The sequence below is a fragment of the Syngnathus typhle genome, linkage group LG10 (assembly GCF_033458585.1).
Source record: "Syngnathus typhle isolate RoL2023-S1 ecotype Sweden linkage group LG10, RoL_Styp_1.0, whole genome shotgun sequence".
Classification (NCBI taxonomy): Eukaryota; Metazoa; Chordata; class Actinopteri; order Syngnathiformes; family Syngnathidae; genus Syngnathus; species Syngnathus typhle.
Window position 1 is genome coordinate 15,318,039 of NC_083747.1, and position 72,089 is coordinate 15,390,127.

Sequence of the window (72,089 nt, forward strand, 5' to 3'; positions counted from 1 at the left end):
AAAACTGAAGACATACACAGGAGAAAAGGTTGCACCACTGGGAAAACTCAAAGTGAAAGTGAAATACAGAAACCAAAAGTGCAATCTTGAGCTGTTCGTCCTTAAAGAGGGAGGTGTACCACTATTTGGTCGTAGATGGCTACGACAAATCAAGCTTAACTGGCATGAAATAAAGTCCATGCACATAGCCTCCAAACAGCTCACAGACATGAAGTTAACTGAGATACTGGATAAACATGCACATGTGTTCAGCGAAGGCATAGGAACAATGAAACACATCAAAGCACGTCTCGAGCTGGAAGAAGGTGCAAAAGCAAAGTTTCATAAAGCACGCCCTGTTCCATATGCGCTACGCCCAAAAGTTGAAGCTGAGCTGCAAAATCTCATGGATCAAGGAATAGTATCCAAAGTGGACTGGTCTGAGTGGGCTACACCAATCGTACCTGTTGCCAAGAAATCTTCAGACAAAGTGCGCATTTGTGGTGATTTCAAAGTAACTGTTAACCCTGTCATGCATGCAGACCAGTATCCACTCCCTCGCATCGATGACATTTTTGCATCTCTAGCAAATGGTGAGCACTTCACAAAGATTGACCTCGCACAAGCATATCTACAGATGGAAATGGATGAAAGTTCACGCAAGTACCTCACCATAAATACTCACAAAGGACTATACCAATACAACCGGCTTGTATTTGGTATTACAAGTGCCCCTGCGATATGGCAACGTGCAATGGACCAAGTGCTACAAGGAATCCCAGGTACTCAATGTTACTTGGATGATATTATTGTTACTGGTTGGGACAAAGAGTCACACTTGCAAAACTTGAATGCAGTTCTAACGAAACTGGAAGAATATGGTCTAAAAGCAAACAAAAAGAAATGTGAGTTTTTCAAGGAGTCCATTGAGTATTGTGGACACAAAATAGACAAGCACGGACTTCACAAAACGCAAGACAAAATTGAAGCTGTAGTAAATTCTCCACAACCAGAAAATGTCACCCAGTTACGCTCATTTCTTGGCCTTGTTAACTATTATCACAAGTTTTTGCCAAACCTTTCCTCTGTGCTGCACCCACTGAATGCACTACTGCACCAAAAGGCAAAGTGGGACTGGACTAAAGACTGTGAACAGGCATTTACAAAGGCAAAGGAACTCATTATTTCAGACAAGGTGCTCACACACTTTGATCCAAAGCTTCCCCTATGTCTAGCCTGTGACGCTTCACCTTATGGCATTGGTGCAGTTCTATCTCACAAAATGACTGATGGCTCTGAACGCCCCATTGCCTTTGCATCACGCTCTTTATCACCAGCAGAGCGTAATTATGCACAGATTGACAGAGAAGCTTTAAGCTTAGTGTGGGGTGTTAAGAAGTTTAACCAATACCTGTATGGAAAACACTTCATGCTGATTACAGATCACCAGCCTCTTGTTTCCATTTTCAGTCCAAAGAAAGGTGTTCCTGCTATGGCCGCCGCTCGTTTACAACGTTGGGCTCTCTTTCTTGGAGCACACACCTATACCATAGACTATAAAGGGACGAAACTACACGGAAATGCAGATGGTCTCTCTCGCCTTCCTCAACCACTGACAGAGAAGGCTACTGATCCTGCTTTAAATCTTCACATGCTGCAAATGGAACCACTTCCGGTGACTTGCGCTCAAATAAGCAAAGAAACATAGTACTTATATTTTTTTTATTTGATGATTATTGGTGCATCAAAGCTGGAAGAGAGGAATTGTTATGTATTGACTTGGAAGTGTTGTTTCTCGTTTGCATATTGCATTGTTTGGTATGCTCTACTTTTTGTTGCCCCTCTCCGTGCGGTGTGGTGTGATGGGTCAGCGGATGAATATCATTGTGATGAGGCTTGTTCAGGAAATAAAAACACGCTAACAAAAGTAACGTGAATCTGTGCTCTTTACAAAGGTTATGTAAGAGAATAAACATAACACCAACCTAACCAGAGTGACGGGAGCGGCACAATTCAGAAAAAGTGCTCAGCTCGCCGAGAAAATGCGATTTAAGCAATAAAATTAAAAATGCTTATAAAACATAAACCAAACGTTGGAGGTGGTCATTTCTTCATGCGCAGTGAATAACTCGGCACTCTAAAGCACCCGAGAGCGTTTTTTTCGATGCCAACCTAACCAGAGTGACGGGAGCGGCACAATTCAGAAAAAGTGCTCAGCTCGCCGAGAAAATGCGATTTAAGCAATAAAATTAAAAATGCTTATAAAACATAAACCAAACGTTGGAGGTGGTCATTTCTTAATGCGCAGTAATAAACTCGGCACTCTAAAGCACCCGAGAGCGTTTTTTTCGATGCCAACCTAACCAGAGTGACGGGAGCGGCACAATTCAGAAAAAGTGCTCAGCTCGCCGAGAAAATGCGATTTAAGCAATAAAATTAAAAATGCTTATAAAACATAAACCAAACGTTGGAAGTGGTCATTTCTTCATGCGCAGTGATAAACTCGGCACTCTAAAGCACCCGAGAGCGTTTTTTTCGATGCCAACCTAACCAGAGTTACAGGAGCGGCACAATTCAGAAAAAGCGCTCAGCTCGCCGAGAAAATGCGATTTAAGCAATAAAATTAAAAATGCTTATAAAACATAAACCAAACGTTGGAGGTGGTCATTTCTTCATGCGCAGTGATAAACTCGGCACTCTAAAGCACCCGAGAGCGTTTTTTTCGATGCCAACCTAACCAGAGTGACGGGAGCGGCACAATTCAGAAAAAGCGCTCAGCTCGCCGAGAAAATGCGATTTAAGCAATAAAATTAAAAATGCTTATAAAACATAAACCAAACGTTGGAGGTGGTCATTTCTTCATGCGCAGTGATAAACTCGGCACTCTAAAGCACCCGAGAGCGTTTTTTTCGATGCCAACCTAACCAGAGTGACGGGAGCGGCACAATTCAGAAAAAGTGCTCAGCTCGCCGAGAAAATGCGATTTAAGCAATAAAATTAAAAATGCTTATAAAACATAAACCAAACGTTGGAGGTGGTCATTTCTTAATGCGCAGTAATAAACTCGGCACTCTAAAGCACCCGTGAGCGTTTTTTTCGATGCCAACCTAACCAGAGTGACGGGAGCGGCACAATTCAGAAAAAGTGCTCAGCTCGCCGAGAAAATGCGATTTAAGCAATAAAATTAAAAATGCTTATAAAACATAAACCAAACGTTGGAGGTGGTCATTTCTTCATGCGCAGTGATAAAGTCGGCACTCTAAAGCACCCGAGAGCGTTTTTTTCGATGCCAACCTAACCAGAGTGACGGGAGCGGCACAATTCAGAAAAAGTGCTCAGCTCGCCGAGAAAATGCGATTTAAGCAATAAAATTAAAAATGCTTATTAAACATAAACCAAACGTTGGAGGTGGTCATTTCTTCATGCGCAGTGATAAACTCGGCACTCTAAAGCACCCGAGAGCGTTTTTTTCGATGCCAACCTAACCAGAGTGACGGGAGCGGCACAATTCAGAAAAAGTGCGCAGCTCGCCGAAAAAATGCGATTTAAGCAATAAAATTAAAAATGCTTATAAAACATAAACCAAACGTTGGAGGTGGTCATTTCTTAATGCGCAGTAATAAACTCGGCACTCTAAAGCACCCGAGAGCGTTTTTTTCGATGCCAACCTAACCAGAGTGACGGGAGCGGCACAATTCAGAAAAAGTGCTCAGCTCGCCGAGAAAATGCGATTTAGGCAATACAATTAAAAATGCTTATAAAACATAAACCAAACGTTGGAGGTGGTCATTTCTTAATGCGCAGTAATAAACTCGGCACTCTAAAGCACCCGAGAGCGTTTTTTTCGATGCCAACCTAACCAGAGTGACGGGAGCGGCACAATTCAGAAAAAGCGCTCAGCTCGCCGAGAAAATGCGATTTAAGCAATAAAATTAAAAATGCTTATAAAACATAAACCAAACGTTGGAGGTGGTCATTTCTTCATGCGCAGTGAATAACTTGGCACTCTAAAGCACCCGGGAGCGTTTTTTTCGATGCCAACCTAACCAGAGTGACGGGAGCGGCACAATTCAGAAAAAGTGCTCAGCTCGCCGAGAAAATGCGATTTAAGCAATACAATTAAAAATGCTTACAAAACATAAACCAAACGTTGGAGGTGGTCATTTCTTAATGCGCAGTGAATAACTCGGCACTCTAAAGCACCCGAGAGCGTTTTTTTCGATGCCAACCTAACCAGAGTGACGGGAGCGGCACAAAAGCACTCAGCTCGTCGAGAAAATGCGATTTAAGCAATAAAATTAAAAATGCTTATAAAACATAAACCAAACGTTGGAGGTGGTCATTTCTTCATGCGCAGTGATAAACTTGGCACTCTAAAGCACCCGAGAGCGTTTTTTTCGATGCCAACCTAACCAGAGTGACGGGAGCGGCACAATTCAGAAAAAGTGCTCAGCTCGGCGAGAAAATGCGATTTAAGCAATAAAATTAAAAATGCTTATAAAACATAAACCAAACGTTGGAGGTGGTCATTTCTTCATGCGCAGTGAATAACTCGGCACTCTAAAGCACCCGAGAGCGTTTTTTTCGATGCCAACCTAACCAGAGTGACGGGAGCGGCACAATTCAGAAAAAGTGCTCAGCTCGCCGAGAAAATGCGATTTAAGCAATAAAATTAAAAATGCTTATAAAACATAAACCAAACGTTGGAGGTAGTCATTTCTTAATGCGCAGTGATAAACTCGGCACTCTAAAGCACCCGAGAGCGTTTTTTTCGATGCCAACCTAACCAGAGTGACGGGAGCGGCACAATTCAGAAAAAGTGCTCAGCTCGCCGAGAAAATGCGATTTAAGCATTAAAATTAAAAATGCTTATAAAACATAAACCAAACGTTGGAGGTGGTCATTTCTTAATGCGCAGTAATAAACTCGGCACTCTAAAGCACCCGAGAGCGTTTTTTTCGATGCCAACCTAACCAGAGTGACGGGAGCGGCACAATTCAGAAAAAGTGCTCAGCTCGCCGAGAAAATGCGATTTAAGCAATAAAATTAAAAATGCTTATTAAACATAAACCAAACGTTGGAGGTGGTCATTTCTTCATGCGCAGTGATAAACTCGGCACTCTAAAGCACCCGAGAGCGTTTTTTTCGATGCCAACCTAACCAGAGTGACGGGAGCGGCACAATTCAGAAAAAGTGCTCAGCTCGGCGAGAAAATGCGATTTAAGCAATAAAATTAAAAATGCTTATTAAACATAAACCAAACGTTGGAGGTGGTCATTTCTTCATGCGCAGTGAATAACTCGGCACTCTAAAGCACCCGAGAGCGTTTTTTTCGATGCCAACCTAACCAGAGTGACGGGAGCGGCACAATTCAGAAAAAGTGCTCAGCTCGCCGAGAAAATGCGATTTAAGCAATAAAATTAAAAATGCTTATAAAACATAAACCAAACGTTGGAGGTGGTCATTTCTTAATGCGCAGTGATAAACTCGGCACTCTAAAGCACCCGAGAGCGTTTTTTTCGATGCCAACCTAACCAGAGTGACGGGAGCGGCACAATTCAGAAAAAGTGCTCAGCTCGCCGAGAAAATGCGATTTAAGCATTAAAATTAAAAATGCTTATAAAACATAAACCAAACGTTGGAGGTGGTCATTTCTTAATGCGCAGTAATAAACTCGGCACTCTAAAGCACCCGAGAGCGTTTTTTTCGATGCCAACCTAACCAGAGTGACGGGAGCGGCACAATTCAGAAAAAGTGCTCAGCTCGCCGAGAAAATGCGATTTAAGCAATAAAATTAAAAATGCTTATAAAACATAAACCAAACGTTGGAGGTGGTCATTTCTTCATGCGCAGTGATAAACTCGGCACTCTAAAGCACCCGAGAGCGTTTTTTTCAATGCCAACCTAACCAGAGTGACGGGAGCGGCACAATTCAGAAAAGGTGCTCAGCTCGCCGAGAAAATGCGATTTAAGCAATAAAATTAAAAATGCTTATTAAACATAAACCAAACGTTGGAGGTGGTCATTTCTTCATGCGCAGTGATAAACTCGGCACTCTAAAGCACCCGAGAGCGTTTTTTTCGATGCCAACCTAACCAGAGTGACGGGAGCGGCACAATTCAGAAAAAGTGCTCAGCTCGCCGAGAAAATGCGATTTAAGCAATAAAATTAAGAATGCTTATAAAACATAAACCAAACGTTGGAGGTGGTCATTTCTTCATGCGCAGTGAATAACTCGGCACTCTAAAGCACCCGAGAGCGTTTTTTTCGATGCCAACCTAACCAGAGTGACGGGAGCGGCACAATTCAGAAAAAGTGCTCAGCTCGCCGAGAAAATGCGATTTAAGCAATAAAATTAAAAATGCTTATAAAACATAAACCAAACGTTGGAGGTGGTCATTTCTTCATGCGCAGTGATAAACTCGGCACTCTAAAGCACCCGAGAGCGTTTTTTTCGATGCCAACCTAACCAGAGTGACGGGAGCGGCACAATTCAGAAAAAGTGCTCAGCTCGCCGAGAAAATGCGATTTAAGCAATAAAATTAAAAATGCTTATAAAACATAAACCAAACGTTGGAGGTGGTCATTTCTTCATGCACAGTGATAAACTCGGCACTCTAAAGCACCCGAGAGCGTTTTTTTCGATGCCAACCTAACCAGAGTGACGGGAGCGGCACAATTCAGAAAGAGCGCTCAGCTCGCCGAGAAAATGCGATTTAAGCAATAAAATTAAAAATGCTTATAAAACATAAACCAAACGTTGGAGGTGGTCATTTCTTCATGCGCAGTGATAAACTCGGCACTCTAAAGCACCCGAGAGCGTTTTTTTCGATGCCAACCTAACCAGAGTGACGGGAGCGGCACAATTCAGAAAAAGTGCTCAGCTCGCCGAGAAAATGCATGCGATTTAAGCAATAAAATTAAAAATGCTTATAAAACATAAACCAAACGTTGGAGGTGGTCATTTCTTCATGCGCAGTGAATAACTCGGCACTCTAAAGCACCCGAGAGCGTTTTTTTCGATGCCAACCTAACCAGAGTGACGGGAGCGGCACAATTCAGAAAAAGTGCTCAGCTCGCCGAGAAAATGCGATTTAAGCAATAAAATTAAAAATGCTTATAAAACATAAACCAAAAGTTGGAGGTGGTCATTTCTTAATGCGCAGTAATAAACTCGGCACTCTAAAGCACCCGAGAGCTTTTTTTTTCGATGCCAACCTAACCAGAGTGACGGGAGCGGCACAATTCAGAAAAAGTGCTCAGCTCGCCGAGAAAATGCGATTTAAGCAATAAAATTAAAAATGCTTATAAAACATAAACCAAACGTTGGAGGTGGTCATTTCTTCATGCGCAGTGATAAACTCGGCACTCTAAAGCACCCGAGAGCGTTTTTTTCGATGCCAACCTAACCAGAGTGACGGGAGCGGCACAATTCAGAAAAAGTGCTCAGCTCGCCGAGAAAATGCGATTTAAGCAATAAAATTAAAAATGCTTATTAAACATAAACCAAACGTTGGAGGTGGTCATTTCTTCATGCGCAGTGATAAACTCGGCAGTCTAAAGCACCCGAGAGCGTTTTTTTCGATGCCAACCTAACCAGAGTGACGGGAGCGGCACAATTCAGAAAAAGTGCTCAGCTCGCCGAGAAAATGCGATTTAAGCAATAAAATTAAAAATGCTTATAAAACATAAACCAAACGTTGGAGGTGGTCATTTCTTCATGCGCAGTGAATAACTCGGCACTCTAAAGCACCCGAGAGCGTTTTTTTCGATGCCAACCTAACCAGAGTGACGGGAGCGGCACAATTCAGAAAAAGTGCTCAGCTCGCCGAGAAAATGCGATTTAAGCAATAAAATTAAAAATGCTTATAAAACATAAACCAAAAGTTGGAGGTGGTCATTTCTTAATGCGCAGTAATAAACTCGGCACTCTAAAGCACCCGAGAGCTTTTTTTTTCGATGCCAACCTAACCAGAGTGACGGGAGCGGCACAGTTCAGAAAAAGTGCTCAGCTCGCCGAGAAAATGCGATTTAAGCAATAAAATTAAAAATGCTTATAAAACATAAACCAAACGTTGGAGGTGGTCATTTCTTCATGCGCAGTGATAAACTCGGCACTCTAAAGCACCCGAGAGCGTTTTTTTCGATGCCAACCTAACCAGAGTGACGGGAGCGGCACAATTCAGAAAAAGTGCTCAGCTCGCCGAGAAAATGCGATTTAAGCAATAAAATTAAAAATGCTTATTAAACATAAACCAAACGTTGGAGGTGGTCATTTCTTCATGCGCAGTGATAAACTCGGCAGTCTAAAGCACCCGAGAGCGTTTTTTTCGATGCCAACCTAACCAGAGTGACGGGAGCGGCACAATTCAGAAAAAGTGCTCAGCTCGCCGAGAAAATGCGATTTAAGCAATAAAATTAAAAATGCTTATAAAACATAAACCAAACGTTGGAGGTGGTCATTTCTTCATGCGCAGTGAATAACTCGGCACTCTAAAGCACCCGAGAGCGTTTTTTTCGATGCCAACCTAACCAGAGTGACGGGAGCGGCACAATTCAGAAAAAGTGCTCAGCTCGCCGAGGAAATGCGATTTAAGCAATAAAATTAAAAATGCTTATAAAACATAAACCAAACGTTGGAGGTGGTCATTTCTTCATGCGCAGTGATAAACTCGGCACTCTAAAGCACCCGAGAGCGTTTTTTTCGATGCCAACCTAACCAGAGTGACGGGAGCGGCACAATTCAGAAAAAGTGCTCAGCTCGCCGAGAAAATGCGATTTAAGCAATAAAATTAAAAATGCTTATTAAACATAAACCAAACGTTGGAGGTGGTCATTTCTTCATGCGCAGTGAATAACTCGGCACTCTAAAGCACCCGAGAGCGTTTTTTTCGATGCCAACCTAACCAGAGTGACGGGAGCGGCACAATTCAGAAAAAGTGCTCAGCTCGCCGAGAAAATGCGATTTAAGCAATTGTGGTGAATGGTCTTTGTTGTTTCGCTGGTCTCCAAAAAAACACTCAGTGGATGATGGCTGGTCCGGGTAAGGAAGCACTTCGGTGACACACGGCTGATTGGGAAAAGATTTATTCAACCGATGTCAAAGTGATGTCTCTCCAAAAGTTAGGGTGGCCCCAAGAGCAAAGATGTTTCAGCTCTTGGCAGCACAGATGTTCGCCCCAAAAAGGCCCTCGCGCTTCTTGCTCTTGCCCCTTGCGCCCCTGCGCCTTGCGCGCCCCTTGCTCTTCGCGCTCTCCTCTTTGCGTTCTTGACCCCCCTCTATCTGTTCTCCCCCATCATTTGTACCTCGTAAGACAACAGCTGCGGTCCGAGTCTCACTCTATTGGTTACTTCCGATGCCCTTAAAAGTGCATGGACAAAGGTATTCCTGGTCACGGACGAATGGCCCTTCCATATTCTAAGCACCTACACATTGCTGAAACTAGATCTTCTCTGTACCGCAAAAATAGCTTAGGGTCTTCTCACTGCTGCAAGGTTGCCATTTAAGGTGACATACAGTGACGCATAGAATCCAAAATTTACCTCATTCCCCCCTCCGGGACTTTATAAATGTCCCGAAAACGGTCCAAAAAGAGATGACATCGGTAAACATCCAAAAATCTTCACCCAACCAAATTTTCTGATCACGTCTACAATTTGGCCTATACCTGCACAGCCTATATCACGCTCGAGGCATGCTACTTAAGGTTATTTTAACTAGGAAAGCTCAAACTACTTTGGTATCCAATTGCTCCCTGACAGCAATCTGAGGCCTCTCAGGAACCACAAATAAAGAAAATTGAAGTCCACATTATTCAAATGACGATAACCACCCCCCTTAGGTAATATCTCAATACCGTCGATAATTAATGAAGCAATGAATTTGGTGTGGTCCGTTAGAAACCTCAAAAAGTTGCCGGCCCTCCCTCGAGAAAAAACCCTGCCAGTCTAATGACATGGAAAAAGACGGAGGCCCTCTCTGACATCCTCAGTGATTCCTTCCACCTGGCGTCAGCCAGGTACAAGGAGTCTTGGCACATATCACAATCCACAAAACAGTATGAGCTCACAAAACAGAAGGAAAAGAAATGACAAGTTCACCGACCAGTAAACAGTCAAACTGCATTGTCAATGTTAACATGTGAAAAGCTAAATGAATAAGATAACGTAATTGCAGCATGTAGTCATCAGATAAAGTACTGATTGATAAAATATTGACGCAATATCACATCATACTGAAACGTTGAAGCGCCCTCAGTGTTGCCCCCCTTGCATATGTAAATGCCTGTCGATGCAAAGTCCAGTCCACTGAATGCTCAGTAGTGAATTTGCCCCGGGATCACTGCTCAGGGCCTGCTGTCCATCCAAAATCTTTATGTCCACTCCACCGTCCTCAGAGTCTCTTTCCAGGCCCTGGTCAGCGTCCACGGGGTCTGCAATAATCGGGAGCCACTGCCAGTATTCAACGATGACAACCGCACAAAACCTTGAGTTGCAATGAAAAAAGCAGCAATGCCCAGCGTAGGCCGGAAGTCCTCCCGGCCCCCTTCGGTCACCCCCAGTAGACGACATCTCCATAACCAGTCGTCTGCAAACTAAATCTTCTCTTTTGGGGTTGATTGGGGCACGGGGACGACTGGTGGTCGTCGTCTCATCGAAGTGCTCAGTAGAACCTCCGAGGCGTTCTCGGCATCTACTCCTATGATCCAGAGGCCCACGTGATCCCTGAAACAAACAAACAAACAAACAAACAAACACTCCCCCTTGGAGTTATGAATAATCCCCCTTATTTCTCGTCGTGTTGTCGGTCTCGCAAGATCCGTCCTGTAGCAGAGTAACTTCTGCCTGTTCAAGTTAGTCTTTCCTGCTTCAGCTGTCCCTGTCTGAAGCCCTGTCAATCAGTCTTTGCAATTGATTTTCCTAGTTCAAATCTTAATTTTTACTCCAAATTTTCCTCTTTGAATCCAATTTTTCTCAGTATTCTCAAATGGGCATCAGTCCTGTCAGTTTTGTTCACCCAATTTGTTTATGTACCTTATCTTTGTCTCCCCTTCAAGTCATCTTACTGTTCAAATAAGTCGCCCTTTTGAATGAACCTGTAATCTTCCCAAAATGATTTACCTATTCAACTCTTTTCAACATTTGTTATGCAAATTAACCCTCTTAAAATGTGTTCTTAAATACCTTCCCTTTCATAGCAGCTTTAATGCATTCATATGTTAAGAAATTATCCCTATTGCTTGTTTCTGGTCCAGTTTCCTATTTTATTTAATTACCTTCCAAACATTTGTTGTCTATTGCGCTGCAGTCTAATCCCTATTAGCTGTATGATTTGTCATCATTCGTGCTTTTCCGTTGACACTTTAACCGTTACTGTCGCTAGATTGTTACCACGCTTTGCATCCATTCCAGATTGTTGTCTCCCAGTAACTCCTTTCCTTTCGAGCTGCTTCTTCTGCTCCTTCCATCACTACCTGTTGAATTCTGGCATGTCCTGTTAAAGCCTCAAAAATAATTGAATCCGAAAAAACCTTGAATGTCACAAATAGCTTTTATATCTACTTACTCATTTAAATGTAACTCCCCCCTCTGACACATTCACTCAATGTGTCACCAGGCATTCAAAAAGGAACCGGCAAAACGTCCTACCGCATCATCATACGTCCCGCAGCCAGTTTGTCGAACCTTTCACTCATCCAGAACCGTCATCCCCAAGTTCCTGAAAATTGACTGTTCACCTCACACTCGGCAACACAAACAAAAATCATCGCACTCCTGCCAGTGAGCATACAGCCCTGCTGACAGCGGACCCTTTTGCTCACAAAAAGTACACAGGCATAGAGTATCAAAATAAAACATAGACACACAACGAATCAAGGCGCCCGGGGATTCTGTCCTGAAAATCCTCAATCATCACAAAAATCAAAAGGGTTAGGGTTAACATTTTCACGTGCATTCAATATAAACTCTCCAAGACTGCAATCGCCAACCTGCAAAATTATTACAAGTTATAAAACAGCCAGCAATCTGCTCCTTGGCTGGTGGTTGATGCTGCAATAAGTCAAGTGACGCACAGAAACAAAGCAAAGCTTGCACTTGCCACAAGCAAGCTTAAGTTTCAAATGTTTGGTTGTCATCCACCTAGTCAGTCATCCCGTCGGGTGAGTCCAAGTCTGTCACGTCATATCGTCCATTGTCTTAGTGTTTGATATTAGTCCTGTCTTGTCCATTCGTGTTGCTGAAATGGGCCTTCTCCATGAACTATTTTGTTGTTCATGGTGCCTCTGATTAACCATCAGCTGTTGGTTAAGGTTACAACTCATCACTCATCAAACTTGGGTGTTCCAGTCTCATGTGAGAGGAATCTTACCCTCAACTGTGACCCTTTCACCCCAACTCCAGAATACTTTGGCCTTTCACCCTGTCCCAGACACACATACACATTCTTAACCACACAAGTGCCAATTCAGTCGCCTTCATCGCTCAGCTCTCATTCCACACCAAACAAATTTAGTATGTGTAAGTGAGTAGGCAATCAGTGAATATTGAAGGTAACACTTCATTTCTGGATGATCTTCTCGATTAAATATTTCATACAATCGTTCCTCACTTTTACCGTAAAACTGTCAATTAAATGCCTAACAAATTCAGTTATTTCTACTGCTGAGCCTGTTCAAGGGTGAGCATGGGGAAAGAAGCAGCCTCAGATGGTCCTTAAATAATTTTATCCTAATCAATCATTCTGATCGAACCGCTGGGTAAAGATACTCAAAAGGGTCCCTCCGACAGTCTACTCCCCTATGGTGTTTTCACTTTGCCTTGTCAATGCATTTGTTATTTGAGTCCTATCACGTTTGTCACCTCGTTAACTGTCATTTTGTGTGACTCTTATGCCGCATTATTCTTAACTGTCAAAAGTTTCCATGGCTGTTATTCCTTGAACTTATCGGACTTTCTGACACCAGAATTCCCCGTGAGGTGTAATTAACTTCTAATTTTATTAATTAATAATAATCAGGTCCATTGTACAATTTAGCCACCTCTTGACTGCATCCTATTGGGTCCTAATGTCCTATTTTCATCTCCAATTTGTCAATGACTCTATGTCTAATTGTTAAGCTGGGTGGACTAAATGTGATCCTACTCTTACTTCATACAATTTGGCCTGTTTTATCCAAATTTATCCTCTGATTATGATCCTTTCCCTTTTTCTGTAACACTACACCTTTTGTTCCTGATTTATTTATTTATCTTTTATCAAGACTCCTCAGTTGTGTCAAGTTCAGTGCCCAAGCAAGCTTCCATTCACTTCGACTCAAGCCCCACCAAGTATTGATTACGCCCCAGCAAGGAGTCCAGTTCGCTTGTTGCACATTTCATGTCTCATGGGTCTTTCGCCGCACCTCATTTTCAAGTTGTTGTCTTTAGTTGTAGCCTCAGAGGCAACTCATTCCTCACTCTCGGATGAGTCCATTTTCAACTGAGTCCATTCACATCTTGTAAGTTTCTTCACTCTCGCCTCAGAGGATGTCGTTTTCCTCCGGAGCGTTGTGCTCCCCCCAAGCACAAATATAGTCCTTCTTTGCTCTTGCAAAAGGTCGAAGGTGCTTCAGAGCCATGCACCGTTTTCTTGTTGTTCTCAGCTGTCGGTGGAGTCTCGGGATCGAGTTTCAGGGTCACTGCTGGATACTGGAAAAGACGGACTGGGAAACCAAACTTAAATATCGTCTTCCAATTAGCCATTAATTACCTAGTACCTTTTGTTAATCAAACTTCCAATTCTCCTATTAACAACAATTTAATATATTTGAGAAAAACGTTGCCTTTCCTTCATGAGCTCTCGGCTGTATTGTGATGGACCTTATGTGAAGAATTTTAAAGTGGCAGATTACCCCAAACTTAAAATTGCAAGTCTTAACTGTGATTTCTCTCAATTATACTGTGATTTCCAGAAGCTCATCCTAATTTCAGGCTACATTCTATTGTTTGTTTTCCTGCCTTTGATTTTATGCAATCCTCTCTATCATCTTTTCACCTTTCCTGGTTTGAGCCTTTAATTTCAGATAAAGTTTCCCAATTTTGCGTACAGAATGTACATTATTCATAATTAAGTCATGTTCCAAACATTGCATCCTCTCTGGTTTGGCCTCAGTATTATTGGTGTTATGCTCACTTACCGATATTACTGGACCATCTTGAATTTTTAATTCTCTGCCACTACATCAAAGGCAATTTCTCAGCTGATCACTTTTCCCATGCTCCAGTTAGGCTCCATTATTCGAATCTAGAACGTGGTTTTCATTTGAGTTTCTTACTTTTGGACTTCTGAATTGCTCCTATCGCTAATTTATTTCTACCGAGCATACTTTTACAAGAGTATTAAAAGAACCACCAGATTACTACCAAATCCAATCTCTCCTCGTTGGCATCTCCTCCTCTATTTTGAACTTGCTGCTTTTGACCTGTGCGTCTTGTTAAAGTGGGCAATGGTCAGCCTTGTCGGGCCAACGCAATTTACGAGCAGGCTCTCCATGCATACAATTCAGTCTTATGTCTAAATCCAGAAAATTCCTTTAATTCCAGCTGCTGCTGTGCAAGTGAGGACTTGATACCGCTCTTGCTCTCACAAATTAGTGTTGACCGGTTGAGTTTTCTTTAGACACTCAAATCACCTATATTTGTGTTGTAGTGGTTAGCCCTCGCATGCTCCTACTCCACCTGTTAGACGGCTGTTAAACATTAATTCTAAGTTCATGCTGTGTCTCTATGTCCTCCATGAGACAACGGATGTATCCGCCGTCTCAGGTTTTTTATGTAACGAGAAAATCAGAAGTATTGAGGAGAGCCCCAAAGAAACGAGTATCAATAATTTGTTTTCAATTTTGTCATCCTTTCAGCAATTTAAATTAATAAGTTGAGCTTTTCGTCAGATCCAATTTCCTATTCCTCTCAGAATGCTAAAAGGAGCGTCAGCTGGCCTTAGAGGGGTCCCCCATTATTTACGAGGGGGCCACACTCTTCTGCCACCGCTTGCTGTCGTCGCAGCATGTTTTTCTTTAGATACATCTATATTCATGTCGTATTGATTAACACACGCATGCTCCTATTTCTCCAGTTGGTCATGCATTCTTTTACTCCTTCAGCATTCCGTCTTCCATCATTTTGTCATAGTTCCTTTCGCTGCTGGCCACGCAGGCCCCTAAAATGGGCACAACTCCAGCCGTTCGCACCGCCCCGACGTCACCCGCGCGGGGAGGGGCCAGCCTGAAACACAGTGGGCAGGTACAGGTTGGCCACCCTGCCGCCCAGGGGGCCGGATCCCCCTCCCCGCGCGTGCAGCGCAGGCGGGCACGCGCCCAAAGCAACGAGAGCACACCATCCTTATCCGTTCCTTTTGCTGCTTCTACAAGCACGCGCTCACACCCATGCACGCTCATGAGCATAACCACACACACGCACGCACTCACGAGCACGCACGCACACACACCCATTTACGCACGCACACACGCACTTACTGGGCCCAACAAGTACACACATCAAGCGTCCATTCATTCGGAAGCTCAAACAGACAACATTAAGCTGACAGAGTTCACAAAGATTACACAGGGACACAAAAGACATACAACGGGATTCGAATCCATTCCACATTTTGCTTCTTTCCAACTGCTGCTTAGCAGTTTGGTCATTTTAGCTGTCATCAGCGCAGATGCACTGACAAATACGCACGTCTTACTTAACTTTTTGTTTCGTTTCGTTCCTAATAGCGCTGTATATTTCCCCTTTATTCTGCAGAATTTAACTTAAGTGTGCACACAAATTACTTTTTATATGACTACTAAACCCCCCAGAGGCCTCTTTTCCACGTTTTCCATTTTCACACAGCAGCCGCACAAAACCATCGTCCAATAGCGGTTTTGTCGCAAGCTCAAATTTATCAAACTTTGACAGACGTGCATGCTATTACAGTGCGCCTCGACAAATCGGGATCGGACCGTTGCCGCGATAACGCACCAGCTACCTCGGTATTCAAAAATGACAGCCCACCGAGTTTACTCTGCCATTTTCTTGCACCAGCGTTTAAATCGAGGAGCCTTGTAACCCCCACACACTTCTAATTCGATCAGTGTCCAAACGACGTGGCTTACGCGCGCTTTATTTTCCTCGGTACCCTTAAAATCTGACCGGATCTCGGCACCCATAACTGGGTCTGACCGGACCACTTCGGCACCCTTAAAAAAGGGTCTGACCGGGTCACTTCCACATTCATGCTCACAGTTACGGATGCCAAGGCTGCGCACTTTTCCTATTTGCCAAACGCGGTCAGCGCAAGCCTCCCTTTTTTTGTTGGACTTTTGACGGAGACTAACCCGGCCACCGAAACTCTCCACAGGTGCGCACTTGGCCCGTACGGCCACTGAGTGCGACTGCAGTGTCTCAGCTTTTCCAGGAACTGCATCTGGGGCGGGTCGTTTCCTGTCGCAACAGTGTTCAATCGTATCTGTGTTTTCGCCTCATTCACACAGCTAACATTTCTATCCTCTGTCGCCAAACTAAAGTCCACGTTTTATGGGACTTTCTACTATTCTTTTATTGTGACGGTCAACAGCGATGTCCCTGACAACCTGTCCCGTCACGAGCCACACTACTTCGGGCTTTTTTCTTTTTCATCATTCATCATTCTCACCAGACATGTCACTCACTCCACTGTGCACATTCCCCATTAATTTTTAAGTTACTGTTCACTTTTTATTTCTTATTTTTATTTATTTTTCTATTTTTATTTTATTTTTCCTTTGCTGCTTCTATTTGGGGCCACTCCCCCTTCGAAAGTCGAATTATGACGACTTTTTGACTGGGAGAGACAACTTACTCCCGAGACAGCTCATGGCCACATCAGATTCGGTTGTAACTGCCCCCTCAAGGGGCCGACCCCCCACCTGTCCAAGAATCGAGCATATCGCGGCGACTGTGGGCGAAGCATCTCACCTTAATGACAGCCGCTGGCCGACCGCTGGATTCTCGCTCAGGAAGCGGGCAGGAATTCCCCAGGGGAACACGAATCCTGTTCGTGACGCCAAAAATGTGGTGAATGGTCTTTGTTGTTTCGCTGGTCTCCAAAAAAACACTCAGTGGACGATGGCTGGTCCGGGTAAGGAAGCACTTCGGTGACACAAGATTTATTCAACCGATGTCAAAGTGATGTCTCTCCAAAAGTTAGGGTGGCCCCAAGAGCAAAGATGTTTCAGCTCTTGACAGCACAGATGTTCGCCCCAAAAAGGCCCTCGCGCTTCTTGCTCTTGCCCCTTGCGCCCCTGCGCCTTGCGCGCCCCTTGCTCTTCGCGCTCTCCTCTTCGCGTTCTTGACCCCCCTCTATCTGTTCTCCCCCATCATTTGTACCTCGTAAGACAAACGCTGCGGTCCGAGTCTCACTCTATTGGTTACTTCCGATGCCCTTAAAAGTGCATGGACAAAGGTATTCCTGGTCACGGACGAATGGCCCTTCCATATTCTAAGCACCTACACATTGCTGAAACTAGATCTTCTCTGTACCGCAAAAATAGCTTAGGGTCTTCTCACTGCTGCAAGGTCGCCATTTAAGGTGACATACAGTGACGCATAGAATCCAAAATTTACCTCACAATACAATTAAAAATGCTTATAAAACATAAACCAAACGTTGGAGGTGGTCATTTCTTCATGCGCAGTGATAAACTCGGCACTCTAAAGCACCCGAGAGCGTTTTTTTTCGATGCCAACCTAACCAGAGTGACGGGAGCGGCACAATTCAGAAAAAGTGCTCAGCTCGCCGAGAAAATGCGATTTAAGCAATAAAATTAAAAATGTTTATAAAACATAAACCAAACGTTGGAGGTGGTCATTTCTTCATGCGCAGTGAATAACTCGGCACTCTAAAGCACCCGAGAGCGTTTTTTTCTATGCCAACCTAACCAGAGTGACGGGAGCGGCACAATTCAGAAAAAGTGCTCAGCTCGCCGAGAAAATGCGATTTAAGCAATAAAATTAAAAATGCTTATAAAACATAAACCAAACGTTGGAGGTGGTCATTTCTTCATGCGCAGTGAATAACTCGGCACTCTAAAGCACCCGAGAGCGTTTTTTTCGATGCCAACCTAACCAGAGTGACGGGAGCGGCACAATTCAGAAAAAGTGCTCAGCTCGCCGAGAAAATGCGATTTAAGCAATAAAATTAAAAATGCTTAAAAAACATAAACCAAACGTTGGAGGTGGTCATTTCTTAATGCGCAGTAAAAAACTCGGCACTCTAAAGCACCCGAGAGCGTTTTTTTCGATGCCAACCTAACCAGAGTGACGGGAGCGGCACAATTCAGAAAAAGTGCTCAGCTCGCCGAGAAAATGCGATTTAAGCAATAAAATTAAAAATGCTTATTAAACATAAACCAAACGTTGGAGGTGGTCATTTCTTCATGCGCAGTGAATAACTCGGCACTCTAAAGCACCCGAGAACGTTTTTTTCGATGCCAACCTAACCAGAGTGACGGGAGCGGCACAATTCAGAAAAAGTGCTCAGCTCGCCGAGAAAATGCCATTTAAGCAATAAAATTAAAAATGCTTATTAAACATAAACCAAACGTTGGAGGTGGTCATTTCTTCATGCGCAGTGATAAACTCGGCACTCTAAAGCACCCGAGAGCGTTTTTTTTCGATGCCAACCTAACCAGAGTGACGGGAGCGGCACAATTCAGAAAAAGCGCTCAGCTCGCCGAGAAAATGCGATTTAAGCAATAAAATTAAAAATGCTTATAAAACATAAACCAAACGTTGGAGGTGGTCATTTCTTCATGCGCAGTGAATAACTCGGCACTCTAAAGCACCCGAGAGCGTTTTTTCGATGCCAACCTAACCAGAGTGACGGGAGCGGCACAATTCAGAAAAAGTGCTCAGCTCGCCGAGAAAATGCGATTTAAGCAATAAAATTAAAAATGCTTATAAAACATAAACCAAACGTTGGAGGTGGTCATTTCTTCATGCGCAGTGATAAACTCGGCACTCTAAAGCACCCGAGAGCGTTTTTTTCGATGCCAACCTAACCAGAGTGACGGGAGCGGCACAATTCAGAAAAAGCGCTCAGCTCACCGAGAAAATGCGATTTAAGCAATAAAATTAAAAATGCTTATAAAACATAAACCAAACGTTGGAGGTGGTCATTTCTTCATGCGCAGTGATAAACTCGGCACTCTAAAGCACCCGAGAGCGTTTTTTTCGATGCCAACCTAACCAGAGTGACGGGAGCGGCACAATTCAGAAAAAAGCGCTCAGCTCGCCGAGAAAATGCGATTTAAGCAATAAAATTAAAAATGCTTATAAAACATAAACCAAACGTTGGAGGTGGTCATTTCTTCATGCGCAGTGATAAACTCGGCACTCTAAAGCACCCGAGAGCGTTTTTTTCGATGCCAACCTAACCAGATTGACGGGAGCGGCACAATTCTAATAACCAATGTCATCAACCTCTCACTCCAGTCTGGCTCTGTACGCCCTGCACTGAAGACTGCCATTATTAACCCCCTGCTCAAAAAACCCTCACTTGACCCGGACAACCTTGCCAACTACAGTGTCACGGCTTCGGAGTGGAGAAATGGAGCAGGGCGACCAAGTGCAGCTTGGACCAGGGTTTATTGCAACAAACTCAAAAAGACTAGGCAAACTGACGTGACTAACCAACAAACTAACAAGACTAACAGACTAAATTGTGAAACAAAAGACAGGAACAAAACCAACCGTGACCGTGAGACATGCATGGTCCACGTGTTACACACACATACACAGACAATGCTCCGACGGGGAGTGACACTCAAACAGAACTTAAATACAACACAGGTAACGAGAGGCAGGTGCGTGTGATTACTCTACACAAGGGCACACAGGAAGGGAGGGGCGAGCACACGGACACAGAAACGATGACACAACCAAAACTGGGGACGAGGCATGACAGAACCCCCCCCACAAGGGACGGCTCCCGACGTCCCAAAAATCCAATCCCTCACGACGGCACGCGGGGGGGCGGGGGGGCAGATAGCCGCACTCGGGCGACGACTAGGTGCAGAGAGCCGCACTCGGGGGGCGTCGACTAGGGGCAGAGAGCCGCACTCGGGGGGCGGCGACTAGGGGCAGAGAGCCGCACTCGGGGGGCGGCGACTAGGGGCAGAGAGCCGCACTCGGGGGGGCGGCGGCGACTAGGGGCAGAGAGCCGCACTCGGGCGGCGGTGACTAGGGGCAGAGAGCCGCACTCGGGCGGCGGTGACTAGGGGCAGAGAGCCGCACTCGGGGGGCGGCGACTAGGGGCAGAGAGCCGCACTCGGGGGGCGGCGACTAGGGGCAGAAAGCCGCACAGGGGTGGCGACCAGGGGCAGAGAGCCGCACTGGGGCGGCGACTAGGGGCAGAGAGCCGCACTCGGGCGGCGGTGACTAGGGGCAGAGAGCCGCACTCGGGGGGCGGCGACTAGGGGCAGAGAGCCGCACAGGGGCGGCGACTAGGGGCAGAGAGCCGCACTCGGGGGGCGGCTAGGGGCAGAGAGCCGCACTCGGGCGGCGACTAGGGGCAGAGAGCCGCACTCGGGCGGCGACTAGGGGCAGAGAGCCGCACTCGGGCGGCGACTAGGGCAAACGGAGCCGCAATCGGCAGACACCCGGGGAAACAGAGCCGCAATCGGCGGACACCCGGGGAAACAAAACCGCAATCGGCGGACACCCGGGGAAACAGAGCCGCAATCGGCGGACACCCGGGGAAACAAAACCGCAATCGGCGGACGCCCGGGGAAACAAAACCGCTATCGGCGGACACCCGGGGAAACAAAGCCGCAATCGGCGGACACCCGGGGAGACAGAGCCGCAATCAGCGGACACCCGGGGAAACAGAGCCGCAATCGGCGGACACCCGGGGAAACAAAACCGCTATCGGCGGACACCCGGGGAAACAAAACCGCTATCGGCGGACACCCGGGGAAACAAAGCCGCAATCGGCGGACACCCGGGGAAACAAAGCCACAATCGGCGGGATTCGGGGAGGCGGAGTTGTGCGCAGCGGCACGAGTCAAGCATGTTGCCTTTCTAGATGTCGGGTGATGATCGCAGGTTCTGGCGCTGCTGGCACAAAGACCAACGGCGGCCGTGGGTCCAGCGTCGCTGGAGCAAAGTCCGATGGCAGCCGTCGAGCCGATGGTGCCGGGAGGAACCCTGATGGCGGCCGTGGGTCCGGCATCGCTGGAGCGAAGTCCGACGGCGGCCGCGAGTCTGGCGTCGCAGATGGGCGAAGTCCGATGGGAACGGCGGAGCCGGTCGCACCGGGAGGAACTCTGATGGCGGCCGCGAAGCCCATGGCGCTGGAACCTGCTCGAACGACGGGCGTGGATTGCAGGTCGCGGACGGGAGCTGATCCTGGAAGGTCCAAGCGCTGGTCGCTGTGATGGTCGGAGCATTCTGTCACGGCTTTGGAGTGGAGAAATGGAGCAGGGCGACCAAGTGCAGCTTGGACCAGGGTTTATTGCAACAAACTCAAAAAGACTAAGCAAACTGACGTGACTAACCAACAAACTAACAAGACTAACAGACTAAATTGTGAAACAAAAGACAGGAACAAAACCAACCGTGACCGTGAGACATGCATGGTCCACGTGTTACACACACATACACAGACAATGCTCCGACGGGGAGTGACACTCAAACAGAACTTAAATACAACACAGGTAACGAGAGGCAGGTGCGTGTGATTACTCTACACAAGGGCACACAGGAAGGGAGGGGCGAGCACACGGACACAGAAACGATGACACAACCAAAACTGGGGACGAGGCATGACATACAGACCAATATCTAAACTCCCGTTCCTCTCCAAGGTTCTGGAAAAAGTGGTAGCTGCCCAACTTCACACTCATCTTACCCGCAATAACATCGCTGAGAAATTTCAATCCGGGTTCCGCTCTGGCCACAGCACTGAAACAGCACTTGTTAGGGTCACCAACAACCTTCTCATGGCTGCCGATGCAGGCTCCCCGTCACTTCTCATCCTGCTGGATCTGTCCGCTGCATTTGACACTGTCCACCACAATATCCTCCTTAACCAGCTTCACTCCACTGGATTCTCTGGCACTGCTCTAACCTGGCTTCAGTCCTACCTCTCAAACCGGACCGAGTACGTTTCCCTGGGGGGGAAAAATCCGACACTCACACTGTCACCTCCGGTGTCCCCCAGGGATCTGTACTCGGTCCTACCCTCTTCACTCTCTACATACTACCCCTCGGCAATATAATCAGGAAGTTCGGCATCTCATTTCATTGATATGCGGACGACACCCAGCTATACCTCAAACTTGACCCCCCGCCCTCCATAACCCAGCCTTCTCCATCTCCCTCATCCATCCTCTCCCTGTGTCTGGAGGAGATAAAGGTGTGGATGAATCTCAGCTTCCTGCAAGTTAACAGTGACAAAACCCAAGCCATGTTAATTGGCACTCCCCATCAGATCCATACCTGCCCAATAACAAGCATCTTATTCGCCGGTCTCACTATTCCCCTCTCAGCCACTGTCACCAACCTGGGTGTGAAACTGGACCCTCAACTCAACCTTGAGTCACACATAAAACACATCTGCAAAACCTCCTTCTTCCACCTCAGAAATATCTCCAAACTCCGCCCCACACTTACCCTGACGGATGCTGAGAAACTTGTCCACGCCTTTGTCTCCTCAAGGATAGACTATTGTAACGCACTCCTCATCGGGATCCCTAGCAAGAGCCTCCAGAGGCTTCAGTACATTCAAAACAGCGCTGCTAGGATCCTGATGGGGGTGCGGAAAAGCAATCACATCACACCCATCCTCCGTTCTCTGCACTGGCTCCCCATCAAATTCCGAATTGATTATAAGATCGCCCTCCTCACTCACCATTGTATCCTTGGACATGCTCCCCCATACCTCAAAGAACTCCTTGCCCCAAAACCTGCCACCCGAAGCCTCCGCTCATCCAATTCTCACCTTCTCCACGTTCCTAAAACCAAGCTGCGCACCATGGGCGACCGAGCCTTCTGCTATACAGCCCCTACACTGTGGAACTCCCTCCCCGACCACCTAAGAGCACCCCAATCCACTGACACTTTCAAAACTGGACTTGAAACTCACCTCTTTACCTTAGCATTTCCGTAATTTTTCTCATATCTGGGTTGTCGTCCAGTTGTTCTAAACTTGTCCTTGTTTTGTTTTCTTGTTTTTTATCTGCCATGTAGCACTTTGAGATTCCCCCAAATGTAAAGTGCGTTATAAATATAATTTATTATTATTATTATTATTAATTCAGAAAAAGTGCTCAGCTCGCCGAGAAAATGCGATTTAAGCAATAAAATTAAAAATGCTTATAAAACATAAACCAAACGTTGGAGGTGGTCATTTCTTAATGCGCAGTGAATAACTCGGCACTCTAAAGCACCCGAGAGCGTTTTTTTCGATGCCAACCTAACCAGAGTGACGGGAGCGGCACAATTCAGAAAAAGTGCTCAGCTCGCCGAGAAAATGCGATTTAAGCAATAAAATTAAAAATGCTTATTAAACATAAACCAAACGTTGGAAGTGGTCATTTCTTCATGCGCAGTGAATAACTCGGCACTCTAAAGCACCCGAGAGCGTTTTTTTCGATGCCAACCTAACCAGAGTGACGGGAGCGGCACAATTCAGAAAAAGCGCTCAGCTCGCCGAGAAAATGCGATTTAATCAATAAAATTAAAAATGCTTATAAAACATAAACCAAACGTTGGATGTGGTCATTTCTTCATGCGCAGTGATAAACTCGGCACTCTAAAGCACCCGAGAGCGTTTTTTTCGATGCCAACCTAACCAGAGTGACGGGAGCGGCACAATTCAGAAAAAGCGCTCAGCTCGTCGAGAAAATGCGATTTAAGCAATAAAATTAAAAATGCTTATAAAACATAAACCAAACGTTGGAGGTGGTCATTTCTTCATGCGCAGTGATAAACTCGGCACTCTAAAGCACCCGAGAGCGTTTTTTTCGATGCCAACCTAACCAGAGTGACGGGAGCGGCACAATTCAGAAAAAGTGCTCAGCTCGCCGAGAAAATGCGATTTAAGCAATAAAATTAAAAATGCTTATAAAACATAAACCAAACGTTGGAGGTGGTCATTTCTTCATGCGCAGTGAATAACTCGGCACTCTAAAGCACCCGAGAGTGTTTTTTTCGATGCCAACCTAACCAGAGTGACGGGAGCGGCACAATTCAGAAAAAGTGCTCAGCTCGCCGAGAAAATGCGATTTAAGCAATAAAATTAAAAATGCTTATAAATCATAAACCAAACGTTGGAGGTGGTCATTTCTTAATGCGCAGTGATAAACTCGGCACTCTAAAGCACCCGAGAGCGTTTTTTTCGATGCCAACCTAACCAGAATGACGGGAGAGGCACAATTCAGAAAAAGTGCTCAGCTCGCCGAGAAAATGCGATTTAAGCATTAAAATTAAAAATGCTTATAAAACATAAACCAAACGTTGGAGGTGGTCATTTCTTAATGCGCAGTAATAAACTCGGCACTCTAAAGCACCCGAGAGCGTTTTTTTCGATGCCAACCTAACCAGAGTGACGGGAGCGGCACAATTCAGAAAAAGCGCTCAGCTCGCCGAGAAAATGCGATTTAAGCAATAAAATTAAAAATGCTTATAAAACATAAACCAAACGTTGGAGGTGGTCATTTCTTCATGCGCAGTGATAAACTCGGCACTCTAAAGCACCGGAGAGCGTTTTTTTCGATGCCAACCTAACCAGAGTGACGGGAGCGGCACAATTCAGAAAAAGCGCTCAGCTCGCCGAGAAAATGCGATTTAAGCAATAAAATTAAAAACGCTTATAAAACATAAACCAAACGTTGGAGGTGGTCATTTCTTCATGCGCAGTGATAAACTCGGCACTCTAAAGCACCCGAGAGCGTTTTTTTCGATGCCAACCTAACCAGAGTGACGGGAGCGGCACAATTCAGAAAAAGCGCTCAGCTCGCCGAGAAAATGCGATTTAAGCAATAAAATCAAAAATGCTTATAAAACATAAACCAAACGTTGGAGGTGGTCATTTCTTAATGCGCAGTAATAAACTCGGCACTCTAAAGCACCCGAGAGCGTTTTTTTCGATGCCAACCTAACCAGAGTGACGGGAGCGGCACAATTCAGAAAAAGCGCTCAGCTCGCCGAGAAAATGCGATTTAATCAATAAAATTAAAAATGCTTATAAAACATAAACCAAACGTTGGAGGTGGTCATTTCTTCATGCGCAGTGATAAACTCGGCACTCTAAAGCACCCGAGAGCGTTTTTTTTCGATGCCAACCTAACCAGAGTGACGGGAGCGGCACAATTCAGAAAAAGCGCTCAGCTCGCCGAGAAAATGCGATTTAAGCAATAAAATTAAAAATGCTTATAAAACATAAACCAAACGTTGGAGGTGGTCATTTCTTCATGCGCAGTGAATAACTCGGCACTCTAAAGCACCCGAGAGCGTTTTTTTCGATGCCAACCTAACCAGAGTGACGGGAGCGGCACAATTCAGAAAAAGCGCTCATTTCGCCGAGAAAATGCGATTTAAGCAATAAAATTGAAAATGCTTATAAAACATAAACCAAACGTTGGAGGTGGTCATTTCTTCATGCGCAGTGATAAACTCGGCACTCTAAAGCACCCGAGAGCGTTTTTTTCGATGCCAACCTAACCAGAGTGACGGGAGCGGCACAATTCAGAAAAAGCGCTCAGCTCGCCGAGAAAATGCGATTTAAGCAATAAAATTAAAAATGCTTATAAAACATAAACCAAACGTTGGAGGTGGTCATTTCTTCATGCGCAGTGATAAACTCGGCACTCTAAAGCACCCGAGAGCGTTTTTTTTCGATGCCAACCTAACCAGAGTGACGGGAGCGGCACAATTCAGAAAAAGTGCTCAGCTCGCCGAGAAAATGCGATTTAAGCAATAAAATTAAAAATGCTTATAAAACATAAACCAAACGTTGGAGGTGGTCATTTCTTCATGCGCAGTGAATAACTCGGCACTCTAAAGCACCCGAGAGTGTTTTTTTCGATGCCAACCTAACCAGAGTGACGGGAGCGAGACAATTCAGAAAAAGTGCTCAGCTCGCCGAGAAAATGCGATTTAAGCAATAAAATTAAAAATGCTTATAAAACATAAACCAAACGTTGGAGGTGGTCATTTCTTCATGCGCAGTGATAAACTCGGCACTCTAAAGCACCCGAGAGCGTTTTTTTCGATGCCAACCTAACCAGAGTGACGGGAGCGGCACAATTCAGAAAAAGCGCTCAGCTCGCCGAGAAAATGCGATTTAAGCAATAAAATTAAAAATGCTTATAAAACATAAACCAAACGTTGGAGGTGGTCATTTCTTCATGCGCAGTGATAAACTCGGCAATCTAAAGCACCCGAGAGCGTTTTTTTCGATGCCAACCTAACCAGAGTGACGGGAGCGGCACAATTCAGAAAAAGCGCTCAGCTCGCCGAGAAAATGCGATTTAAGCAATAAAATTAAAAATGCTTATAAAACATAAACCAAACGTTGGAGGTGGTCATTTCTTCATGCGCAGTGATAAACTCGGCACTCTAAAGCACCCGAGAGCGTTTTTTTCGATGCCAACCTAACCAGAGTGACGGGAGCGGCACAATTCAGAAAAAGCGCTCAGCTCGCCGAGAAAATGCGATTTAAGCAATAAAATTAAAAATGCTTATAAAACATAAACCAAACGTTGGAGGTGGTCATTTCTTCATGCGCAGTGATAAACTCGGCAATCTAAAGCACCCGAGAGCGTTTTTTTCGATGCCAACCTAACCAGAGTGACGGGAGCGGCACAATTCAGAAAAAGCGCTCAGCTCGCCGAGAAAATGCGATTTAAGCAATAAAATTAAAAATGCTTATAAAACATAAACCAAACGTTGGAGGTGGTCATTTCTTCATGCGCAGTGATAAACTCGGCACTCTAAAGCACCCGAGAGCGTTTTTTTTTCGATGCCAACCTAACCAGAGTGACGGGAGCGGTGTGGTGTGCAAGGACTGGAGTCGGAGGCGGAGCGATAAATGACGGTGCCAACGGCAGTTGTTTTAATGACATTTATAACTTGCTTCTCTCAACCACGGGCCGACTCTTTTCCCTTCGAGATCCTAACACACTACTCTAAACCGGAAACTCCCACACGTGTAAACCATCCCACCGGAACTCGGCAACGTGAACTTAGGTTCCGGGTGAATTATGTCAACCCACTACACATGCCCCCCCAGAATTCACCCATAGTCAAAATCCCCGCGCCGGAAAGGAACGACAGACCGACCACAACGGGTGTAGGTGGCAGGGGCTGGCAGGGGGTCAAGGGTAGGGGGCGCCGCCGGAAAGACCGCTGGGCTGGACGGTCGCGTTGGCGGTCGGGCAGGCGGGGGCACGGTCAGGTCGGAGGGGCGAGGCGCTGGGGGGCGTCCGCGGCGTGGGGCCTGCGCCAATTCCAATGTCCGGGAAACATCCACGTGGGCAGGCTTAATCCTATCAACCGAGATAGTCTCAGGCCTACCGCCGATGTCCACGACCATGCTCTTACTCCCGTGCTGCAAGACCCTAAAAGGCCCGTCGTAAGGCGGACGCAACGGCCCGCGGTTGGCGTCGTGGCGGATGAACACAAAACCCGCCGAGCGTAGGTTGGCGGGCACCCGGGAAACAGGGGTGCAGTGCCGTGACGTGGGGACAGGTGCGAACGTCCCGGCAACTTCCAGCAGGGAGGACCGCTGCCCGGCCGCCGACCAAGGCGTTGTGGCGTCCGGAATGAAGTCCCCAGGAACACGTAGTACCTGGCCGTAGACAAGCTCAGCAGACGAGGACTGCAAGTCCTCCTTAGGGGCCGTCCTGAGGCCCAGCATGACCCAGGGAAGTCTGTCCACCCAGTTGCCATCCACCAGACTGGCGCGTAGAGCAGCCTTCATGGAGCGGTGGAACCGCTCGCACAGCCCGTTAGCCTGGGGGTGATAAGCGGTGGTGCGGTGCAGCTTGACGCCCAAGCTTCCAGCAACTACATTCCAGATCTCGGAAGTAAACTGTGCACCCCGGTCCGAGGAGAGGTCTGAAGGTGTTCCAAAGCGCGCGACCCATGTGCCAATAAACGCCCGGGCCACGTCAGCAGCCGAGGTTGAGGAGAGGGGGACGGCCTCAGGCCAACGGGTCGTCCTGTCCACCATGGTGAGGAGGTAGGTGAAACCATGGGAAGGGGGGAGCGGGCCCACAAGGTCGATGTTGACGTGGTCGAACCTCCTCTCGGGGACAGTGAACGGCTCCAACGGGGCCTTGGTATGGCGGTGCACCTTCGCACGCTGACAAGCCACACACGAGTCGACCCAGGCCCGCACGTCCCTCTTCAGCCCTTTCCAGACGAACTTCTGAGCCACCAGCCTCACGGACGCTTTTCTGCCAGGATGGGACAGGCCGTGTATCGCCTCAAAGACAGCCCGCTGCCAGCCGGCAGGGACAAGTGGTCTAGGTTGGCCGGTGGAGAGGTCGCACCACAGCCTGACACCTGAGTCGCCAACCGCGACCTCCTCCAGGCGCAGCCCAGTGTCCGAGTCCCTGAGCGACTGGATCCCAGGATCTGAGGCTTGGTCAGCACTCATACCTGAGTAGTCGAGCCCCAGCTGAACCGTGTGGATGACCGCTCTAGAGAGGCAATCGGCGACCACGTTGGACTTGCCGGCGATGTGTCTGATATCTGTGGTGTACTCGGAGATAAAAGACAGCTGACGCTGCTGGCGGGCGGACCACGGCTCAGCCACCTTGGACATAGAGAACGTGAGGGGTTTGTGGTCGACGAAAACCGTAAACTCACGGCCTTCCAGGATGGAGCGGAAATGGCGGATCGCCAACCAGACGCCGAGTAGCTCCCTGTCGAATGTGCTGTATTTGCGCTCTCTAGGGACCAGCTGGCGGCTGAAAAAGGCGAGCGGTTGCCAGGCGCCACCAACCCACTGCTCAAATACAGCACCAACTGCGTAGTCAGATGCGTCGGTCGTGAGGGCGACCGGGGCTCCAGGCGACGGGTGGACCAACATGGTGGCCTGGCACAGCGCAGCCTTAGTATCCTCGAAAGCCTTGATCCCCTCGGGGGTCCAGTCGATGTCCTGGTTGGGGGTTTTACCCTTAAGGGCCTCATACAGTGGGTGCATAATGTGGGCCGCCCGGCGTATGAATCGGTGGTAGAATGTAACCATCCCAAGGAACTCCCGGAGCCCCCGGGCCGAACGTGGGCGGGGAAAAGCGGAGACCGCCTCCACCTTTGTCGGGAGGGGGGTGGCCCCATTACTGCCGATGAGATGCCCAAGAAACTGGATCGACGGCACTCCGAAGACGCACTTCGCCGGGTTAATTATCAGGCCATGCTGGTCGAGCCTTGTGAAAAGGGCCCGCAGGTGTGCCGCATGCTCCTCCTCCGAGGAGCTGGCGACGAGGACATCGTCCAAGTAGACGAAGATGAAAGGCATGTCCCTAAGCGCAGAGTCCATCAACCGCTGGAAGGACTGGGCCGCATTTTTCAGGCCGAAGGGCATCCTAAGAAACTCGAAAAGCCCGAAAGGAGTCACCACTGCCGTTTTAGGGATGTCAGCAGGGTGCACTGGGACTTGGTGATAACCCCGCACCAGGTCCACCTTGGAGAACAGGTGCTTCCCTGCTAGATGTACCGAAAAGTCCTGAACATGGGGGACCGGGTAGCGGTCGGGCGTGGTGGCATCATTGAGGCGGCGGTAGTCGCCACACGGGCGCCAACCACCGTCTGGCTTAGGCACCATGTGGAGTGGGGAGGCCCACGGGCTGTCAGAGCGGCGAATAATGCCAAGGCGTTCCATGTTGGCGAACTCGGCCCGAGCAATCGTCAGTCTCTCCGGGTTGAGCCGTCGGGCCCTAGCGTAGATGGGGGGGCCTTTGGTCTCGATGTGGTGCTCGACCCCATGTTTAGCTGTGGTGGCGGCAAAAGTGGGCTGTGTAAGGCTGGGGAACTCCCCGAGGAGTTTCTGGTACACGTCGCCCTCGGAGAGTGAACTAGAGAGACTCACATAATTCCCCTCATCGCGGACACATGCGAAAGAGGAGAAGGTTAACGCGTCCACCAGGCGGCCATTCTTAACATCCACGAGCAGTCCGTGGGCGCACAAAAAATCTGCGCCGAGCAGGGGGAAGGAGATGTCGGCGGTGACAAAGTCCCATGTGAAACGCTGACCCCCGAAACATACGTCCACAGTCTTTGTGCCGTACGTCCTGATGGGGGTGTCGTTGGCGGATGTTAAGGGCGGGCCGTGCAACCCTCCAGCGGCGTCGTCCACCGTAGCCGGCAGGACGCTCCTCTGGGCACCGGTGTCACAGAGGAATCTGCGACCAGAGAGGGAGTCCTCAATGAACAGCAGCCGGTTCTTTTTGCCTGCGGTCACGGCCACTACTGAGCGCAGGCTTTGGCGTTTCCCGTCGTGTTGAAGTTGCAAGGGGAGCGGCACCTTTTAGCCTTGGCGCCAAAACGTGCATGGAAGTAGCACAAACCTGTGCTGGCGCGGCCGTCAGTTGCAGCGTGTCCTCTGCCAGGGGAAACGCCAGCGCTTGGGGACGTGTAGCTGCGTGTTGGGGCCAGCACACCAGGGGCGAAACGCTGGGTGGCCAAGTAGAAACGGTCCGCTTCCTCCGCCAGAGCACGCGGCTCCGTAATAGTCGTATTTGCGAGGGCCGTTTGGACGTGCGGCGGCATATGTCGCAGAAACAGTTCAATGAAAAGAAAATTCGGCTCTTCCCCACCCAGCAGGTTTAACATCATCTCCATGTGTTCAGAGGGTTTGCTGTCCCCCATGCCTTGAATAGCAAGCAGGCGCCGGGCTCGTTCGGATCGCGACAGTTCAAAAATCCTGAGGAGATAAGCCTTGAGCCCTGCATATTTATCCTGGGCCGGAGGGGAAGTGATGAAACTTACGGCTCTGGCCGCGGTGGAGCTTCCGAGTGCCGAGACAACGTGGTAGTAGCATGTGGCGTCATCCGTAATTCCCCGGAGGGCGAACTGAGCCTCCGCCTGTGCGAACCACGTTGCTGCAGAAGTCTCCCAAAACTCAGGCAGCCTAAGGACGGCGGAATGCGCCATGCCGTCTCGCTCGGTATTCTGTTCAGTCCCGGAATCCTCAGCGGGACTGATGTCGGGGTCACCAGTGTGGTGTGCAAGGACTGGAGTCGGAGGCGGAGCGATAAATGACGGTGCCAACGGCAGTTGTTTTAATGACATTTATAACTTGCTTCTCTCAACCACGGGCCGACTCTTTTCCCTTCGAGATCCTAACACACTACTCTAAACCGGAAACTCCCACACGTGTAAACCATCCCACCGGAACTCGGCAACGTGAACTTAGGTTCCGGGTGAATTATGTCAACCCACTACACAGGCACAATTCAGAAAAAGCGCTCAGCTCGCCGAGAAAATGCGATTTAAGCAATAAATTTAAAAATGCTTATAAAACATAAACCAAACGTTGGAGGTGGTCATTTCTTCATGCGCAGTGATAAACTCGGCACTCTAAAGCACCCGAGAGCGTTTTTTTTCGATGCCAACCTAACCAGAGTGACGGGAGCGGCACAATTCAGAAAAAGTGCTCAGCTCGCCGAGAAAATGCGATTTAAGCAATAAAATTAAAAATGCTTATAAAACATAAACCAAACGTTGGAGGTGGTCATTTCTTCATGCGCAGTGAATAACTCGGCACTCTAAAGCACCCGAGAGCGTTTTTTTCGATGCCAATTTATTAACAGAATTTGTTGAACAATATCTACACAGGGAACTTTTAATAAAGTGGCGTTCCTTAAAAGTTTGCTAGGTGCAAAGGTGCGCCCCGGTCAGAGCTCAGGATGGCCCAAAACACGAATAATAACGCTTCGGTGAGTGTACTCTTTATTTACCTTTTGTGTTCGTAAAAGTCAGTATTTTATTTACAGAATTACAGATTACAGATTTATTTATTAACAGAATTTGTTGAACAATATCTACACAGGGAACTTTTAATGAAGTGGCGTTCCTTAAAAGTTTGCTAGCTATGAGCTAGCGTTATGTTAGCTAATAGCTGGCTTTATGTTAGCATGGCTTACTTATACTCAAAACAGTTGAAAAAGAAGGACAAATGGACATCCGATAATGTGGCTGTCACCAAACTACTCTAATGCTTATTAAAGTCTAGTAACATTTAGCTATCACCGTTCCTATCTCCGTTGCCTTTCGCGGCGCCATCACCATATATATATATATATATATATATATATATGGCGATGGTGATATATATATATATATATATATTAATAGTCATTTTTTTCCACTCCTTTTATGTGTTTTATTTCTCATTATTACTACTATTACTTCAAATACTTCTAGAGTAACAACATCTGCCGGTGAAAAATTCCTTGTATGTGATCATATACTTGGCAAATAAATCGATTTCTGATTTTGATTCTGACAGGATAGTCATGCTGAGATTGTCCTGTCAGCCAGGCGCTTATTGGATTTAATAAGTTCGTCTGGAAGACAACAGGGCGCAGCCAGTGGTGGAGTAATAAATCAAGTTCCGAGGTTTAGTGTTACTAAACTTTAGTTCATGTACACATGGCTTATTTAATCTATATATTGCAGATGTATTGATGATTAATATATATTCCTTGATACAATCCTGCAGAGAACAGAGGCAGACGGAGAGCCCATCACTTCAGATGGAAATGACCAGGTAAAGACTATTGGGAGAGATGTTTGTTTTGGGGGGGGATTGACAGCTGCTCCCCAAAGAGCAAAAGAGAGGCTCGGCTTAGCGAAAAAAAACTGCATCACGATTTTTGTTGAATCGGCAATACCGATGTGTTTTAAAAATCACTTTCAAAGCAGGCTACACTAAGAAGAGTTCCTTGTTACATGTTCAATGCTGGATTTGTGGCAAAACATCAACAAATATTGTATATTCATAGTAATTCTAATGGATAATTAAAGAATACTACATAAATTAAAAGTGCAACGCAAAACAATGGATTTTTGCGCCTATTTTGAATTTTACTCTAACACAAAATACTTTCCCCCCTCAACAAATACAAATACCGACGGCTTACACTCCTATTTGAAGGTCTAAGTGATTGCCTTTTCAACTTTATTGGAAACTGATGAGGGTATGCAATACAGTGTGCCAAGGTTTTCTATTTTCATCTGTCATGTAAGACGATGTTCAAATTCTTTCAATAACACTGTCATTTTAGTTAAAAAAAAGTTAACAGATCATGTGATAGTTAATTTTTTACACTTTTTTTTATTTTCTATAGGTCTTTTCCAGGTCTCTTTACCAAGGGCAGAGGGAAGAGGCGCTTTTCCGCAGCAAATGTAGTTCCTGCCAAGAAACTTAAACCACTTGATGTGGCTTTCTATTTGTTGCCAAAGCAGTTTGAAAAAACCCCCATAGAACAGGAGCAAATAGTCCATATGCATGCAGGATTGGGCCGTAGGACTGCTCATTTAGATGAAAGCACAACACATGAAGAGGTAATAACAAGAAATTAGTTATTTAGGCTAGCTGTGATGTGTATTGTGAGGAATACAATATACAAGGATTTGCTAGTTTTTCATGGAGTGTGATGAATGCTATTACTGATTTGAATTATCTCTTTTTGGAGAGGCTTACATTTGTATTAATTTTTTTGCTTACAGTTGTGTGATGCCCTCAAACCTTTATTCCCAAAATTGGGGGCTGTGACTGGTGGGTGGCTGCTATACAAATCTGCAGGTAGGCCAACACCGGTTTGTGTATTAGTGTTGCGCAGTTGTAAAAAAGTACATTTGCAGCAGCTAACTTCACTGATGCACAAATGCACAATACTGATACTTTATAATTGAACAGATGGTTCCTAAATAAAACTAAGAATTCCTCAAACTCATCTCTGTATATTTATTATTAAGCCTGTTCAATTTAAGACATTTAGTTAACCTTTTATTAGGTCATGTCTAACTCCAGATCAGCAACCAATTGTTTGATTGTAATATTTGAGTTTGTAAAAGAAAAAAAAAGAGAGAAAAAAAGCCGGACTTGTTTTGTTTTTGGTGACTTTTTCAGCCTGATATGTTGTCAGACAAGAGGTCTAATTGCTTTGACTTAACTTCTAGCTATAATCTATATCTAATATACTGTTGAAAGTCCTAATTTTCCTCTCCTCTTTTCTATAGGTGGATGGGGTAGCCAAAAACTCTCTCTTGTGGCTCCTGATGACACTGGCTATACAGGCATGATCTTGAAGTCTGTAAGTCGTGGGGCTAAAAATCTATTCATAGCCCCAATTCAAGAGGAACTCAGCACAAATCCCCTACCACTGACTGATGAAGCATTCAGTAGCATGCCAAAAGCCACATGTCAGACGTGTGGAGTTGCAGTTCCTGTTCCACTCCTGACGGAACACATCAAGTCTTGTGGTGTCATGTATGTTGGCAGTGATGATAACCTGGCTGATGTGGAAAGCAGTGAGCCTGAAGACAGGAAATGTAAGAAGTCTTCATTTTAAGCTTTTGTAAGCATATTGTACAGTATTAAACAGAACTTTTTTTAAATTAACACTGTTCTTGCTTACAACTTCTCAACAGCAGATATGCACGAATGTCCTGTCTGCACAGAAATGTTTACTACTGACTTTATTGAGGTACACGCTTCTTCATGTGTGGAAAGGTATCCATTTGCTTCTATTATTAATTCTTTTTTTCTCTTGTTGGCAATTCTCACACTATCAGTTTAACACAGAAATAACTTTATGTGGGTAGGGCAGGAAAAGAGGTGTGCAATGAAAGCATTGTAATTGAGGAAGAGCAAGCGGCAATGCCTGGACCATCCGGAACTTGTGCAACTGCTACAGATGGTAGGTGGTGCTCAGGGTTTGCAGTGTCATAGGAAAGTTAAGGAAGTGAATCTACATGTTAAAGTCTTTGTTATCTTGACAGTCAAGCATGAATAATGAAACCACGTTTGTTCGTTTTTTCTTATTAGACTGGTTAACTATCAGTGACCCCACCAAGGCCATATCTCAGTGTGCTGACAGTTTTCTGCGTATTCATCAAACTGAGAGCCCCTTACTTCTCAGCATGGACATCAGAAAAAGCCCTGCTGAACAGGACATGGCACTAATCTCCTTCTACAAGCGAAATCATGTGGAATGGGGACGGCCTCTGAATTGCAAACTTGAAGGTAGCTCCAATTACAAGTTACAATGATCCAAAAATTTAAGTATTTTCTCTGTCTTTATTCTGTCAAACCTAATGTGTTACAGGAGATACTGCTATTGGACAGGGTGTAACTCGCTTCTTTTTCTCAACATGCATGGAAAAATTGAAGTCAGGGTTTTCCATCAATTTTGGTATGTTATGTGTATGGTTTCCTTCCAAATGCTATGTTTATTTAAAGCTGTTTAAGTTTTTTTTTTCATATTGTCTCTATAGGAAGTTTATCGTATTTGTATTGGTTTGCTTTACCATGAAAGTTCAGAGGATTCTATTAAATGTGTAATGCCTGTATTGACAACTACTATTTCCTGTCCATGACTACTAAGGGACTGTGAGAGCTATATTAACCTGCATGTCTTTGTATTGTGGACGGAAGCTTATTACTTTTTATTGAAATACTTATTTCGTGGTTTTTTTTTTTTTTTATGTCTTCAACAGCAAACTCAAATGTTACGCGGCTTTTGGAAGGAGAGACTGGCCATTTGGTTCCCTCAGCCTCTCACTTTCTTGTTGAAAGTGATATGTTCATGGTGGCGGGGAGAATGGTAGGCCACTCCTTTCTACATGGCGGACCATGCCTGTTGGGAATCAGCCCTGCAGTGATTCATGTCCTACTTGGTGGAAGTCCTGAAACTGCAACTGTTACACTTGAAGACTGTCCAGACCTGGATATCAGAGAAACAATCGGACTTGTATGTTTGATTTTAAAAATGTTTTTTCTTTCACTAAGATTTAATTTACAATGGGGCACCCTTTGATTGTGTATTCATTATCCCTATTGAGTGACATTAATATATGGATAATTTAAGATTATCAAATCAAGAGGGAGTGAACAAGATTTTTAATACTTAGTTTTCTAATACTGTAAATATAGTTTTATATAAATTATTTTAGAGCTTCTAAAATGCCAGTAATCTATCTATGGATAAAATAGATGGTGGTGCTTATTTGGATCCACTATGTAATATTCATATTCATTACTTTTTGCGAGTGCACATACAGAGGACAAATCAAAGGATGATTCTACTTTTCATTCTATATCCATTCTACTAAGTCTCTGAACTCTACTGGAGGAATGAACAATATTCTTCCAAACGATATTCCTTCATTTGGTGTTTTGATGATGATGATGGTGGAGAATGCTGTCTAACACATCAGCCAAAAATGTCCCGTGTTCAAGTGGGTCAGTTATGGTGACTGAAGACCGTAGTATATAATTCACATTATATTTTCATCAAATCACCCAGTGACCCCTATGGATGAATCCCACCTCAATGTAGGGGTTGGGTATTTCAGTTTTTTCCTTTTATAGTAATTTGTCCCCCATCTGTAGTATCTGGCATTACACTTTTTCCCTCTGTCTTGAGGCTTGAAGGGGAATCCATACTGTCAGGTAAGGATAAACAGCGGGTCCAGGACTTGGCCCATGCCTGGGACCTCCCTTGGCTAACTGAGCAAAACAGGAGATGGCTTTTTGAAAAGCTTTTGATTCATGCTGTGAGTAAAAGTCACAATTGGGATGTTTTGGTTATGAATGCACATTACTAAGTTTTTAAACATTGTGTCTGACAAAATTAAATTGTTGCACTATTTTCTGATTAATTTATGCTCAAGGAAAAAAAAATGGTCATGGTAAAATTCTTTTTCTATGTTACTCTTCAAGCTTTTAGATGAAGAATCTTGTGTTTTATCCTCTCTGTCTTATTAATATTAACAGGTAATAGGACGTGTCACAAGGCAAATTAAGCAGCTGAGACGAGGTCTTAAAGAAACCCCAATGTGGACACTGTTGACCCAAAGACCAGACACAGTGGCTTTGCTTTTTCCTGAAGAGGGAGCAGGAAATTTCAGCCCTGAGGTTAACTGTTTTCAATCTTGTTATTTCTGTTTTCCTACATACATAGACATCATGGCTACCAACCAGTGATATTTGATCAAAAATGATATGCGATTTTAAGTTAGAAAAATTACCAAAATCTTTTTCATGCTATTTTTTTTTCTTTTTTTCAATGTAGGTGCTTCTTCATCGACTCACATGGCCTTGTGAGGATAGTGACGATGATGACGATTGTTCAGTTGACACCAAATGCCGCATATCGGGCTATCTTCGACAGTTCATTGCTAATGGTAGGGGTACTGAGACACTTTGAAGTGCTATTTAAGTAGTTGGTTACCTTATTTGGTTATAGTATTGTAAAAGCTGTATAGCTATTTAAATATTCAGCATGCACTTCACACATTCACCATTGAGCTGGAAACAGCAACATTACATGAATTTATTAAAAAAATCTACCAATTATTTTTTTAAAAAAGCAACTAATTATGTTGCTGATTTCAACTCACGAGACGAGTCCAACCAGTCTCATTGTAAAAGAATATTTTTCTGTAAACTTCTCAAGGGTTTGGCTAAGCTTTTGAGTGTAAGCCATAGTTGGCCATTTATCATGACTAATTCAAAGGTTTTTAATTCCTTTTTAATCTACTCCATAGCAACACCAACTGAACTGACCAACCTGGTAAAATTCTGGACCGGATGGGAGATCCTACCACCAAGTCTCTCTGTAGAAGTGGTCGAGGGCAGATACCCCACAGCCTCCACTTGCTTTGAGACCCTGCGCATCCCAGGGCATTACAAGGATTACACATCTTTTAAATGTGACATCCTGGCCTGTATTTACAGTTGCCATACAGGATTTGGTCTTGTGTGAGACATTTGGCCTGTAGCCTTGTAAGACAAGATTGGATGTTAAAATGCTTGTTAGTTCTGTTAAAAGAACTGTTGGATGTTAAAATGCTTGTTAGTTCTGTTAAAAGAACTGTTGGATGTTAAAATGCTTGTTAGTTCTGTTAAAAGAACTGTTGGATGTTAAAATGCTTGTTAGTTCTGTTAAAAGAACTGTTGGATGTTAAAATGCTTGTTAGTTCTGTTAAAAGAACTGTTGGATGTTAAAATGCTTGTTAGTTCTGTTAAAAGAACTGTTGGATGTTAAAATGCTTGTTAGTTCTGTTAAAAGACCTGTTGTAAAAAACTCAGCACTCTAAAAGAAAACGTTGTGCAAGTTAATGTATTAAATATTTTCTCACTGTTACGGTACTTTGCAGTAACCTTTGCCAATAAATGGTCAATTCATAAGGTAAACTTCTGACTGAACTCCTGTGAAGCCCTCATAACCACTGAAAATGTTCTTCCCCCAATTTCCATCTCCGGTTTGGGAAGAAACCTCAATGTTCAAAATAATGCATTGTTTTTTTTTTCCTGGTTCATTATCCTTACACACGGTGCAAGGGGGATGGACAACTAAAGAGAAGGCAATACAAATGAGAAAAGGTTATTAAACAACAGATTTGTCACCTTTCAGGCAAACCTTAATTTTTCTTTGACAATTTAGTATACTAAAACTTCAGACTCAAACAGGTTTTGAGTTAAATAATGAAATGTCTGTCTGGGCTATGTTACACACAAACAGGGGGACTAAAGTGTTACTTAAATATTAACAGAACTTTCGTTCTCTTGACAAAGGAATAACATTACAATTCAGGTTAAAAAAATTTATTGTCTCTTAACTCAAATCATTCTGATCAGTTCAGACAAACTGCTCACAAAATTGAACGGCAGCAATGTAAGTATCGCAGCCATAGGACTGGGATGCAGCTCTCGGGTTAACTGCATCTCTTAAAGCTGTCATTTGTCCATCGGTCAGGGGTGATGCTGTGTCTGGAACAATGATGCTCGACTGGTCATCAAATGGAAGTCCGCTGTTCTCCCACTCAATGTCAAGAATATCCATGCCCTACAAATAGAGCATTTTGAGTTGTATGCAGTAAAAAAGTAGGCACACTTTCAAATGCTATAGAATGTGCTCTTGGCTTCTAATTAAATTTCATAAGTATGTTGACCACGCTGCATTCAAATAACATTTGTATGTACCTCTGTGTTATCTAGTCCTGGAATTGGGTAATGTGTACGACCCAGCTCCCACAGCTGGTTGGGGGTCATGTTGCTTTCTGTCCTCAGCGGATGATTGTCCCAACCATCACGAAAAGTACCTAGGTCATCCTGCAGGCGTGGGAGAAACACGAAGTGACAGCAGAAGAGGTGTGTTTCATTGTCGATGCTGAGGAAGCCCTCTTCTTCCAGGTAGTGGAGAACATCATAGTAGATGCATGTTACAGCTACCCACAGGTCTCTCTACAGCCGCTCAATCCTTGAAAATTTAAATGGGGGGTGGGGGAATTTTTTTATATATATATTTAATCCACAAAAATTAAAACCAGGTCTTTGAGTTTCTTCTTTTTTTGCATTTATGCGTACCCACTATATAGATCTTGTTACATACTATACTGCATGTCATTACACTTTTGCAAATTATAGTGCTACTGCTACATTGCATCAGTGAGGTGGCAGCTTTGATTAGCAATATTCCATTGAACAAACCTTTGGTTGTGAACACTCTTCCCGGATATAAAGCTGCTCTTCCCAGGGCCACGGACTGTAAACATGCTGCGTGCAACGTCAACATTTTCCACTCCCTGATCAGCACGAACCCTAAAATAGACAACACAATTTTGGATGTGTATGTGTAATGTAATTTTATTTACTTATTAATGATCGATATAAAATTATACTTCTTGTACGGTGTCGGACACTGTATTGTACGCAGACGTAGAATAAGTATTCAATTATTATTAAATATATTGATGTAGTTAAAGCATTGCAGTAAAAGTAGTTTGCTCCCGCTGACTGATATATGACATTAGATCATTACATCTCACATGGAAACCACTGGTTTCATTAACAATCTATTTTAAAAAAAAGTAACTAAAGCTGTCAGATAAATGTTGTGGAGTAGAGAGTATAATACTTCCTCTGAGATGTAGTGGAAGTATAAAGTAGCAGTATCACATGGAAATCCTCAACTACTGTAGTACAAGCGTCTCAAATTTGTACTTAAAAGTCCCCCTTGACTCAAACAATAGTGTTTCTTTATATATATACATATATAAAAATGTCCTTACTTTCCGCCACTGCTTGTAGTGTAAAAACTCCCAGTTTAAAATATACATTCACCTGAGAGGAAAACCAAACTTCTCAACAGATTCTAGGAAGAAAGCCAGGGTGGTTGATGCAAGGTTGTTGGAGGCTGCACCAAGATACATTATCTGTAGCACAAATACAAATACACAACCTTGAGACACTCAAGCATTTAATGATTACAGAAATGTGTACTCTTAGTCCAAACAACTGTGCTTACCTTACGGGAAAAACCGTCAATACCACCAAAGACAACGATGTTGTAGCTGAAAGAGAATTTAAGAAAAAAATTCAGCTGCATATAACATACTGCCAGTGTTCTAAACACAGTTTCTAAACGTAATACACCAGGTGTATACCATTTTTAAGGAGCTTAGCTGTGATGGTACATATACAGTAACATGAAAGCAGCAGTATAAAAAATGTGTTATGGAGCATACTGATAACTACCAAATACTTTGCAAACACACTTTGAATGTATGCATTTTGCCAAAAACATTGCTTGATAAGAATTTACCGAATTAATTTATGGTTTGTATCTATGTGCATCAAAGACTGGGGTCCTGGAACTGAGTAGGTCCGTCGAGCGATACATCCTACGTGGACCATGCGGCTTATGACACCAGTGGTGTCAACACGGTGCATGGAGGCTCTGACGCGGTTATACTGCACCCTCAGTCCTCTGGCTTGCAGAAGGGCCTTCACCATCCGATATCCAGAGTGAGGCTGCCTCGACTTAATCTCTCTTACACACTGATCTAACTCTTCATCAGTCATAGTGCTGTATAATCCCTTAACTGAGACTCAGCCATGCGTCTGTATACTGTGCGCCTGGACATCCCCAAAAGTTTAGCTATACATGGAACAGACAGATTAAGTTCCAAAAGTTTGCTAAGGTACTCTGGGGATATGACCATTCTTTGTCGCCCAGCCGGTCCTTGCTCAAACTGCACAACTGCAATGTGTTGCTCCCTTTTGTCTTTTTCCAGATTGATAAGACTGTGTAGCTGTGTCAGTGAGTCTAGAATAGCTGGACAAACAGTTACTTGACTGGATACAGCATTTAATAACACAAGTTCTTGTGTGCAAGTGAACTCTAAGAAGTCCAGGTCAAGAGGCATGCGTCCCAGAATATGCTCCAATTGAGAGCGAAGTCTTTCTAAAAGATGATTAAGCAGGAGTTCCTAGGAGAGAAAAACAAAATCACTGTGTGAGCACATTTTATGGAAAATTCAAACTAAGCATGGATTTGTTAACATTTTTATGTTCTCTTTTTATTGTCTCAAGTAAGTTAACATCTCATGAGTATCGGAGTGAGTTCAGAGCTGAGATTATTTATTTTCATATGAAAAATGCTCATCTGTAAATGTATTCTGTAATTCTGTAAATAAAATACTGACTTTTACGAACACAAAAGGTAAATAAAGAGTACACTCACCGAAGCGTTATTATTCGTGTTTTGGGCCATCCTGAGCTCTGACCGGGGCGCACCTTTGCACCTAGCAAACTTTTAAGGAACGCCACTTTATTAAAAGTTCCCTGTGTAGATATTGTTCAACAAATTCTGTTAATAAATAAATCTGTAATCTGTAATTCTGTAAATAAAATACTGACTTTTACGAACACAAAAGCTAAATAAAGAGTACACTCACCGAAGCGTTATTATTCTGCGTTTTGGGCCATCCTGAGCTCTGACCGGGGCGCACCTTTGCACCGGAGCGTCACATGACCAATGGAGCTTAACTTGATTGGCTGAACGTTGGATGATTTGATACAGGGATCGATTACTTCTCCCTTGGTTACCCCGGATGTCCGCGCTGAATATTTTTACACTGAATTTTTGGAGACATTGAATTTTTTTACATTGAATTTTCTGAGATGTCGAATTTTTTTACACTGAATTTTTTAAGACATTGAATTTTTTTACACTGAATTTTTTGAGACATTGAAAAAAATGTCTTAGGAAAAAAAAATTCAGTGCTAGAAATTCGATGGCTTTTAAAATTCAAAGTCTGATTTAGACGCAAAAAAAATTCAGTGTTAAAAATTGGATGTAAAAAAATTCAGTGCTACAAATTCGAATTCAAAATCCGATGGCACAGATAAACTTCCATATTCATGCGCAGTGAATAACTCGGCACTCTAAAGCACCCGAGAGCGTTTTTTTCGATGCCAACCTAACCAGAGTGACGGGAGCGGCACAATTCAGAAAAAGCGCTCAGCTCGCCGAGAAAATGCGATTTAAGCAATAAATTTAAAAATGCTTATAAAACATAAACCAAACGTTGGAGGTGGTCATTTCTTCATGCGCAGTGATAAACTCGGCACTCTAAAGCACCCGAGAGCGTTTTTTTCGATGCCAACCTAACCAGAGTGACGGGAGCGGCACAATTCAGAAAAAGTGCTCAGCTCGCCGAGAAAATGCGATTTAAGCAATAAAATTAAAAATGCTTATAAAACATAAACCAAACGTTGGAGGTGGTCATTTCTTCATGCGCAGTGATAAACTCGGCACTCTAAAGCACCCGAGAGCGTTTTTTTCGATGCCAACCTAACCAGAGTGACGGGAGCGGCACAATTCAGAAAAAGCGCTCAGCTCGCCGAGAAAATGCGATTTAAGCAATAAAATTAAAAATGCTTATAAAACATAAACCAAACGTTGGAGGTGGTCATTTCTTCATGCGCAGTGATAAACTCGGCACTCTAAAGCACCCGAGAGCGTTTTTTTCGATGCCAACCTAACCAGAGTGACGGGAGCGGCACAATTCAGAAAAAGTGCTCAGCTCGCCGAGAAAATGCGATTCAAGCAATAAAATTAAAAATGCTTATTAAACATAAACCAAACGTTGGAGGTGGTCATTTCTTCATGCGCAGTGAATAACTCGGCACTCTAAAGCACCCGAGAGCGTTTTTTTCGATGCCAACCTAACCAGAGTGACGGGAGCGGCACAATTCAGAAAAAGTGCTCAGCTCGCCGAGAAAATGCGATTTAAGCAATAAAATTAAAAATGCTTATAAAACATAAACCAAACGTTGGAGGTGGTCATTTCTTAATGCGCAGTAATAAACTCGGCACTCTAAAGCACCCGAGAGCGTTTTTTTCGATGCCAACCTAACCAGAGTGACGGGAGCGGCACAATTCAGAAAAAGTGCTCAGCTCGCCGAGAAAATGCGATTTAAGCAATAAAATTAAAAATGCTTATAAAACATAAACCAAACGTTGGAGGTGGTCATTTCTTAATGCGCAGTAATAAACTCGGCACTCTAAAGCACCCGTGAGCGTTTTTTTCGATGCCAACCTAACCAGAGTGACGGGAGCGGCACAATTCAGAAAAAGCGCTCAGCTCGCCGAGAAAATGCGATTTAAGCAATAAAATTAAAAATGCTTATAAAACATAAACCAAACGTTGGAGGTGGTCATTTCTTCATGCGCAGTAATAAACTCGGCACTCTAAAGCACCCGAGAGCGTTTTTTTCGATGCCAACCTAACCAGAGTGACGGGAGCGGCACAATTCAGAAAAAGCGCTCAGCTCGCCGAGAAAATGCGATTTACGCAATAAAATTAAAAATGCTTATAAAACATAAACCAAACGTTGGAGGTGGTCATTTCTTCGTGCGCAGTGAATAACTCGGCACTCTAAAGCACCCGAGAGCGTTTTTTTCGATGCCAACCTAACCAGAGTGACGGGAGCGGCACAATTCAGAAAAAGTGCTCAGCTCGCCGAGAAAATGCGATTTAAGCAAAAAAATTAAAAATGCTTATAAAACATAAACCAAACGTTGGAGGTGGTCATTTCTTAATGCGCAGTAATAAACTCGGCACTCTAAAGCACCCGAGAGCGTTTTTTTCGATGCCAACCTAACCAGAGTGACGGGAGCGGCACAATTCAGAAAAAGTGCTCAGCTCGCCGAGAAAATGCGATTTAAGCAATAAAATTAAAAATGCTTATTAAACATAAACCAAACGTTGGAGGTGGTCATTTCTTCATGCGCAGTGAATAACTCGGCACTCTAAAGCATCCGAGAGCGTTTTTTTCGATGCCAACCTAACCAGAGTGACGGGAGCGGCACAATTCAGAAAAAGCGCTCAGCTCGCCGAGAAAATGCGATTTAAGCAATAAAATTAAAAATGCTTATAAAACATAAACCAAACGTTGGAGGTGGTCATTTCTTAATGCGCAGTAATAAACTCGGCACTCTAAAGCACCCGAGAGCGTTTTTTTCGATGCCAACCTAACCAGAGTGACGGGAGCGGCACAATTCAGAAAAAGTGCTCAGCTCGCCGAGAAAATGCGATTTAAGCAATAAAATTAAAAATGCTTATTAAACATAAACCAAACGTTGGAGGTGGTCATTTCTTCATGCGCAGTGAATAACTCGGCACTCTAAAGCACCCGAGAGCGTTTTTTTCGATGCCAACCTAACCAGAGTGACGGGAGCGGCACAATTCAGAAAAAGCGCTCAGCTCGCCGAGAAAATGCGATTTAAGCAATAAAATTAAAAATGCTTATTAAACATAAACCAAACGTTGGAGGTGGTCATTTCTTCATGCGCAGTGAATAACTCGGCACTCTAAAGCACCCGAGAGCGTTTTTTTCGATGCCAACCTAACCAGAGTGACGGAGCGGCACAATTCAGAAAAAGCGCTCAGCTCGCCGAGAAAATGCGATTTAAGCAATAAAATTAAAAATGCTTATAAAACATAAACCAAACGTTGGAGGTGGTCATTTCTTCATGCGCAGTGATAAACTCGGCACTCTAAAGCACCCGAGAGCGTTTTTTTCGATGCCAACCTAACCAGAGTGACGGGAGCGGCACAATTCAGAAAAAACGCTCAGCTCGCCGAGAAAATGCGATTTAAGCAATAAAATTAAAAATGCTTATAAAACATAAACCAAACGTTGGAGGTGGTCATTTCTTCATGCGCAGTGATAAACTCGGAACTCTAAAGCACCCGAGAGCGTTTTTTTCGATGCCAACCTAACCAGAGTGACGGGAGCGGCACAATTCAGAAAAAGTGCTCAGCTCGCCGAGAAAATGCGATTTAAGCAATAAAATTAAAAATGCTTATAAAACATAAACCAAACGTTGGAGGTGGTCATTTCTTAATGCGCAGTAATAAACTCGGCACTCTAAAGCACCCGTGAGCGTTTTTTTCGATGCCAACCTAACCAGAGTGACGGGAGCGGCACAATTCAGAAAAAGTGCTCAGCTCGCCGAGAAAATGCGATTTAAGCAATAAAATTAAAAATGCTTATAAAACATAAACCAAACGTTGGAGGTGGTCATTTCTTCATGCGCAGTGATAAAGTCGGAACTCTAAAGCACCCGAGAGCGTTTTTTTCGATGCCAACCTAACCAGAGTGACGGGAGCGGCACAATTCAGAAAAAGTGCTCAGCTCGCCGAGAAAATGCGATTTAAGCAATAAAATTAAAAATGCTTATTAAACATAAACCAAACGTTGGAGGTGGTCATTTCTTCATGCGCAGTGATAAACTCGGCACTCTAAAGCACCCGAGAGCGTTTTTTTCGATGCCAACCTAACCAGAGTGACGGGAGCGGCACAATTCAGAAAAAGTGCTCAGCTCGCCGAGAAAATGCGATTTAAGCAATAAAACTAAAAATGCTTATAAAACATAAACCAAACGTTGGAGGTGGTCATTTCTTCATGCGCAGTGAATAACTCGGCACTCTAAAGCACCCGAGAGCGTTTTTTTCGATGCCAACCTAACCAGAGTGACGGGAGCGGCACAATTCAGAAAAAGCTCTCAGCTCGCCGAGAAAATGCGATTTAAGCAATAAATTTAAAAATGCTTATAAAACATAAACCAAACGTTGGAGGTGGTCATTTCTTCATGCGCAGTGATAAACTCGGCACTCTAAAGCACCCGAGAGCGTTTTTTTCGATGCCAACCTAACCAGAGTGACGGGAGCGGCACAATTCAGAAAAAGCGCTCAGCTCGCCGAGAAAATGCGATTCAAGCAATAAAATTAAAAATGCTTATTAAACATAAACCAAACGTTGGAGGTGGTCATTTCTTCATGCGCAGTGAATAACTCGGCACTCTAAAGCACCCGAGAGCGTTTTTTTCGATGCCAACCTAACCAGAGTGACGGGAGCGGCACAAATCAGAAAAAGCGCTCAGCTCGCCGAGAAAATGCGATTTAAGCAATAAAATTAAAACTGCTTATAAAACATAAACCAAACGTTGGAGGTGGTCATTTCTTCATGCGCAGTGATAAACTCGGCACTCTAAAGCACCCGAGAGCGTTTTTTTTCGATGCCAACCTAACCAGAGTGACGGGAGCGGCACAATTCAGAAAAAGTGCTCAGCTCGCCGAGAAAATGCGATTTAAGCAATAAAATTAAAAATGCTTATAAAACATAAACCAAACGTTGGAGGTGGTCATTTCTTAATGCGCAGTAATAAACTCGGCACTCTAGAGCACCCGAGAGCGTTTTTTTCGATGCCAACCTAACCAGAGTGACGGGAGCGGCACAATTCAGAAAAAGTGCTCAGCTCGCCGAGAAAATGCGATTTAAGCAATAAAATTAAAAATGCTTATAAAACATAAACCAAACGTTGGAAGTGGTCATTTCTTCATGCGCAGTGATAAACTCGGCACTCTAAAGCACCCGAGAGCGTTTTTTTCGATGCCAACCTAACCAGAGTGACGGGAGCGGCACAATTCAGAAAAAGCGCTCAGCTCGCCGAGAAAATGCGATTTAAGCAATAAAATTAAAAATGCTTATAAAACATAAACCAAACGTTGGAAGTGGTCATTTCTTCATGCGCAGTGATAAACTCGGCACTCTAAAGCACCCGAGAGCGTTTTTTTCGATGCCAACCTAACCAGAGTTACGGGAGCGGCACAATTCAGAAAAAGCGCTCAGCTCGCCGAGAAAATGCGATTTAAGCAATAAAATTAAAAATGCTTATAAAACATAAACCAAACGTTGGAGGTGGTCATTTCTTCATGCGCAGTGATAAACTCGGCACTCTAAAGCACCCGAGAGCGTTTTTTTCGATGCCAACCTAACCAGAGTGACGGGAGCGGCACAATTCAGAAAAAGTGCTCAGCTCGCCGAGAAAATGGGATTTAAGCAATAAAATTAAAAATGCTTATAAAACATAAACCAAACGTTGGAGGTGGTCATTTCTCCATGCGCAGTGAATAACTCGGCACTCTAAATCACCCGAGAGCGTTTTTTTCGATGCCAACCTAACCAGAGTGACGGGAGCGGCACAATTCAGAAAAAGTGCTCAGCTCGCCGAGAAAATGCGATTTAAGCAATAAAATTAAAAATGCTTATAAAACATAAACCAAACGTTGGAGGTGGTCATTTCTTAATGCGCAGTAATAAACTCGGCACTCTAAAGCACCCGAGAGCGTTTTTTTCGATGCCAACCTAACCAGAGTGACGGGAGCGGCACAATTCAGAAAAAGTGCTCAGCTCGCCGAGAAAATGCGATTTAAGCAATAAAATTAAAAATGCTTATAAAACATAAACCAAACGTTGGAGGTGGTCATTTCTTAACGCGCAGTAATAAACTCGGCACTCTAAAGCACCCGAGAGCGTTTTTTTCGATGCCAACCTAACCAGAGTGACGGGAGCGGCACAATTCAGAAAAAGTGCTCAGCTCGCCGAGAAAATGCGATTTAAGCAATAAAATTAAAAATGCTTATTAAACATAAACCAAACGTTGGAGGTGGTCATTTCTTCATGCGCAGTGAATAACTCGGCACTCTAAAGCACCCGATAGCGTTTTTTTCGATGCCAACCTAACCAGAGTGACGGGAGCGGCACAATTCAGAAAAAGTGCTCAGCTCGCCGAGAAAATGCGATTTAAGCAATAAAATTAAAAATGCTTATAAAACATAAACCAAACGTTGGAGGTGGTCATTTCTTAATGCGCAGTAATAAACTCGGCACTCTAAAGCACCCGAGAGCGTTTTTTTCGATGCCAACCTAACCAGAGTGACGGGAGCGGCACAATTCAGAAAAAGTGCTCAGCTCGCCGAGAAAATGCGATTTAAGCAATAAAATTAAAAATGCTTATAAAACATAAACCAAACGTTGGAGGTGGTCATTTCTTAATGCGCAGTAATAAACTCGGCACTCTAAAGCACCCGAGAGCGTTTTTTTCGATGCCAACCTAACCAGAGTGACGGGAGCGGCACAATTCAGAAAAAGCGCTCAGCTCGCCGAGAAAATGCGATTTAAGCAATAAAATTAAAAATGCTTATAAAACATAAACCAAACGTTGGAGGTGGTCATTTCTTCGTGCGCAGTACTCGGCACTCTAAAGCACCCGAGAGCGTTTTTTTCGATGCCAACCTAACCAGAGTGACGGGAGCGGCACAATTCAGAAAAAGCGCTCAGCTCGCCGAGAAAATGCGATTTAAGCAATAAAATTAAAAATGCTTATTAAACATAAACCAAACGTTGGAGGTGGTCATTTCTTCATGCGCAGTGAATAACTCGGCACTCTAAAGCACCCGAGAGCGTTTTTTTCGATGCCAACCTAACCAGAGTTACGGGAGCGGCCCAATTCAGAAAAAGTGCTCAGCTCGCCGAGAAAATGCGATTTAAGCAATAAAATTAAAAATGCTTATTAAACATAAACCAAACGTTGGAGGTGGTCATTTCTTCATGCGCAGTGAATAACTCGGCACTCTAAAACACCCGAGAGCGTTTTTTTCGATGCCAACCTAACCAGAGTGACGGGAGCGGCACAATTCAGAAAAAGTGCTCAGCTCGCCGAGAAAATGCGATTTAAGCAATAAAATTAAAAATGCTTATAAAACATAAACCAAACGTTGGAGGTGGTCATTTCTTAATGCGCAGTAATAAACTCGGCACTCTAAAGCACCCGTGAGCGTTTTTTTCGATGCCAACCTAACCAGAGTGACGGGAGCGGCACAATTCAGAAAAAGTGCTCAGCTCGCCGAGAAAATGCGATTTAAGCAATAAAATTAAAAATGCTTATAAAACATAAACCAAACGTTGGAGGTGGTCATTTCTTAATGCGCAGTAATAAACTCGGCACTCTAAAGCACCCGAGAGCGTTTTTTTCGATGCCAACCTAACCAGAGTGACGGGAGCGGCACAATTCAGAAAAAGTGCTCAGTTCGCCGAGAAAATGCGATTTAAGCAATAAAATTAAAAATGCTTATAAAACATAAACCAAACGTTGGAGGTGGTCATTTCTTCATGCGCAGTGAATAACTCGGCACTCTAAAGCACCCGAGAGCGTTTTTTTCGATGCCAACCTAACCAGAGTGACGGGAGCGGCACAATTCAGAAAAAGTGCTCAGCTCGCCGAGAAAATGCGATTTAAGCAATAAAATTAAAAATGCTTATAAAACATAAACCAAACGTTGGAGGTGGTCATTTCTTAATGCGCAACCAGAGTGACGGGAGCGGCACAATTCAGAAAAAGCGCTCAGCTCGCCGAGAAAATGCGATTTAAGCAATAAAATTAAAAATGCTTATTAAACATAAACCAAAAATTGGAGGTGGTCATTTCTTCATGCGCAGTGAATAACTCGGCACTCTAAAGCACCCGAGAGCGTTTTTTTCGATGCCAACCTAACCAGAGTGACGGGAGCGGCACAATTCAGAAAAAGCGCTCAGCTCGCCGAGAAAATGCGATTTAAGCAATAAAATAAAAAATGCTTATAAAACATAAACCAAACGTTGGAGGTGGTCATTTCTTCATGCGCAGTGATAAACTCGGCACTCTAAAGCACCCGAGAGCGTTTTTTTCGATGCCAACCTAACCAGAGTGACGGGAGCGGCACAATTCAGAAAAAGTGCTCAGCTCGCCGAGAAAATGCAATTTAAGCAATAAAATTAAAAATGCTTATAAAACATAAACCAAACGTTGGAGGTGGTCATTTCTTAATGCGCAGTGAATAACTCGGCACTCTAAAGCACCCGAGAGCGTTTTTTTCGATGCCAACCTAACCAGAGTGACGGGAGCGGCACAATTCAGAAAAAGTGCTCAGCTCGCCGAGAAAATGCGATTTAAGCAATAAAATTAAAAATGCTTATAAAACATAAACCAAACGTTGGAGGTGGTCATTTCTTAATGCGCAGTAATAAACTCGGCACTCTAAAGCACCCGAGAGCGTTTTTTTCGATGCCAACCTAACCAGAGTGACGGGAGCGGCACAATTCAGAAAAAGTGCTCAGCTCGCCGAGAAAATGCGATTTAAGCAATAAAACTAAAAATGCTTATAAAACATAAACCAAACGTTGGAGGTGGTCATTTCTTCATGCGCAGTGAATAACTCGGCACTCTAAAGCACCCGAGAGCGTTTTTTTCGATGCCAACCTAACCAGAGTGACGGGAGCGGCACAATTCAGAAAAAGCGCTCAGCTCGCCGAGAAAATGCGATTTAAGCAATAAATTTAAAAATGCTTATAAAACATAAACCAAACGTTGGAGGTGGTCATTTCTTCGTGCGCAGTGAATAACTCGGCACTCTAAAGCACCCGAGAGCCTTTTTTTCGATGCCAACCTAACCAGAGTGACGGGATTGGCACAATTCAGAAAAAGTGCTCAGCTCGCCGAGAAAATGCGATTTAAGCAATAAAATTAAAAATGCTTATAAAACATAAACCAAACGTTGGAGGTGGTCATTTCTTCATGCGCAGTAATAAACTCGGCACTATAAAGCACCCGAGAGCGTTTTTTTCGATGCCAACCTAACCAGAGTGACGGGAGCGGCACAATTCAGAAAAAGTGCTCAGCTCGCCGAGAAAATGCGATTCAAGCAATAAAATTAAAAATGCTTATTAAACATAAACCAAACGTTGGAGGTGGTCATTTCTTCATGCGCAGTGAATAACTCGGCACTCTAAAGCACCCGATAGCGTTTTTTTCGATGCCAACCTAACCAGAGTGACGGGAGCGGCACAATTCAGAAAAAGTGCTCAGCTCGCCGAGAAAATGCGATTTAAGCAATACAATTAAAAATGCTTATAAAACATAAACCAAACGTTGGAGGTGGTCATTTCTTAATGCGCAGTAATGAACTCGGCACTCTAAAGCACCCGAGAGCGTTTTTTTCGATGCCAACCTAACCAGAGTGACGGGAGCGGCACAATTCAGAAAAAGTGCTCAGCTCGCCGAGAAAATGCGATTTAAGCAATAAAATTAAAAATGCTTATAAAACATAAACCAAACGTTGGAGGTGGTCATTTCTTAATGCGCAGTAATAAACTCGGCACTCTAAAGCACCCGAGAGCGTTTTTTTCGATGCCAACCTAACCAGAGTGACGGGAGCGGGACAATTCAGAAAAAGCGCTCAGCTCGCCGAGAAAATGCGATTTAAGCAATAAAATTAAAAATGCTTATAAAACATAAACCAAACGTTGGAGGTGGTCATTTCTTCGTGCGCAGTGAATAACTCGGCACTCTAAAGCACCCGAGAGCGTTTTTTTCGATGCCAACCTAACCAGAGTGACGGGAGCGGCACAATTCAGAAAAAGTGCTCAGCTCGCCGAGAAAATGCGATTTAAGCAATAAAATTAAAAATGCTTATAAAACATAAACCAAACGTTGGAGGTGGTCATTTCTTAATGCGCAGTAATAAACTCTGCACTCTAAAGCACCCGAGAGCGTTTTTTTCGATGCCAACCTAACCAGAGTGACGGGAGCGGCACAATTCAGAAAAAGTGCTCAGCTCGCCGAGAAAATGCGATTTAAGCAATAAAATTAAAAATGCTTATTAAACATAAACCAAACGTTGGAGGTGGTCATTTCTTCATGCGCAGTGAATAACTCGGCACTCTAAAGCACCCGAGAGCGTTTTTTTCGATGCCAACCTAACCAGAGTGACGGGAGCGGCACAATTCAGAAAAAGCGCTCAGCTCGCCGAGAAAATGCGATTTAAGCAATAAAATTAAAAATGCTTATAAAACATAAACCAAACGTTGGAGGTGGTCATTTCTTAATGCGCAGTAATAAACTCGGCACTCTAAAGCACCCGAGAGCGTTTTTTTCGATGCCAACCTAACCAGAGTGACGGGAGCGGCACAATTCAGAAAAAGTGCTCAGCTCGCCGAGAAAATGCGATTTAAGCAATAAAATTAAAAATGCTTATTAAACATAAACCAAACGTTGGAGGTGGTCATTTCTTCATGCGCAGTGAATAACTCGGCACTCTAAAGCACCCGAGAGCGTTTTTTTCGATGCCAACCTAACCAGAGTGACGGGAGCGGCACAATTCAGAAAAAGCGCTCAGCTCGCCGAGAAAATGCGATTTAAGCAATAAAATTAAAAATGCTTATTAAACATAAACCAAACGTTGGAGGTGGTCATTTCTTCATGCGCAGTGAATAACTCGGCACTCTAAAGCACCCGAGAGCGTTTTTTTCGATGCCAACCTAACCAGAGTGACGGAGCGGCACAATTCAGAAAAAGCGCTCAGCTCGCCGAGAAAATGCGATTTAAGCAATAAAATTAAAAATGCTTATAAAAGATAAACCAAACGTTGGAGGTGGTCATTTCTTCATGCGCAGTGATAAACTCGGCACTCTAAAGCACCCGAGAGCGTTTTTTTCGATGCCAACCTAACCAGAGTGACGGGAGCGGCACAATTCAGAAAAAACGCTCAGCTCGCCGAGAAAATGCGATTTAAGCAATAAAATTAAAAATGCTTATAAAACATAAACCAAACGTTGGAGGTGGTCATTTCTTCATGCGCAGTGATAAACTCGGAACTCTAAAGCACCCGAGAGCGTTTTTTTCGATGCCAACCTAACCAGAGTGACGGGAGCGGCACAATTCAGAAAAAGTGCTCAGCTCGCCGAGAAAATGCGATTTAAGCAATAAAATTAAAAATGCTTATAAAACATAAACCAAATGTTGGAGGTGGTCATTTCTTAATGCGCAGTAATAAACTCGGCACTCTAAAGCACCCGTGAGCGTTTTTTTCGATGCCAACCTAACCAGAGTGACGGGAGCGGCACAATTCAGAAAAAGTGCTCAGCTCGCCGAGAAAATGCGATTTAAGCAATAAAATTAAAAATGCTTATAAAACATAAACCAAACGTTGGAGGTGGTCATTTCTTCATGCGCAGTGATAAAGTCGGAACTCTAAAGCACCCGAGAGCGTTTTTTTCGATGCCAACCTAACCAGAGTGACGGGAGCGGCACAATTCAGAAAAAGTGCTCAGCTCGCCGAGAAAATGCGATTTAAGCAATAAAATTAAAAATGCTTATTAAACATAAACCAAACGTTGGAGGTGGTCATTTCTTCATGCGCAGTGATAAACTCGGCACTCTAAAGCACCCGAGAGCGTTTTTTTCGATGCCAACCTAACCAGAGTGACGGGAGCGGCACAATTCAGAAAAAGTGCTCAGCTCGCCGAGAAAATGCGATTTAAGCAATAAAACTAAAAATGCTTATAAAACATAAACCAAACGTTGGAGGTGGTCATTTCTTCATGCGCAGTGAATAACTCGGCACTCTAAAGCACCCGAGAGCGTTTTTTTCGATGCCAACCTAACCAGAGTGACGGGAGCGGCACAATTCAGAAAAAGCTCTCAGCTCGCCGAGAAAATGCGATTTAAGCAATAAATTTAAAAATGCTTATAAAACATAAACCAAACGTTGGAGGTGGTCATTTCTTCATGCGCAGTGATAAACTCGGCACTCTAAAGCACCCGAGAGCGTTTTTTTCGATGCCAACCTAACCAGAGTGACGGGAGCGGCACAATTCAGAAAAAGCGCTCAGCTCGCCGAGAAAATGCGATTCAAGCAATAAAATTAAAAATGCTTATTAAACATAAACCAAACGTTGGAGGTGGTCATTTCTTCATGCGCAGTGAATAACTCGGCACTCTAAAGCACCCGAGAGCGTTTTTTTCGATGCCAACCTAACCAGAGTGACGGGAGCGGCACAAATCAGAAAAAGCGCTCAGCTCGCCGAGAAAATGCGATTTAAGCAATAAAATTAAAAATGCTTATAAAACATAAACCAAACGTTGGAGGTGGTCATTTCTTCATGCGCAGTGATAAACTCGGCACTCTAAAGCACCCGAGAGCGTTTTTTTTCGATGCCAACCTAACCAGAGTGACGGGAGCGGCACAATTCAGAAAAAGTGCTCAGCTCGCCGAGAAAATGCGATTTAAGCAATAAAATTAAAAATGCTTATAAAACATAAACCAAACGTTGGAGGTGGTCATTTCTTAATGCGCAGTAATAAACTCGGCACTCTAGAGCACCCGAGAGCGTTTTTTTCGATGCCAACCTAACCAGAGTGACGGGAGCGGCACAATTCAGAAAAAGTGCTCAGCTCGCCGAGAAAATGCGATTTAAGCAATAAAATTAAAAATGCTTATAAAACATAAACCAAACGTTGGAAGTGGTCATTTCTTCATGCGCAGTGATAAACTCGGCACTCTAAAGCACCCGAGAGCGTTTTTTTCGATGCCAACCTAACCAGAGTGACGGGAGCGGCACAATTCAGAAAAAGCGCTCAGCTCGCCGAGAAAATGCGATTTAAGCAATAAAATTAAAAATGCTTATAAAACATAAACCAAACGTTGGAAGTGGTCATTTCTTCATGCGCAGTGATAAACTCGGCACTCTAAAGCACCCGAGAGCGTTTTTTTCGATGCCAACCTAACCAGAGTTACGGGAGCGGCACAATTCAGAAAAAGCGCTCAGCTCGCCGAGAAAATGCGATTTAAGCAATAAAATTAAAAATGCTTATAAAACATAAACCAAACGTTGGAGGTGGTCATTTCTTCATGCGCAGTGATAAACTCGGCACTCTAAAGCACCCGAGAGCGTTTTTTTCGATGCCAACCTAACCAGAGTGACGGGAGCGGCACAATTCAGAAAAAGTGCTCAGCTCGCCGAGAAAATGCGATTTAAGCAATAAAATTAAAAATGCTTATAAAACATAAACCAAACGTTGGAGGTGGTCATTTCTCCATGCGCAGTGAATAACTCGGCACTCTAAATCACCCGAGAGCGTTTTTTTCGATGCCAACCTAACCAGAGTGACGGGAGCGGCACAATTCAGAAAAAGTGCTCAGCTCGCCGAGAAAATGCGATTTAAGCAATAAAATTAAAAATGCTTATAAAACATAAACCAAACGTTGGAGGTGGTCATTTCTTAATGCGCAGTAATAAACTCGGCACTCTAAAGCACCCGAGAGCGTTTTTTTCGATGCCAACCTAACCAGAGTGACGGGAGCGGCACAATTCAGAAAAAGTGCTCAGCTCGCCGAGAAAATGCGATTTAAGCAATAAAATTAAAAATGCTTATAAAACATAAACCAAACGTTGGAGGTGGTCATTTCTTAACGCGCAGTAATAAACTCGGCACTCTAAAGCACCCGAGAGCGTTTTTTTCGATGCCAACCTAACCAGAGTGACGGGAGCGGCACAATTCAGAAAAAGTGCTCAGCTCGCCGAGAAAATGCGATTTAAGCAATAAAATTAAAAATGCTTATTAAACATAAACCAAACGTTGGAGGTGGTCATTTCTTCATGCGCAGTGAATAACTCGGCACTCTAAAGCACCCGATAGCGTTTTTTTCGATGCCAACCTAACCAGAGTGACGGGAGCGGCACAATTCAGAAAAAGTGCTCAGCTCGCCGAGAAAATGCGATTTAAGCAATAAAATTAAAAATGCTTATAAAACATAAACCAAACGTTGGAGGTGGTCATTTCTTAATGCGCAGTAATAAACTCGGCACTCTAAAGCACCCGAGAGCGTTTTTTTCGATGCCAACCTAACCAGAGTGACGGGAGCGGCACAATTCAGAAAAAGTGCTCAGCTCGCCGAGAAAATGCGATTTAAGCAATAAAATTAAAAATGCTTATAAAACATAAACCAAACGTTGGAGGTGGTCATTTCTTAATGCGCAGTAATAAACTCGGCACTCTAAAGCACCCGAGAGCGTTTTTTTCAATGCCAACCTAACCAGAGTGACGGGAGCGGCACAATTCAGAAAAAGCGCTCAGCTCGCCGAGAAAATGCGATTTAAGCAATAAAATTAAAAATGCTTATAAAACATAAACCAAACGTTGGAGGTGGTCATTTCTTCGTGCGCAGTACTCGGCACTCTAAAGCACCCGAGAGCGTTTTTTTCGATGCCAACCTAACCAGAGTGACGGGAGCGGCACAATTCAGAAAAAGCGCTCAGCTCGCCGAGAAAATGCGATTTAAGCAATAAAATTAAAAATGCTTATTAAACATAAACCAAACGTTGGAGGTGGTCATTTCTTCATGCGCAGTGAATAACTCGGCACTCTAAAGCACCCGAGAGCGTTTTTTTCGATGCCAACCTAACCAGAGTTACGGGAGCGGCCCAATTCAGAAAAAGTGCTCAGCTCGCCGAGAAAATGCGATTTAAGCAATAAAATTAAAAATGCTTATTAAACATAAACCAAACGTTGGAGGTGGTCATTTCTTCATGCGCAGTGAATAACTCGGCACTCTAAAACACCCGAGAGCGTTTTTTTCGATGCCAACCTAACCAGAGTGACGGGAGCGGCACAATTCAGAAAAAGTGCTCAGCTCGCCGAGAAAATGCGATTTAAGCAATAAAATTAAAAATGCTTATAAAACATAAACCAAACGTTGGAGGTGGTCATTTCTTAATGCGCAGTAATAAACTCGGCACTCTAAAGCACCCGTGAGCGTTTTTTTCGATGCCAACCTAACCAGAGTGACGGGAGCGGCACAATTCAGAAAAAGTGCTCAGCTCGCCGAGAAAATGCGATTTAAGCAATAAAATTAAAAATGCTTATAAAACATAAACCAAACGTTGGAGGTGGTCATTTCTTAATGCGCAGTAATAAACTCGGCACTCTAAAGCACCCGAGAGCGTTTTTTTCGATGCCAACCTAACCAGAGTGACGGGAGCGGCACAATTCAGAAAAAGTGCTCAGTTCGCCGAGAAAATGCGATTTAAGCAATAAAATTAAAAATGCTTATAAAACATAAACCAAACGTTGGAGGTGGTCATTTCTTCATGCGCAGTGAATAACTCGGCACTCTAAAGCACCCGAGAGCGTTTTTTTCGATGCCAACCTAACCAGAGTGACGGGAGCGGCACAATTCAGAAAAAGTGCTCAGCTCGCCGAGAAAATGCGATTTAAGCAATAAAATTAAAAATGCTTATAAAACATAAACCAAACGTTGGAGGTGGTCATTTCTTAATGCGCAGTGAATAACTCGGCACTCTAAAGCACCCGAGAGCGTTTTTTTCGATGCCAACCTAACCAGAGTGACGGGAGCGGCACAATTCAGAAAAAGTGCTCAGCTCGCCGAGAAAATGCGATTTAAGCAATAAAATTAAAAATGCTTATAAAACATAAACCAAACGTTGGAGGTGGTCATTTCTTAATGCGCAGTAATAAACTCGGCACTCTAAAGCACCCGAGAGCGTTTTTTTCGATGCCAACCTAACCAGAGTGACGGGAGCGGCACAATTCAGAAAAAGTGCTCAGCTCGCCGAGAAAATGCGATTTAAGCAATAAAACTAAAAATGCTTATAAAACATAAACCAAACGTTGGAGGTGGTCATTTCTTCATGCGCAGTGAATAACTCGGCACTCTAAAGCACCCGAGAGCGTTTTTTTCGATGCCAACCTAACCAGAGTGACGGGAGCGGCACAATTCAGAAAAAGCGCTCAGCTCGCCGAGAAAATGCGATTTAAGCAATAAATTTAAAAATGCTTATAAAACATAAACCAAACGTTGGAGGTGGTCATTTCTTCGTGCGCAGTGAATAACTCGGCACTCTAAAGCACCCGAGAGCCTTTTTTTCGATGCCAACCTAACCAGAGTGACGGGATTGGCACAATTCAGAAAAAGTGCTCAGCTCGCCGAGAAAATGCGATTTAAGCAATAAAATTAAAAATGCTTATAAAACATAAACCAAACGTTGGAGGTGGTCATTTCTTCATGCGCAGTAATAAACTCGGCACTATAAAGCACCCGAGAGCGTTTTTTTCGATGCCAACCTAACCAGAGTGACGGGAGCGGCACAATTCAGAAAAAGTGCTCAGCTCGCCGAGAAAATGCGATTCAAGCAATAAAATTAAAAATGCTTATTAAACATAAACCAAACGTTGGAGGTGGTCATTTCTTCATGCGCAGTGAATAACTCGGCACTCTAAAGCACCCGATAGCGTTTTTTTCGATGCCAACCTAACCAGAGTGACGGGAGCGGCACAATTCAGAAAAAGTGCTCAGCTCGCCGAGAAAATGCGATTTAAGCAATACAATTAAAAATGCTTATAAAACATAAACCAAACGTTGGAGGTGGTCATTTCTTAATGCGCAGTAATAAACTCGGCACTCTAAAGCACCCGAGAGCGTTTTTTTCGATGCCAACCTAACCAGAGTGACGGGAGCGGCACAATTCAGAAAAAGTGCTCAGCTCGCCGAGAAAATGCGATTTAAGCAATAAAATTAAAAATGCTTATAAAACATAAACCAAACGTTGGAGGTGGTCATTTCTTAATGCGCAGTAATAAACTCGGCACTCTAAAGCACCCGAGAGCGTTTTTTTCGATGCCAACCTAACCAGAGTGACGGGAGCGGGACAATTCAGAAAAAGCGCTCAGCTCGCCGAGAAAATGCGATTTAAGCAATAAAATTAAAAATGCTTATAAAACATAAACCAAACGTTGGAGGTGGTCATTTCTTCGTGCGCAGTGAATAACTCGGCACTCTAAAGCACCCGAGAGCGTTTTTTTCGATGCCAACCTAACCAGAGTGACGGGAGCGGCACAATTCAGAAAAAGTGCTCAGCTCGCCGAGAAAATGCGATTTAAGCAATAAAATTAAAAATGCTTATAAAACATAAACCAAACGTTGCAGGTGGTCATTTCTTAATGCGCAGTAATAAACTCGGCACTCTAAAGCACCCGAGAGCGTTTTTTTCGATGCCAACCTAACCAGAGTGACGGGAGCGGCACAATTCAGAAAAAGTGCTCAGCTCGCCGAGAAAATGCGATTTAAGCAATAAAATTAAAAATGCTTATTAAACATAAACCAAACGTTGGAGGTGGTCATTTCTTCATGCGCAGTGAATAACTCGGCACTCTAAAGCACCCGAGAGCGTTTTTTTCGATGCCAACCTAACCAGAGTGACGGGAGCGGCACAATTCAGAAAAAGCGCTCAGCTCGCCGAGAAAATGCGATTTAAGCAATAAAATTAAAAATGCTTATTAAACATAAACCAAACGTTGGAGGTGGTCATTTCTTCATGCGCAGTGAATAACTCGGCACTCTAAAGCACCCGAGAGCGTTTTTTTCGATGCCAACCTAACCAGAGTGACGGGAGCGGCACAATTCAGAAAAAGCGCTCAGCTCGCCGAGAAAATGCGATTTAAGCAATAAAATTAAAAATGCTTATAAAACATAAACCAAACGTTGGAGGTGGTAATTTCTTCATGCGCAGTGATAAACTCGGCACTCTAAAGCACCCGAGAGCGTTTTTTTCGATGCCAACCTAACCAGAGTGACGGGAGCGGCACAATTCAGAAAAAGTGCTCAGCTCGCCGAGAAAATGCGATTTAAGCAATAAAATTAAAAATGCTTATAAAACATAAACCAAACGTTGGAGGTGGTCATTTCTTCATGCGCAGTGAATAACTCGGCACTCTAAAGCACCCGAGAGCGTTTTTTTCGATGCCAACCTAACCAGAGTGACGGGAGCGGCACAATTCAGAAAAAGTGCTCAGCTCGCCGAGAAAATGCGATTTAAGCAATAAAATTAAAAATGCTTATAAAACATAAACCAAACGTTGGAGGTGGTCATTTCTTAATGCGCAGTAATAAACTCGGCACTTTAAAGCACCCGAGAGCGTTTTTTTCGATGCCAACCTAACCAGAGTGACGGGAGCGGCACAATTCAGAAAAAGTGCTCAGCTCGCCGAGAAAATGTGATTTAAGCAATAAAACTAAAAATGCTTATAAAACATAAACCAAACGTTGGAGGTGGTCATTTCTTCATGCGCAGTGAATAACTCGGCACTCTAAAGCACCCGAGAGCGTTTTTTTCGATGCCAACCTAACCAGAGTGACGGGAGCGGCACAATTCAGAAAAAGCGCTCAGCTCGCCGAGAAAATGCGATTTAAGCAATAAAATTAAAAATGCTTATTAAACATAAACCAAACGTTGGAGGTGGTCATTTCTTCATGCGCAGTGAATAACTCGGCACTCTAAAGCACCCGAGAGCGTTTTTTTCGATGCCAACCTAACCAGAGTGACGGGAGCGGCACAATTCAGAAAAAGCGCTCAGCTCGCCGAGAAAATGCGATTTAAGCAATAAAATTAAAAATGCTTATAAAACATAAACCAAACGTTGGAGGTGGTAATTTCTTCATGCGCAGTGATAAACTCGGCACTCTAAAGCACCCGAGAGCGTTTTTTTCGTTGCCAACCTAACCAGAGTGACGGGAGCGGCACAATTCAGAAAAAGTGCTCAGCTCGCCGAGAAAATGCGATTTAAGCAATAAAATTAAAAATGCTTATAAAACATAAACCAAACGTTGGAGGTGGTCATTTCTTCATGCGCAGTGAATAACTCGGCACTCTAAAGCACCCGAGAGCGTTTTTTTCGATGCCAACCTAACCAGAGTTACGGGAGCGGCACAATTCAGAAAAAGCGCTCAGCTCGCCGAGAAAATGCGATTTAAGCAATAAAATTAAAAATGCTTATAAAACATAAACCAAACGTTGGAGGTGGTCATTTCTTCATGCGCAGTGATAAACTCGGCACTCTAAAGCACCCGAGAGCGTTTTTTTCGATGCCAACCTAACCAGAGCGACGGGAGCGGCACAATTCAGAAAAAGCGCTCAGCTCGCCGAGAAAATGCGATTTAAGCAATAAAATTAAAAATGCTTATAAAACATAAACCAAACGTTGGAGGTGGTCATTTCTTCATGCGCAGTGATAAACTCGGCACTCTAAAGCACCCGAGAGCGTTTTTTTCGATGCCAACCTAACCAGAGTGACGGGAGCGGCACAATTCAGAAAAAGTGCTCAGCTCGCCGAGAAAATGCGATTTAAGCAATAAAATTAAAAATGCTTATAAAACATAAACCAAACGTTGGAGGTGGTCATTTCTTCATGCGCAGTGAATAACTCGGCACTCTAAAGCACCCGAGAGCGTTTTTTTCGATGCCAACCTAACCAGAGTGACGGGAGCGGCACAATTCAGAAAAAGTGCTCAGCTCGCCGAGAAAATGCGATTTAAGCAATAAAATTAAAAATGCTTATAAAACATAAACCAAACGTTGGAGGTGGTCATTTCTTAATGCGCAGTAATAAACTCGGCACTCTAAAGCACCCGTGAGCGTTTTTTTCGATGCCAACCTAACCAGAGTGACGGGAGCGGCACAATTCAGAAAAAGTGCTCAGCTCGCCGAGAAAATGCGATTTAAGCAATAAAATTAAAAATGCTTATAAAACATAAACCAAACGTTGGAGGTGGTCATTTCTTAATGCGCAGTAATAAACTCGGCACTCTAAAGCACCCGAGAGCGTTTTTTTCGATGCCAACCTAACCAGAGTGACGGGAGCGGCACAATTCAGAAAAAGCGCTCAGCTCGCCGAGAAAATGCGATTTAAGCAATAAAATTAAAAATGCTTATAAAACATAAACCAAACGTTGGAGGTGGTCATTTCTTAATGCGCAGTAATAAACTCGGCACTCTAAAGCACCCGAGAGCGTTTTTTTCGATGCCAACCTAACCAGAGTGACGGGAGCGGCAGAATTCAGAAAAAGTGCTCAGCTCGCCGAGAAAATGCGATTTAAGCAATAAAATTAAAAATGCTTATTAAACATAAACCAAACGTTGGAGGTGGTCATTTCTTCATGCGCAGTGAATAACTCGGCACTCTAAAGCACCCGAGAGCGTTTTTTTCGATGCCAACCTAACCAGAGTGACGGGAGAGGCACAATTCAGAAAAAGCGCTCAGCTCGCCGAGAAAATGCGATTTAAGCAATAAAATTAAAAATGCTTATAAAACATAAACCAAACGTTGGAGGTGGTCATTTCTTCATGCGCAGTGATAAACTCGGCACTCTAAAGCACCGGAGAGCGTTTTTTTCGATGCCAACCTAACCAGAGTGACGGGAGCGGCACAATTCAGAAAAAGTGCTCAGCTCGCCGAGAAAATGCGATTTAAGCAATAAAATAAAAAATGCTTATAAAACATAAACCAAACGTTGGAGGTGGTCATTTCTTAATGCGCAGTAATAAACTCGGCACTCTAAAGCGCCCGAGAGCGTTTTTTTCGATGCCAACCTAACCAGAGTGACGGGAGCGGCACAATTCAGAAAAAGTGCTCAGCTCGCCGAGAAAATGCGATTTAAGCAATAAAATTAAAAATGCTTATAAAACATAAACCAAACGTTGGAGGTGGTCATTTCTTAATGCGCAGTAATAAACTCGGCACTCTAAAGCACCCGAGAGCGTTTTTTTCGATGCCAACCTAACCAGAGTGACGGGAGCGGCACAATTCAGAAAAAGTGCTCAGCTCGCCGAGAAAATGCGATTTAAGCAATAAAATTAAAAATGCTTATTAAACATAAACCAAACGTTGGAGGTGGTCATTTCTTCATGCGCAGTGAATAACTCGGCACTCTAAAGCACCCGATAGCGTTTTTTTCGATGCCAACCTAACCAGAGTGACGGGAGCGGCACAATTCAGAAAAAGTGCTCAGCTCGCCGAGAAAATGCGATTTAAGCAATAAAATTAAAAATGCTTATGAAACATAAACCAAACGTTGGAGGTGGTCATTTCTTAATGCGCAGTAATAAACTCGGCACTCTAAAGCACCCGAGAGCGTTTTTTTCGATGCCAACCTAACCAGAGTGACGGGAGCCGCACAATTCAGAAAAAGTGCTCAGCTCGCCGAGAAAATGCGATTTAAGCAATAAAATTAAAAATGCTTATAAAACATAAACCAAACGTTGGAGGTGGTCATTTCTTAATGCGCAGTAATAAACTCGGCACTCTAAAGCACCCGAGAGCGTTTTTTTCGATGCCAACCTAACCAGAGTGACGGGAGCGGCACAATTCAGAAAAAGTGCTCAGCTCGCCGAGAAAATGCGATTTAAGCAATAAAATTAAAAATGCTTATAAAACATAAACCAAACGTTGGAGGTGGTCATTACTTAATGCGCAGTAATAAACTCGGCACTCTAAAGCACCCGAGAGCGTTTTTTTCGATGCCAACCTAACCAGAGTGACGGGAGCGGCACAATTCAGAAAAAGCGCTCAGCTCGCCGAGAAAATGCGATTTAAGCAATAAATTTAAAAATGCTTATAAAACATAAACCAAACGTTGGAGGTGGTCATTTCCTAATGCGCAGTAATAAACTCGGCACTCTAAAGCACCCGAGAGCGTTTTTTTTCGATGCCAACCTAACCAGAGTGACGGGAGCGGCGCAATTCAGAAAAAGTGCTCAGCTCGCCGAGAAAATGCGATTTAAGCAATAAAATTAAAAATGCTTATTAAACATAAACCAAACGTTGGAGGTGGTCATTTCTTCATGCGCAGTGAATAACTCGGCACTCTAAAGCACCCGAGAGCGTTTTTTTCGATGCCAACCTAACCAGAGTGACGGGAGCGGCACAATTCAGAAAAAGCGCTCAGCTCGCCGAGAAAATGCGATTTAAGCAATAAAATTAAAAATGCTTATTAAACATTAACCAAACATTGGAGGTGGTCATTTCTTCATGCGCAGTGAATAACTCGGCAGTCTAAAGCACCCGAGAGCGTTTTTTTCGATGCCAACCTAACCAGAGTGACGGGAGCGGCACAATTCAGAAAAAGCGCTCAGCTCGCCGAGAAAATGCGATTTAAGCAATAAAATTAAAAATGCTTATAAAACAAAAACCAAACGTTGGAGGTGGTCATTTCTTCATGCGCAGTGATAAACTCGGCACTCTAAAGCACCCGAGAGCGTTTTTTTCGATGCCAACCTAACCAGAGTGACGGGAGCGGCACAATTCAGAAAAAGTGCTCAGCTCGCCGAGAAAATGCGATTTAAGCAATAAAATTAAAAATGCTTATAAAACATAAACCAAACGTTGGAGGTGGTCATTTCTTAATGCGCAGTAATAAACTCGGCACTCTAAAGCACCCGAGAGCGTTTTTTTCGATGCCAACCTAACCAGAGTGACGGGAGCGGCACAATTCAGAAAAAGTGCTCAGCTCGCCGAGAAAATGCGATTTAAGCAATAAAATTAAAAATGCTTATAAAACATAAACCAAACGTTGGAAGTGGTCATTTCTTCATGCGCAGTGATAAACTCGGCACTCTAAAGCACCCGAGAGCGTTTTTTTCGATGCCAACCTAACCAGAAGTACGGGAGCGGCACAATTCAGAAAAAGCGCTCAGCTCGCCGAGAAAATGCGATTTAAGCAATAAAATTAAAAATGCTTATAAAACATAAACCAAACGTTGGAGGTGGTCATTTCTTCATGCGCAGTGATAAACTCGGCACTCTAAAGCACCCGAGAGCGTTTTTTTCGATGCCAACCTAACCAGAGTGACGGGAGCGGCACAATTCAGAAAAAGCGCTCAGCTCGCCGAGAAAATGCGATTTAAGCAATAAAATTAAAAATGCTTATTAAACATAAACCAAACGTTGGAGGTGGTCATTTCTTCATGCGCAGTGAATAACTCGGCACTCTAAAGCACCCGAGAGCGTTTTTTTCGATGCCAACCTAACCAGAGTGACGGGAGCGGCACAATTCAGAAAAAGCGCTCAGCTCGCCGAGAAAATGCGATTTAAGCAATAAAATTAAAAATGCTTATAAAACATAAACCAAACGTTGGAGGTGGTCATTTCTTCATGCGCAGTGATAAACTCGGCACTCTAAAGCACCCGAGAGCGTTTTTTTCGATGCCAACCTAACCAGAGCGACGGGAGCGGCACAATTCAGAAAAAGCGCTCAGCTCGCCGAGAAAATGCGATTTAAGCAATAAAATTAAAAATGCTTATAAAACATAAACCAAACGTTGGAGGTGGTCATTTCTTCATGCGCAGTGATAAACTCGGCACTCTAAAGCACCCGAGAGCGTTTTTTTCGATGCCAACCTAACCAGAGTGACGGGAGCGGCACAATTCAGAAAAAGTGCTCAGCTCGCCGAGAAAATGCGATTTAAGCAATAAAATTAAAAATGCTTATAAAACATAAACCAAACGTTGGAGGTGGTCATTTCTTCATGCGCAGTGAATAACTCGGCACTCTAAAGCACCCGAGAGCGTTTTTTTCGATGCCAACCTAACCAGAGTGACGGGAGCGGCACAATTCAGAAAAAGTGCTCAGCTCGCCGAGAAAATGCGATTTAAGCAATAAAATTAAAAATGCTTATAAAACATAAACCAAACGTTGGAGGTGGTCATTTCTTAATGCGCAGTAATAAACTCGGCACTCTAAAGCACCCGTGAGCGTTTTTTTCGATGCCAACCTAACCAGAGTGACGGGAGCGGCACAATTCAGAAAAAGTGCTCAGCTCGCCGAGAAAATGCGATTTAAGCAATAAAATTAAAAATGCTTATAAAACATAAACCAAACGTTGGAGGTGGTCATTTCTTAATGCGCAGTAATAAACTCGGCACTCTAAAGCACCCGAGAGCGTTTTTTTCGATGCCAACCTAACCAGAGTGACGGGAGCGGCACAATTCAGAAAAAGCGCTCAGCTCGCCGAGAAAATGCGATTTAAGCAATAAAATTAAAAATGCTTATAAAACATAAACCAAACGTTGGAGGTGGTCATTTCTTAATGCGCAGTAATAAACTCGGCACTCTAAAGCACCCGAGAGCGTTTTTTTCGATGCCAACCTAACCAGAGTGACGGGAGCGGCAGAATTCAGAAAAAGTGCTCAGCTCGCCGAGAAAATGCGATTTAAGCAATAAAATTAAAAATGCTTATTAAACATAAACCAAACGTTGGAGGTGGTCATTTCTTCATGCGCAGTGAATAACTCGGCACTCTAAAGCACCCGAGAGCGTTTTTTTCGATGCCAACCTAACCAGAGTGACGGGAGAGGCACAATTCAGAAAAAGCGCTCAGCTCGCCGAGAAAATGCGATTTAAGCAATAAAATTAAAAATGCTTATAAAACATAAACCAAACGTTGGAGGTGGTCATTTCTTCATGCGCAGTGATAAACTCGGCACTCTAAAGCACCGGAGAGCGTTTTTTTCGATGCCAACCTAACCAGAGTGACGGGAGCGGCACAATTCAGAAAAAGTGCTCAGCTCGCCGAGAAAATGCGATTTAAGCAATAAAATAAAAAATGCTTATAAAACATAAACCAAACGTTGGAGGTGGTCATTTCTTAATGCGCAGTAATAAACTCGGCACTCTAAAGCACCCGAGAGCGTTTTTTTCGATGCCAACCTAACCAGAGTGACGGGAGCGGCACAATTCAGAAAAAGTGCTCAGCTCGCCGAGAAAATGCGATTTAAGCAATAAAATTAAAAATGCTTATAAAACATAAACCAAACGTTGGAGGTGGTCATTTCTTAATGCGCAGTAATAAACTCGGCACTCTAAAGCACCCGAGAGCGTTTTTTTCGATGCCAACCTAACCAGAGTGACGGGAGCGGCACAATTCAGAAAAAGTGCTCAGCTCGCCGAGAAAATGCGATTTAAGCAATAAAATTAAAAATGCTTATTAAACATAAACCAAACGTTGGAGGTGGTCATTTCTTCATGCGCAGTGAATAACTCGGCACTCTAAAGCACCCGATAGCGTTTTTTTCGATGCCAACCTAACCAGAGTGACGGGAGCGGCACAATTCAGAAAAAGTGCTCAGCTCGCCGAGAAAATGCGATTTAAGCAATAAAATTAAAAATGCTTATGAAACATAAACCAAACGTTGGAGGTGGTCATTTCTTAATGCGCAGTAATAAACTCGGCACTCTAAAGCACCCGAGAGCGTTTTTTTCGATGCCAACCTAACCAGAGTGACGGGAGCCGCACAATTCAGAAAAAGTGCTCAGCTCGCCGAGAAAATGCGATTTAAGCAATAAAATTAAAAATGCTTATAAAACATAAACCAAACGTTGGAGGTGGTCATTTCTTAATGCGCAGTAATAAACTCGGCACTCTAAAGCACCCGAGAGCGTTTTTTTCGATGCCAACCTAACCAGAGTGACGGGAGCGGCACAATTCAGAAAAAGTGCTCAGCTCGCCGAGAAAATGCGATTTAAGCAATAAAATTAAAAATGCTTATAAAACATAAACCAAACGTTGGAGGTGGTCATTTCTTAATGCGCAGTAATAAACTCGGCACTCTAAAGCACCCGAGAGCGTTTTTTTCGATGCCAACCTAACCAGAGTGACGGGAGCGGCACAATTCAGAAAAAGCGCTCAGCTCGCCGAGAAAATGCGATTTAAGCAATAAATTTAAAAATGCTTATAAAACATAAACCAAACGTTGGAGGTGGTCATTTCCTAATGCGCAGTAATAAACTCGGCACTCTAAAGCACCCGAGAGCGTTTTTTTCGATGCCAACCTAACCAGAGTGACGGGAGCGGCACAATTCAGAAAAAGTGCTCAGCTCGCCGAGAAAATGCGATTTAAGCAATAAAATTAAAAATGCTTATTAAACATAAACCAAACGTTGGAGGTGGTCATTTCTTTATGCGCAGTGAATAACTCGGCACTCTAAAGCACCCGAGAGCGTTTTTTTCGATGCCAACCTAACCAGAGTGACGGGAGCGGCACAATTCAGAAAAAGCGCTCAGCTCGCTGAGAAAATGCGATTTAAGCAATAAAATTAAAAATGCTTATTAAACATTAACCAAACATTGGAGGTGGTCATTTCTTCATGCGCATTGAATAACTCGGCAGTCTAAAGCACCCGAGAGCGTTTTTTTTTCGATGCCAACCTAACCAGAGTGACGGGAGCGGCACAATTCAGAAAAAGCGCTCAGCTCGCCGAGAAAATGCGATTTAAGCAATAAAATTAAAAATGCTTATAAAACAAAAACCAAACGTTGGAGGTGGTCATTTCTTCATGCGCAGTGATAAACTCGGCACTCTAAAGCACCCGAGAGCGTTTTTTTCGATGCCAACCTAACCAGAGTGACGGGAGCGGCACAATTCAGAAAAAGTGCTCAGCTCGCCGAGAAAATGCGATTTAAGCAATAAAATTAAAAATGCTTATAAAACATAAACCAAACGTTGGAGGTGGTCATTTCTTAATGCGCAGTAATAAACTCGGCACTCTAAAGCACCCGAGAGCGTTTTTTTCGATGCCAACCTAACCAGAGTGACGGGAGCGGCACAATTCAGAAAAAGTGCTCAGCTCGCCGAGAAAATGCGATTTAAGCAATAAAATTAAAAATGCTTATAAAACATAAACCAAACGTTGGAAGTGGTCATTTCTTCATGCGCAGTGATAAACTCGGCACTCTAAAGCACCCGAGAGCGTTTTTTTCGATGCCAACCTAACCAGAAGTACGGGAGCGGCACAATTCAGAAAAAGCGCTCAGCTCGCCGAGAAAATGCGATTTAAGCAATAAAATTAAAAATGCTTATAAAACATAAACCAAACGTTGGAGGTGGTCATTTCTTCATGCGCAGTGATAAACTCGGCACTCTAAAGCACCCAGAGCGTTTTTTTCGATGCCAACCTAACCAGAGTGACGGGAGCGGCACAATTCAGAAAAAGCGCTCAGCTCGCCGAGAAAATGCGATTTAAGCAATAAAATTAAAAATGCTTATAAAACATAAACCAAACGTTGGAGGTGGTCATTTCTTCATGCGCAGTGATAAACTCGGCACTCTAAAGCACCCGAGAGCGTTTTTTTCGATGCCAACCTAACCAGAGTGACGGGAGCGGCACAATTCAGAAAAAGTGCTCAGCTCGCCGAGAAAATGCGATTTAAGCAATAAAATTAAAAATGCTTATAAAACATAAACCAAACGTTGGAGGTGGTCATTTCTTCATGCGCAGTGATAAACTCGGCACTCTAAAGCACCCGAGAGCGTTTTTTTCGATGCCAACCTAACCAGAGTGACGGGAGCGGCACAATTCAGAAAAAGTGCTCAGCTCGCCGAGAAAATGCGATTTAAGCAATAAAACTAAAAATGCTTATAAAACATAAACCAAACGTTGGAGGTGGTCATTTCTTCATGCGCAGTGAATAACTCGGCACTCTAAAGCACCCGAGAGCGTTTTTTTCGATGCCAACCTAACCAGAGTGACGGGAGCGGCACAATTCAGAAAAAGCACTCAGCTCGCCGAGAAAATGCGATTTAAGCAATAAATTTAAAAATGCTTATAAAACATAAACCAAACGTTGGAGGTGGTAATTTCTTCATGCGCAGTGATAAACTCGGCACTCTAAAGCACCCGGGAGCGTTTTTTTCGATGCCAACCTAACCAGAGTGACGGGAGCGGCACAATTCAGAAAAAGTGCTCAGCTCGCCGAGAAAATGCGATTTAAGCAATAAAATTAAAAATGCTTATAAAACATAAACCAAACGTTGGAGGTGGTCATTTCTTAATGCGCAGTAATAAACTCGGCACTCTAAAGCACCCGAGAGCGTTTTTTTCGATGCCAACCTAACCAGAGTGACGGAGCGGCACAATTCAGAAAAAGTGCTCAGCTCGCCGAGAAAATGCGATTTAAGCAATAAAATTAAAAATGCTTATTAAACATAAACCAAACGTTGGACGTGGTCATTTCTTCATGCGCAGTGAATAACTCGGCACTCTAAAGCACCCGATAGCGTTTTTTTCGATGCCAACCTAACCAGAGTGACGGGAGCGGCACAATTCAGAAAAGGTGCTCAGCTCGCCGAGAAAATGCGATTTAAGCAATAAAATTAAAAATGCTTATAAAACATAAACCAAACGTTGGAGGTGGTCATTTCTTAATGCGCAGTAATAAACTCGGCACTCTAAAGCACCCGAGAGCGTTTTTTTCGATGCCAACCTAACCAGAGTGACGGGAGCGGCACAATTCAGAAAAAGCGCTCAGCTCGCCGAGAAAATGCGATTTAAGCAATAAAATTAAAAATGCTTATAAAACATAAACCAAACGTTGGAGGTGGTCATTTCTTCATGCGCAGTGAATAACTCGGCACTCTAAAGCACCCGAGAGCGTTTTTTTCGATGCCAACCTAACCAGAGTGACGGGAGCGGCACAATTCAGAAAAAGTGCTCACCTCGCCGAGAAAATGCGATTTAAGCAATAAAATTAAAAATGCTTATAAAACATAAACCAAACGTTGGAGGTGGTCATTTCTTCATGCGCAGTGAATAACTCGGCACTCTAAAGCACCCGAGAGCGTTTTTTTCGATGCCAACCTAACCAGAGTGACGGGAGCGGCACAATTCAGAAAAAGTGCTCAGCTCGCCGAGAAAATGCGATTTAAGCAATAAAATTAAAAATGCTCATAAAACATAAACCAAACGTTGGAGGTGGTCATTTCTTAATGCTCAGTAATAAACTCGGCACTCTAAAGCACCCGAGAGCGTTTTTTTCGATGCCAACCTAACCAGAGTGACGGGAGCGGCACAATTCAGAAAAAGTGCTCAGCTCGCCGAGAAAATGCGATTTAAGCAATAAAACTAAAAATGCTTATAAAACATAAACCAAACGTTGGAGGTGGTCATTTCTTCATGCGCAGTGAATAACTCGGCACTCTAAAGCACCCGAGAGCGTTTTTTTCGATGCCAACCTAACCAGAGTGACGGGAGCGGCACAATTCAGAAAAAGCGCTCAGCTCGCCGAGAAAATGCGATTTAAGCAATAAATTTAAAAATGCTTATAAAACATAAACCAAACGTTGGAGGTGGTCATTTCTTCGTGCGCAGTGAATAACTCGGCACTCTAAAGCACCCGAGAGCCTTTTTTTCGATGCCAACCTAACCAGAGTGACGGGAGCGGCACAATTCAGAAAAAGTGCTCAGCTCGCCGAGAAAATGCGATTTAAGCAATAAAATTAAAAATGCTTATAAAACATAAACCAAACGTTGGAGGTGGTCATTTCTTAATGCGCAGTAATAAACTCGGCACTCTAAAGCACCCGAGAGCGTTTTTTTCGATGCCAACCTAACCAGAGTGACGGGAGCGGCACAATTCAGAAAAAGCGCTCAGCTCGCCGAGAAAATGCGATTTAAGCAATAAAATTAAAAATGCTTATTAAACATAAACCAAACGTTGGAGGTGGTCATTTCTTCATGCGCAGTGAATAACTCGGCACTCTAAAGCACCCGAGAGCGTTTTTTTCGATGCCAACCTAACCAGAGTGACGGGAGCGGCACAATTCAGAAAAAGCGCTCAGCTCGCCGAGAAAATGCGATTTAAGCAATAAAATTAAAAATGCTTATAAAACATAAACCAAACGTTGGAGGTGGTCATTTCTTAATGCGCAGTAATAAACTCGGCACTCTAAAGCACCCGAGAGCGTTTTTTTCGATGCCAACCTAACCAGAGTGACGGAGCGGCACAATTCAGAAAAAGTGCTCAGCTCGCCGAGAAAATGCGATTTAAGCAATAAAATTAAAAATGCTTATTAAACATAAACCAAACGTTGGACGTGGTCATTTCTTCATGCGCAGTGAATAACTCGGCACTCTAAAGCACCCGATAGCGTTTTTTTCGATGCCAACCTAACCAGAGTGACGGGAGCGGCACAATTCAGAAAAGGTGCTCAGCTCGCCGAGAAAATGCGATTTAAGCAATAAAATTAAAAATGCTTATAAAACATAAACCAAACGTTGGA

General features: G+C 43.9%; 1 protein-coding gene and 1 long non-coding RNA gene across 3 annotated transcripts; one reads left to right on the forward strand and one right to left on the reverse strand.

Moving 5' to 3' along the window:
- Positions 1–33,736: 33,736 nt before the first annotated feature.
- Positions 33,737–38,425, forward strand: LOC133161606 (uncharacterized). The gene is made up of 10 exons (XM_061290212.1): positions 33,737–33,808; positions 34,246–34,557; positions 34,657–34,738; positions 34,831–34,925; positions 35,054–35,251; positions 35,334–35,420; positions 35,725–35,978; positions 37,004–37,144; positions 37,302–37,413; positions 37,777–38,425. Exons 2-10 carry the CDS (start codon positions 34,305–34,307, stop codon positions 37,992–37,994), a joined length of 1,440 nt encoding a protein of 479 aa, XP_061146196.1. The 5' UTR covers positions 33,737–33,808; positions 34,246–34,304; the 3' UTR covers positions 37,995–38,425.
- A 253-nt stretch (positions 38,426–38,678) lies between these two features.
- LOC133161083 (uncharacterized) lies at positions 38,679–42,026 on the reverse strand. 2 transcript variants are annotated; one of them, XR_009715999.1, is made up of 7 exons: positions 41,971–42,012; positions 41,757–41,857; positions 40,539–41,502; positions 40,355–40,446; positions 39,722–39,832; positions 39,215–39,343; positions 38,679–39,077 (listed from the first exon to the last, which is right to left on the reverse strand). It is a non-coding gene; the product is annotated as an uncharacterized LOC133161083 (long non-coding RNA). The 2 variants fall into 2 exon arrangements; XR_009716000.1 differs by having other exon boundaries at positions 38,680–39,077; positions 41,757–41,825; positions 41,971–42,026.
- Positions 42,027–72,089: the final 30,063 nt, after the last annotated feature.

What these genes read in the sequence shown, in the direction of transcription:
- LOC133161606 (XM_061290212.1), top strand. Translation starts at nt 34,305, where the DNA reads ATGATCTTGAAGTCTGTAAGTCGTGGGGCTAAAAATCTATTCATAGCC. An exon ending in TCTGAATTGCAAACTTGAAG is followed by an intron (nt 35,252 to 35,333) that starts GTAGCTCCAATT and finishes AATGTGTTACAG; the next exon opens with GAGATACTGCTATTGGACAG. An exon ending in TCAGAGAAACAATCGGACTT is followed by an intron (nt 35,979 to 37,003) that starts GTATGTTTGATT and finishes TAATATTAACAG; the next exon opens with GTAATAGGACGTGTCACAAG.